The sequence below is a fragment of the Gastrolobium bilobum genome, unplaced genomic scaffold (assembly GCF_033153095.1).
Source record: "Gastrolobium bilobum isolate Gb01-03AN ecotype WA unplaced genomic scaffold, APGP_CSIRO_Gbil_v1 utg41768, whole genome shotgun sequence".
Lineage (NCBI taxonomy): Eukaryota > Viridiplantae > Streptophyta > Magnoliopsida > Fabales > Fabaceae > Gastrolobium > Gastrolobium bilobum.
In genome coordinates, this window is record NW_026896542.1 from 156,630 (window position 1) to 228,718 (window position 72,089).

The following is a 72,089-nucleotide window of genomic DNA, read 5'->3' on the forward strand; positions in this document are numbered from 1 at the left end:
AATCATCAACGTACAAATATAAAAGACAAACAAGATATTGTTTAAGAACTTTACTCATTAGAAATTTTACACATATAAAATCAACAATAATTAAACATATCATACATTTTAGTATTCGTATTTTTATTTAAAAACATAATACTCCTATTAATTTCAAAGGCTTACTACTCTTATTAGTTGATATTTTTCACACGAAGGATGTGATATAAATTAAAATAAAATTTTAATGTTTTACTCAAGAAATTAGAAGTAAGTGAACATATCCATAAGAAATTATAAACTTTCTTTTTAATTATCTTTTCCCTTACTTAGATATAAAAAAATCAAATAAACATTCAATTTTGGAGTTTTCTTTTGACATAGAGATAAAGTATATATTTCAATTTAAAGTTCATTTTCAACATATTTTAATAATATGATTTGATTTGAATTTTCACAGAATATCAATTCATCATTACCGAACACATTATTTTTTACCAAAGAAAAAAAAATAAAGAACAAAACAGCCTTAATTAATTAATGTAAAGCAAAATAAATTGGAAGATTATGAATTAGATAAATTTAATTTCACTCGTATATAATACTCGTTTAGCTGTTCTATTTTTAATAAAAAAAATTAAAACACTTTTTTTTATATTTTAGTATGTAAGAATAAATTTTTAATTAAGGAAAAATACCAAAGTACTAAAATAATATAAATTTTATTTTTCTCAAACTAAAGTTTTTTCTGCCAAATATATAATTTTTTATATAAAATTTATATTGAAACATATAATTATTTTTTCAAGTTTATATCTAAAATAATAATTTATTGAAAGATCATTTAAGAAAATCATATAAAATTATTTTAGAAGCAAAGTCATCCAAACAAGCCTATAAATAATTAAAATGAATTGGATATCTGATTCAAGCTATTATTTATTATTTATATACAAATAGATACTCCTATATAAATAAATAAAATGAAAAATATGTTGAGTAGAGTAAATGTATATAAATAAATTATGGGATTTGCATTTGTCATTTAACATGACACAATAAAATTTTCTACACATACAACATTTTGTGCGGCCCACATTTTTTGAGAAAAAAAAAAATTTTGGCACGCAAAACAAATCTCTATAACATTACACAATCATTTTTTCTACAATATAAATCTTATAAAACCCATAAATTATTGTTTCAAACTTTAATAAAGGATATTCTGAATCTTTATTACTACTTGTGTACTAAAAATCTTTATTTCTGCTGGTTAGTTTGTGGTGGGTTCAATTGTTGGACACTATAAGGAGTTGGCATTTTGAAGAGTGGGACAAAACTTTTTGGTGACTGCGTGAAGTAGGAATTAGAACTAGCACGCGCGGAAAGTTGAGGTTGTGGTTAATGGGGCCCAAGATGTACACGAGGGCATAAAAAGTGACACGTTGAGTACGGAAAAATTTAATATGTTCCAGACTTATTATTTATTCAGTTATAAATAAATTTTTTTTTTTATTTCTACCCCTCTTTTTTTAATTTTTTTCTCCCTTCATCCCTCTTTTTTTTATTTTTGAAAAGGACTACCATGATCCAGACCCATAGAATATCTTCTCGCTGAGTACATTGTTAAAGGTTTATTGGGTCCAAAGAAAATTATGGTTAGGAAATTGATCCATTCATCTTATAGGATATTTTTATTTATTTGTGAGACCTTCCGTTAGCTTGTCTTTTAGTTTTGTAGAGTGTGGTCAATCCAATCTTTGATAATGCCACCCACAATGCATTCCTGTGTCTGCGGGGGTAGTGGGTGTACTATATACCTTAATCTCAATCCCAACCTTCAAATCCCATATAATCCAAAGGAAATTATAACAAAAAAAAAAAAAAAATTGTATAAATATAAGTTGATATATATGTGTCAATATATAGCATTATTCTTATCCAAAAGCAAGCCACTACTAATTCCTACGGAAGTAGGATGAAAAGGGTAATACTTTGTGCTTATTATTAATAATTAAAAAAAGAACACATCACCTCACATATGTATGAGATGACAAAATTAAATTGTGAGTATGCAAAATACGAAATAAAAATGTAAAAATTATGCAAATATTTATAGTTGAACATGAAATGTGTAATGGGTGGGCCCATCCAATTGTTGGTGCAGCAGATTGAGGAGGGCTTTATGGTTGTGAGTTGAGCGTGGGTTAACTCCACTAAGGATGTTGTGGAGAATCCACTCTTTAAATTTGCATGTCCTAGTGAGTACTTACTCACTCGTATAGTGTCCTTATTCTTCATGATGAGCAGCTATTCTTTTTATTTACCTCATTGTGTTTAAAAGGAGATACATGAGAATAAAATGATGATAAGTGACTCACTTCTTTCTCTTAGTGGTTCTGGAAATTTCAATTAATTATCTCAAGACTTCATGCTTGAAGAATCTCTCATTTACACGTTTTAAGAAATAGTGATGGAAATGGTTGTATATATTGTGGAACCCATAGTGAAGATTATAGTAGGGATGACAGCAACAAGATATTAGTTGCGATGGTGCATGTGGTGGTGATTGGTGATGAAGACTTTGTCCAGATAACAACGATAATAGTCATAATAGTGATAATGGTGGTGGAGAGTGGCAATGGTAACAATCAGATTGACAATACTGAGATTTAGTTCTAACATGAAGTAGTTCCTAAAACTTTCTTTAAAGAAAAAATTCATATTATTTTTTTTTTCGATTATCCATTAACCACCTAGTCTCATTAAGAGTAGATACGACAGAAGTCCATTTTTGGTCTGTCTTGTGCTGCATAAGTCTATTTTTTGATCTTTCTTGTGTTTTTCTTAATTTCACTTAAAGTGAGGGCGGTGAGGATCAAACTCGTAACCTTGTGGTCACTGGAGCTCTGATACCATGATAAACGTCACTTCAACCCAAAATCTTAAGACGTGAGGCTAAATTATTTATTTTGTATCTCTCTAACATTCTTTCTATTTAATTTTAACACAATTACGTTTTCAGGTATTCGAACTTGATATTATTATTAAGTTGAAATAATCTTTTATAAATTTATTTACATATTCGATGATAGGTAAGTTTATTTTTAAAATAAATAAATAAGGGTGAATTTATCTTTAAATTATTTAGATAGATATCATCACAATATATTTTATAAAATTAAGGAAAGTACATTCTTACTCACTTAATTTTTTTTCCTGAATTTTGATTAAGAAGTTAATTCTAAGTCAAATTAATATATATGACAGGTGTACTTGATAATAATAATAATAAATCCACAAAATACAAAGGTTCTGTGGTTAATTTGAAGTGTTGAACTTTGTAAGACGGGCCCACGATCATTTTCAAGAACTTTATATGCAAATTTCTATGTAGATGCAACATCCCTTTACAAAATGTCTCCGCAGAGTCAATGTGTTTGATCATAGATTACATATGCGTTCTCTCTGCTCTTTAACTAAGTCAAACCTATTCTGATTTCACTTTCTTTTGAAATATCAACAATAAAGTTTTCTGCTTTAGAGATTAATTAGATTTAGAGGTGCTATTCATATTTTGCGCCGTCCTATATATACGTTTTTGTCGTATTATTTACTCTGCATCTGTAAATTCTCTCGCGATATTACATTCAATTCAAGCACACAAGAACATAAGTACATAAGATTTTTCTTAATTTGTTTTTCAGATATTAGTAATCATGTCTAAATAAGTTACATAGTTAGTTAATTAGTTAATTGTTTACTCTGGAGAGTACGGACTATTAAAAGAATCTTCATTACATATTCGTTACAGTTTTTAATTTTTTTAATTGTGAGAGTTGAACACATAATACAAATTACTCAAACCCTTCATCACTAAACCAATCTTAATGACTTTTCGTTACAATTCGTTTATTCTGTCTTAATTCTTCTTTGTTGTACTTTCAGTATTTGTCTCTCTTTTAAAATTTATATTTAATTATAGATTCGATTTTTCTGGTAAAAATGTATTTGTCTGCCACAAAGGCGGAAATACTTTTGCCTTTAATTATTTTCAAAACTATTGTGTGCCTACTTGTAAAATATAAGAACAATTAGAAAACGATTTATAGGCAACGATTTGTCTGCTTAAAATAAATTCACATGCAACAAATTGGTCTATGCAAAAGACAATTTGTATAAGGATAATACTCAGATGTACCTAACTAATTTAATCATACATATGTTATCATCTTGTAAACAAACTTTTTTTGGTTGCATCATGTTTGTTTTACATGCATTTCGCTATCTTGTCATATTTTTGTTTTTTGTAATGAAGATACTCATGCAGATATAATAGAAAGGGGACATTATAACTTAAAATGTTAATTTAAAACAATAATGTAATTAGCATCAGTAGGACTTCTAGCTTGTAAGATACTTCATTAATGTGACATCTTGCAATCATCCATCTACACGCCTCTAAATCAGTATTAATTTATTTATTTTGTTAACAACGTACGTAAAAAAATTAAATTGTATTTGAACATTTCTACTTACAGAGACCAATTTAATTAGAATATAAACTAGAGAATATGCATCATTATTTGCAAATTGGTTGTTTGATGTCTAACTGCAACAACTTCGGTTGTTTGAGAATATGTGATTTTGATAGTACTTGAAATCTTATCAATGATTTTCATATCTCGGATGATGTCAATAACATTATATACATAATATTGTTGGGGTGGTTTCTTCTTTAATGTTGTTAGTTGAACATGCATCACATTTATTGGTGTAGGGCTCTATGTTTGCCCAATCACTTCAACAAATGCTTACCTACCATCGTTGTGAGAAAATTCTCGAAGAAGGTAGAAAGTTCTCCTCACCTTATATAAACACTTGAAGACATTTGTAATAGGTTAGAGATTTTGATTTTTAGCTTGAGAGTATTTTGAAAGTACCTCTAGAGAGAAGTTTGAAGAGTGACCTTTTTAGAGACGTTTGAGAATACCACCATTGTTGGTGACATTTGATTGTACCTCAACTGCAACTGGGGAAGTCTGACTCTTTTGTAATCCTTCTTTTTCATAGTGAAAGATTTTTTGGACTAGTGTCCCGTGGTATTTACTTCTTCACTCCGAAGAAGGTTTTCCACGTTAAAAATTTGAATGTGTCTCTCTATTTCTCTTCTGTATATTTTTTGTTTGGCTGCATGTTGGACGATCTGGTGTCTACAGGCCGAATTCTGAGTGCCGAGCTCCGAGCTGTGATATCTCTTTTGCACTGATTTCAGGGACTGACGTCCCAACAGTGGTATCAGAGCCCAAGTACGAAGGGTTCTGAGGAGACGAGATGAAGATAAGTGGCATTGCTCATGACGGAGACATGTTTAAGTTGACAATAGACAATCTTACTTACTGGATACCGATGATGGAAGACCATCTATACTGCAAAGACTTATATGAGTCAATCGCCCAAGTTGAGATGCTTGAAGGAAAGAACACGAAGGAATAGGAAATCCTGAATCAAAGGTCGTAGCCATGATTAAGAAGTATATCGACAAAAGCCTCTTTGAGCACGTTTTCAAGTTCACGAATGTATATGAGTTATGGACCAAGCTGGAGTCCATGATACAGAAGAAGACTCCTAGGAACAATGCACTTCTAGTACGCCACTTGTAAAGCTCGAATACAAGGATGACATGAGCATGATTAAACACCTCAACACTTACAAAGAATCATGAATCAACTTTCTAAAGTCAAGATGAATATTGATGACGAGATGCAAGCTCTGTTGCTTTTGAGTTCACTGTCAAAAAGTTGGATACTTTGGTAGTTACCTTAAGTAATTTGGCTCCTGATGAAAACTTGACAATGGACTCTGTGACTGACAGACTCTTGAATAAAGAATCCAGGAGAAGAGAATGAGGTGTAACTAGCACGTCTGAGACAAACATTGCCGATAATAGAGAAAGGTCCGACGCCCGGGGTCGAAGCAAGAGTTAGGGTCGTGACAAGTCTAGATGCTGGTCTAGGTCAAAATATGAATTGAAATGCTTCTATTGTGGGAAGCCTGGTCACAAGAAGCCTAACTGCCAGACTCTGCAAAAAAATCAGAAGAACGACATTGTGAAGCCAGATCAGATAGTAGCAAAGAAGAAATAAGACAAGAGTACCACTACAATGGTTGCCAACTCGAATACAGAGATCTTCCTCTTTTGTAAGGATAACTTTTTGAACATAGCTTATGATAACTGTGCTTGGATTATTGATTATGGTGCCTCCTTCCACATTACTTCATACAAAGTTTTATTCTCTTTTTACATAAGTGGTCATTTCGGAGTCGTGAAAATCAAAAATCAGGTGATAAGTAAGACTGTTGATGTCTGTGACGTAACCCTAACCACAAATGTCGGGTGCCGACTTGTGCTGAAGGAAGTAAGGCATGTTCCAAACATGCATTTGAACTTAATCTCAGTGGAAAAGCTTGATTATGTCGAGTTAGTGAATTCTTTCGGAAGTGGAAGATTGAAACTGGCCATGGGAAACTTGGTGGTTGCTTGAGGCAAGAACGAAGGCTTCTTGTATGTTATGCAAGGAAAAATAAATGGTGGAGAAGCTAACTCTATCTGAGATGGACCTAGCATGGAGTTGTGTCACAAGCGCATCGACCACATGAGCGAGAAAGGGCTCTAAATCCTAAACACGAAATGACTTATGTCCGAGTTGAAAGGCCAAATGTTGAAGAGCTGCACGTACTCCCTAGCTGGAAAACAGCACTGAATTTCTTTCGTGAGACCAAATCATCCCAGAAGACGCATATATATTCTTGACCTCATCCACACTAATATTTACTTTATGTCTAAAAAATCACTTGGCGGAGCTCAATACTTTGTTTCTTTTATCGATGACCATTCACACAAAGTGTGGGTATATTTGTTAAAGTCCAAAGAACAAGTTCTTCAAGCCTTCAAAGAATTCCATTCTATGGTGGAAAGAGAGACTAGTAAGAAACTGAAGGTGGTCCAATCTGATAATGGTGGTCCAATCTAATAATGCTTACTGTAGAACGGCCGAGATAAAGCTTGTTAATGCTCCCAAAGACTCCGCAGTTGAATGGACTTGCTGAAATCATAAACCAGACTATTGAAAAAAAGGTCCAAAGTATGCTACCTCATGTCGGATTGCCGAAGTCATTATGGAGTGAAGCATTATAAACTGCAGTTGGCTTGACTAATCTATCACCATCACGACCACTAGAAGGAGAAATTCCTAAAGAAGTTTGGACAGGTCGAAAAGCGACTATAATCACTTGAAAGTATTTGGATGACGAGCTTTCATACATGATGCATTTACCTCGGATTGTCGAGATGTGAGTTCGAGTTTCAATTTTGGGATCCAATCAACAAGAAAATAGTAAGAAGCAGAGATGTAATCTTCCATGAAGACGAGACAGTCAAAGACATCTCGAAGCCCAAAGTCTGAGTTGTTGATTGACGTGAAGAACTTGTCCCTCCTGTCCAAGCTGAAGCAGGGGGAGAAACAAATCAAGAAAATAAAGTAAATAACCAACAAGAAGAAGAGTCAACTGTTAAAGTTGATTCTGAGATCCGAAATCCTGAGGTCTGAAATGAGAATGATGAGCCGGACTACCAACTTGAAGCACAGACTAGGCACTCTACATGAGTGAGACGACCTTTTACAAGGTATCCACCTGATGAGTATATTGTTGTTACTAAAGATAGAGAACCTCAATGCTATGATAAGGCCATGACGAGCTCAGACAAGAAAGAATGGGAGAAGGCAATGCAAGACGAGATGAAGTCCTTACACGAAAATCAGATGTATGAATTGACCGAGTTTCCTCAGGGGAGACGAGCTTTAAAAAACAAGTGGGTGTATAAAATCAAACATGAGGAGAACATCTAGAAGTCGAGATACAAGGCTAGAATTATTGTTAAAGGTTGTAATTAGAAGAAAGGAGCACACTTAGAAGAAATATCCTCTCTTGTTGTGAAGATGACTTCGGTCCGAACTATATTAGCCATGGCGGACTAAATGGATCTCAAAGTTGAAAAAATGGATATAAAAACGACATTCCTTCACGGCAAACTTGAAGAGGAGATTTATATGGAGTAACTTGAAGCATACCGATCTCCAGGAAAATAAGACTTGGTTTGTCATTTGAAGAAGAGTCTATATGGCTTATAACAAGCGCATCGACAGTGGTATAAGAAATTTGAATCCTTCAAGTCCGAGCATAATTTCATGAAGAAGGAGATCGACTACCGCATGTTTGTGAAATGGTATAAGGCTGAAGATTTCTTAATTTTACTTTTATATATTGACAACATGCTTATTGTGGAGGCAAGGCAAGTCAAGGATAGTCATCCTAAAGAAGGCGTTGAGCCCGTCCTTTGTAATGAAGGACCTCGGCCCTGCAAAGTAAATTCTTAAAATAAAGATTATTAGAGACTGACATAGAAAGCTACTGTGGCTAAATTAAGAAAAATACATTGAGAAAATTTTGAAGAGATTTAGCATGAACAAAGCCAATAAAATGAGTACCCCCTTAGCCTAACACATAAAGCTGAGTCAAAAGCTATATTCAAGATCTGATGAAGAAAAGGACGAGATGTTGAAGATCTTGTACCAGTTCACAGTTAGAAGTTTGAAGTATGTGATGGTTTGTACTTGACCCGACTTGGTGTATGCTGTTGGAATGGTGAGCAGGTATCTATCTAATCTCGACAAAGAGCATTGGGAAGCCGTCAAGTGGATCTTCAAATATTTAAAAGAAATTACAAGTTTATGCCTCCATTTTGGAGAAGGTAAAGCCGAGCTGAAGGGCTTTACAGATGCTGATTTAGGAGGAGATGCCGACTCGAGGAAGTCGACCACAAGATATTTGATGACTTTTGCATGAGAAGTTATCTATTGGCAATCAAAATTGTAAAAATGTGTGGCACTTTCGATGACCGAGGTCGAGTACATAGCCGCTACTAAGGCTTTCAAAGAAATATTGTGGATAAAGAACTTTCTTCATGAACTTGGCCATGAAAAAATAAATACGAGTTGAAGTGTGATAATTAAAGCGCAATTCATCTTGCAAAGAACTCGACATATCACTCTCGCACTAAACATATTGATGTGAGATGTCACTGGATCCAGGATGTAGTGTAGGATGGACAGCTTGAGCTCGTCAAAGTACACACTGACCTGAATTGGTCCAACATGATGACCAAGTCGGTACCAGTAAGAAAATTTGAAAACTATTGCAAGGGTGTTAGTCTGCTGCTGAACCCAACACATTAAAGTTGAAAGGAGGAGATTTGTTGGGGTGGTTCCTTATTTAATGTTGTTAGTTGAGCATGCATCACATTTATGGGTGCATGGCTCTATGTCTACCCAACCACCTCAACCAATGCTTACCTACCTCGTCATTGTGAGAAGATTCTGGAAGAAAGTGGAAGGTTCCCTTCACCTTATATAAACACTTGAAGACATTTGTAATAGTTTAGAGATTTTGGTTTTTAGCTTGAGAGTATTTTAAAAGTACCTCTAGAGAGAAGTTTGAAGAGTAACCTCTTTAGAGACATTTAAGAATACCATCATTGTTGGTGATGTTTGATTGTACCTCTAGTGCAACTAGGAAAGTTTGACTCTTTTGTAATCTTTCTTTTTCACAGTGAAAGATTTTTCGGACTATTGTCCAGTGGATTTTACCTCTTCACACCAAAGAAGGTTTTCCATATTAAAAATTTGACTTTATCTCTCTATCTCTCTTTTGCATATTTTTTATTTCGCTGCGTGTTGACTGACCTGGTGACTACAAGCCCACTTTTGAGAGCCCAGCTTTGAACTCGACGTGCCAACTTGTGATATCGCTTCCACGGAGGGACTAACGTCCCAACAAATACATCACATCCATGTTTATTTTGTGGCCAAAACTGAAATATGTATTTATTATTTTTTCCTTCTTTCGAACTTTCCTCTCCTTTTCAAGGAATATTCATCTTATAACCGTATAATCTCAAATTCTTTGAACCTTTTCAACAGCTATTTGTTTAAGTAAAGACAAATTTAAAATATTTTATTTAAAAGGTGAAGCAAGAAGAGACAAATTCCAATGGGACAAATTTTCAAATTATATATAACATTACACCTTTTATACACAATTAAATAACTTACGTCCACTCTCAAAATTGCATGAAATTCATTCAATAATTGTGTTGAAAAAAGTTTGCTATTAGCATTTGTAGATTTTTTATATTGGTAGAACTTATTCTTATAGAGATCGATCCTCCCATATATAATAAATATATATAAAGGTAAGGATGAATTATATCGATTTAAATTACATTTACAATCTTAATCATTAATTATATATATTTAATGACTTTATTTTTTTTAATTGTATGAATTATTAGACATAAGTATATCAATGATTAAGAATGAATATAAAAATATAGATTCATTGAGCTAAGAGCCATTGAAGGCAATGATAATAAATGGTGCCACTTTTAAGAAAGGTTTATTTAACTACAATCTTATTCTTCACTTTTAGGAAAGGATTCATGTAATGAACATCCTCTAACTTATAATTAAGTGAGCAATTACTTAAGAAAAAAGAAAAGAAAAATTTGAACCATTGGTTCATGTCTAGTTCTCTACATATTCAAAGGAATTAAAAGAATATGCTTCATGATTAATATAATGTAAATAATTTTAAAGAAACAATATGCTTTGAACAATTTGGGACACCATTGATGACTTTGTAGCAAATATGGAGCATTGAGCTATCAGCAGCAAGCGTGCTTGGTGCCTACTGGTTACTGCGTGGTGTGCTGTCTGGCCACTATGAAACTTACCAATCTCCACTCCCCATTACTTCCCTTCTTTCTTTTCTTTATTCTTAAAATAAAAATAAAAATGAAGGACACAAAATGCGCACATCAACATTAATAGACAAACTCATTGTCAAAATTCTCGCTTTGTCTGTGTGCTGGCTGTTGCTCCCTTCCATAGTGCTCTTCGGTGCTCCAAAAGCAATATTACAATTTTACTCAGATAAGTTTGTTGCTTTTGAGTGACACGCCGTCAATTTGTCTTCCACACGTACTGCTATCTTCATCTTGAATACACCCTTATACTTTTGCTATTTGACATTGCATAATAAATCAGCCATTCTAGTTGTACAACTTTTCTCCTCACTAAACACTAGTTACATTAATACTTTCTTTATAAAAATTATTTAATTTTTACACCAAGAGTTTAGAGTTAAAAAGGGGCATTGAGCAAGTGAGACAAAAAGATGTGTTCGATTCTTTCGAGTATTATTTTTTAGAAAAATTTAAAGTCTTAATTCTGGACTCATACTGAACAGGATTATCTCACATTGAGGACACATGTGGTTTATTAAAAAAAAAAAAGGAGGGCATGATCATAGTACACCGACATAAAAATAAAAAGTCTAACATCCAATTTTATATTTTATAACGTATATAGATAGATTGAAAAAATAACTTTTTATTTTTAATCAATGTAACTTTTTATGTGATGTCAAACATGTGCATATTTAAATTTTAATGAATTAAGTATATGATCTTTAGTAAATGTTAAATTGTATATTTGAAATTTTAGTTATATCAATTACCAAGTTTGGCTATAACGCATAGAACTAGATTAATTGAGGTATATATAACCTTATCATGGTATATTTGCAGCTATTATCTTTGTATATTTGTAAAAAAGCAATTTTTCAATATATAAAATTTGTGACTTTTCAGATGCAAATGAGCAGTTTTATCACTGCTCTATATTCGCCTTTTATAAAGTGGGAAAACACTTTCTCATTTAATAGGAGAATTGTTTTCTCATGTTAGTGAGAGATCGTTTTGCGTGCAATATTTTTTTCATTTTTTATTTATGGTGGGACCCATTTGAATTATGTATGTGTAATGAGAAATGCAAAGCCCTTGTAAAATAATAAGGATAATTCCAAAAATAATAATAATAATAAGATTTTGCTATACATGGCTTTCCTGAGACACCAAATGTTTGCAATTTTCCTTAATGCAAGATATATACGCTATGAGTAACATCTCTGTCACCCCTTTTAATTTTATCTTATTTTTCTGTTGTGGAGCATGGGATTTGTATCTAAGAAAAATCAAAATTGGCTTTCCATAAAGACTTGGATCAAGTGCTTGATGCCAACTCGATAAGGTCTATGCATTGCAGAGGTCTCCTAGGACACCAAATAATCACTATGATTGGTCTCCTATTGGTCACTGTTACTAATATATGTATATATAAAGCGACCAAAACCAAAGAATTTGGCCTTCCATGATATTGACCATCACATATTTTCTTTCCATTGGTTTTATAGTGCCGCCCATCAATTAATAAAACTCTCAAAATTAGTTATGATATGATGATCGTTAACGCGTGCTGCTTTCAACAGGAAGAGAAGAATGCTTGGATATACAAAAAGAAATATAAAAAAATGAACAACATTTACAGATGGGAGCAAGAGTGGTAATGAGATTGAAAATGAATAAGGAATGAACCACCTTTCGAATACCGTCCTAACCAACCTTGCATCTTATACAATTAACCACTTTTTTTATTTTTGAGTATAAATGGAGAAATAAAAAAAATGAAAAAACCGAAATTAAACATATGTTGTTTCTTAGTTTGTTTATGCAATTTCGTTTCTTATTACAATTCCCTTGCTATGCCCTCCATACTTAGGGTCCGTTTGGATAAGTTTTTTTTTTCTTCCAAAGTTTGTTTGAATGTCTGCTTTTAAAAAGAGTAGAGGTCACAAAAAAGCCAAAAATTTGCTTTTATAAAAAGCTAAAAACTTTAGCTTATAAAAAAAGCAAAATCAAAAGTCAAATATTGTTTTCAAAAAGTAAATTTTTTTATAAAAATATAAATAACTTTAACTTTGTAAAAAATACTTCTAAAGTAAGAAAGAGATAAAAATTACTTTTTTTATAAGCCCAAACACCCTTTAATTTTAATATCTCAAACATACCATTAATTTGCTTGTTCATATGACGCAAGATAGCAAAATCACACAACAGCGGATATGCAAAATCAACATATTTTGTCTTCTTCTAGACTTCTGGTCAATGGCGTAGCCACATTGAACCAGCAAGTGCCTTGGCACTGACTGATTTCCAAAATCAGAAGTTTTTTTGATCTTCAGTGATTGTAAATAATTTGCTTTCTCTATAGTTGTTAGTTTTGACACTAACTTTCTTCATGATTGACTGATAGCTTTTCAATTTTTCTGGTTCCACCACTGCTTCTTGTGGTAACAAAGAGAGCCTATGCGTGGTTATGTATGAAGTTGTGTTAAAGAACTATATTAGGGCCAACTGTTGAAAATTTCTTCTTAAATATGCTTTTTAGTTAAAATATTTGAAGATTTTATAATAATTGAATAAGTTTTTAAAATCAGAAAAAAATTTAATACTCTTTTTATAAGTTAAAAGGTAACTTTTTGATAATAAAAAAACATAAGTTAAAAAGATATATTGTAAAAGCATTTCTTAAATTTTGTCAAAATGAACCTTTGACCAATAATGTCATTTACACATCATTCTTATATTATTGTATTTTTAATAATAAAATAAAAAATACAAATTTAATTCAGTAAACATTTTCTATTATTTTTTTCAAAAAAATATTTGAATATATGAATACGAAAATAACATTGATCATAATCAATCCAATGCTAAGACTACTTTTCTACACGAGTAATAAATATATAAAATGATGATTTCAATTTGGAAGCAAAAAATCTGAAAGCCATCATTTTTGAAAGGATAAACCGCAATAACAGTAGTTAGGAGCGATGACGCGCATGTCACTTAGAAGGTCGAATTGCCGAATACTAATTAGGTACAAAACTTTTATAGTCTTCTGATATATTTTTTTGGTAACAATAGTCTTCTCATATTTTTATTTGAATATAAATTTACAAATGGAGGGTAAATTTAATTTTTCGGATGGTGAGAGACTTTAGTTTCGCCACCAATTTCTTATTTAAATTTAAGAAACATTTTTTCATAAAATAAATTTATTTCTATTTAAATATCAAAATATTCAAATAAATTTTTTACAAACAATTTAATCAAGTTCAAATTGAGTACGAATTCCTACATATATCATTTTAAAAAGAGTTTGAATGTAATTACAAGTAGTAATTATCTTGCTTATTGTATCAGTATTTATAAATACAGTTAAAATCTAAAAAATATATATTAAAAAGTATTTGACATTATAAAAAAATGAGAGATTCCAAACGTGAGAGATAATGATCTTGATCTTGAAAACCTGAGATATGGTGATCATGGAGAGCAGCTTGAAAATCCGAGGCGCTGCGATTAATTTTATTTTATATTTTTCTAGTAGTTTTCTGATGAGGGGCGGGTGGTAACCGGTGGTAACCAGCACTTGATAGAGTGACAATAGCGATATTTTTGTCTTAAAATATTTAAATATGTTTAATTATTCTAATTTTATAATATAAGGAGTGATAAATCCATGAAATGTGACTTAAAACATATGATTTCTAATATGAAAATGTAAAAAAAAAATACTTTTTGTGTTAATATATACCCCAATTACATTGAGCTGAAATATTGTTGATTTAATTGCTAATGGGCTTCATTTTGAATTTCAGGCCCACATATTAATACTTCCCAAAGCAAAGAAGAAAGAAAAGAAAAGAAAGTGGACTGAATTTTACAATGCAAGTCAGAAAGGCCCAAATAAATAACAAGAAAAGGAAAAGAGTGTAAGAAAAAAAAGCCAAGACAATGTTGCATATTTGGGAAAACCAACTTCCAAGCAGTAGAACCCTAGCCCCTCAGCATTCAAACCTTCCATCACAAATCAGACCACTTACCCATCTTGATTTCAATCAGTCCACCAAACCCACAAATCAAACCAGCCACACATAAAGAAGAATCTCTTTTTTATTTTGCGAATCTGAGGTAGTTACGGGTCTATGGTGCGAAGCGAGCATAGAGTGGAAAGGTGCACATGCGTTGATTGATCTCATTGTGTGAGAGGAGACACGTGGATTCTAATCAGAAGGCTCACGTTGTTGCTGCTTGCAAGGAGTAGAAGATATAAAGAAGCTATGGGTAAAGACTTTGGGGGAGACTTCTTCCGTAATCTTCTTCTCCATTTCTCTTTTTTTTTCTGGTACTGTAAATAGATGCTACCTTGTTTGGATTAGAGCATGTCAGTACAGTACTGAGGTTATTCTGGTGAATAGGACTCGTATTGTATTTTACGGTTTCTGCACTTTATTTTTCATGTAATTTTTCGTTTCATTTGTTGTTTTTGTAGCTTGGCCCTTATGGGTATGAGCTAAACCTTTTAAGGTTGGGTCTAGGTTACCCGAACCTCAGTAATGGATGATTGTTAATTACTTTTGTGAAACTTTGATTCTCAGTTGTTTAATACCATGCTTTGTATTTAAATATTTTGTCATTGAGGTCTGATGGTAGATGTTATGTTAGGAAGTAGTCATCGAGAGGTAACTAGTTCTGGAAATGTATTAAGCACATGGACTTGATTGTGAGAGCATTCAAGGGCTGTCACTTAGATATGAGGGCAGCCACCATGTAATTTTGGACTTGAAATGCATGAATCCTTACTTCATTTAACACAGAGATGTGTAAATGATTGTTTGGGATAAAATGATTTTAAGAGATTAAAATTATCAAGAAGTGTTCCGTTAACTGAGAATTAAATTTTAGTAATCTGTAATTGGCATTCAAACCATTGCTGTGGAAAAGGTAAACCGAAGCCCAACCTATTTTTCCAACCATTTTCACAAACTCATTTTTCTGTTCCTCTGATTTTTAATTTTTCAATCATCATTCTGTTTTTAGAAGTTGTTTTTGTTATCTAAAAATTCTTTTTACATCAGATACTTAAATTGTTTTTCCCACTATTTTATTTTATCACTTAGTCCAAGAAATCAATTCTGAAAATTCTAAAAAATAGAGTCACTAGTCAGTAATATTTTAACTTAGTTTTGTGATTACTTTGTTTTTATTTTTACTCTCTTTTTAGATTAGATTTAGTTTTAGCAATTCCAAATTTTAGTCAAGTTGAAAACGCCTAAGATCCTTGTGGGAACGATATTAGGGTCTCAAATACGCCCTATATTACTTGTTGTCGCGTATACTTGCACGCTTACTTGCATAACTGTTAGCAAGGCAAAAAGTTTTTGGCGCTGTTGCCCTAGATTTAATTATTCTAATTTTATAATATGAGGAGCTTTTTTTGTTTCAATTGAAAGTAAAAGGTGGTTATTTGTAAAATCACTAAAGTAGAGGCTGGTGTTATGTAATTTAGCCAAACACTTAAGGAAAGACCATAAACAAAAATACTTTAAAAGTATAATTACATCAAATTGGACAATAGTTTCATTGAACTTCTCTAGAATCAAGGGGTTAATGCAAAGGAAGATTAAGTAAATAATAATAATAATAATAAATTTATAAATAAAAAGGATACAAACCACTTAGCAAAATTCAAGTTTAACAATATTAAGTTGAAAACTGATTTAGATCATAAGGCATCGTTAGTCATGTATGATTTAGACTACCAAACTTCATGGAGACCATGTTGGAGGTAATGAGTTTGAGAGAGAAGGGTTTGGGGGCAGTGTTGGTACTTGAAGTATTACACCAAGAGACATCAAATTTGGAATGCTCAACAGTGTTGCCTCCAGCTTAGGAAACCCTAGAGATAATGCAAGCTATTGGACTCCAGCAAATATGGACCCAAATAACCATGTTTTCACTTATTGGGCTTATATGTGAACATACTATTGGATTATATTATTAATAGAGTAAACACCCTTTTTAGTCCCTGGCAATATCTACGAAGTCCTTTTCAGTCCCTAGCAATAAAAAAGGACCAAATTGGTCCCTGAAAGTACAAGAAAAGGGCCACTCTACATATTTGGGAGTTGACATAAGGACTAACATGGCCCTTTTTTTGTAATTTCAGGGACCAATTTGGTCCTTTTTTATTGCCAGGGACTAAAAAGGACTTCGTGGATATTGACAGGGACTAAAAAGGGTGTTTACTCTTATTAATATATCCAACAATCTCCTCAAATGTTCACCATATAACACAATCCAATAAAGTGATCAATGTAATGTTCAAACAAATATGAATCATTCATATCCAGTCCACGACAATTAACTCGGATCAATCAAAGAGTTTTAACAGTAAAATATTAAACTCAATCGTCTTTTTCAATCTAAATAAATAAATCATCATTATAATGAATCTGTTCTAAGACCAACATACTAAATAAATATTTAGAGTTTTAGATTCAATCTAAACTCATCCAAATCCCAACATCCAAAATAAGTCTCAAAATCAATTCACTATCAACAATGTTCATAAAATAAAGATAGCAAAATGTAAGTCTCAAATAAATGGACTCCATCAAAATGGGCAATAGCGGGTGAACTGTCAACTCCCCACATACTCTAAATGATATATTCATTCATCAAGGAGGTGATCTTAGTCAAGATCCCTCTCCTTAAGCTCTCCTCCATCTTTGCCATCCTCTAGAGAATATCAAATATGAATTTCATATTATTATAAATTCAATCGGTTGAATAATCTACCAAAGATGTCTAGTTCTACTAAAAGAACTTAGCATCATATCATCAGGCAAAGAAGAACATATATTAATGTCATGTTCATAAGCATCAAGCCAGTTTCATAAATTATGAACAAGGCCTAAACAGTTTGTTTTGCAAAGAGCCATCAACTTAAGTTTATTTGTAAGAGAATAACCATTGTCTAGTTTCAATGAACAAGACCAATAGTCAAGTCACTTACAATAAGCTGGTCATGTGATGTCAAGTTTCAATTAAGAACAAGACCCACTGACTTCTTATGCAAACTACTATGTCAATGTTTCAATTTGGAATGTCACAATTATTGATTCCTCAAAATCAAATAATCTAGCATCAAGTTTGGAATGAGATCATTTAACTAAAAGGATGGTCCAACCTAGTTGGATTGTGATACACATCAGGAAACCAGAAGCAACGAACCAAGGAGAATAAATAGAGAAAGGAAACTTTCATCAAGGCTTAGGGATTTTTTGTGTTAAAGACACGTATCAACACGTGTTAGTTCTTTGAGGAATTAGAGACAGGTGTAGGAATAAAGGGAAGGGAACTGGAGTATTCACACGTGTAAGGGTGTGGAAAGAGAGAATTGTATAAAAGGGAAAACAAGGGGACATTAGTGGGTTATCAATTCATTGTTGTAAAAACACTTGGCTACCATTGAATAAAATTCTTCTCTCTCTGTTGCTCAGAGGAATTACCCATTTTTTGCATCTCTTGATTCGTTTGGTTCTCTATTCCCTGTTGCTCAGGTAGAGTCCAACATTGGTGCTTTCATTCTTGTTCTCTCCTCACGATGCGGGTTCAGGAACTAGCGGAGGTCGTTGCATCTTTGCAGAATCGTTTCGACGACTCCCAAAACCAGATCTCACTACTGGTTGCTCAAATGCAACAATTGAATGATTCCATGGGGGTTCTTCATTCGCAGGCAGGCAAATCACCGGGGAATCAGCACGATTCAAGCACAGGCTCATCTTCGGCTGGTTCCACAGATTTTCCGAACGAGATGGGGAAAAAGGATACCACAGACCCACGATCGTTGCTGAAATTTGTGAAAATGGAGATTCCGCTATTTGATGGCACAAATCCAGATAATTGGATTTTCAAAACAGAACTCTTCTTCGAATTACAGAAGGTTCCACCGGCGTTAAAAGTCCAATTAGCAGGTCTGAGGATGGAAGGTCCTGCTTCATCATGGTTCCAGTGGACTTACAAAGGAGGAACAATTCGTCTATGGCCAGATTTCACAAAGGCATTACGGCAGCGTTTTGGTGTGAAGCCACATCAAAACATTACGGGCATGCTTTCTAAGGTAACGCAAACAGGAACACTCAAAGATTATTTGTTTGAATTTGAAAAGTTGATGAATCAGACTACCAATGTTGATGATGATTTGTTATTGAGTTTTTTTGTTTCGGGGTTATCTCCTGATTTACGAAGAGCAATTGAAATTCATGAGCCAAAAACTCTTCAACGAGCAATGCATTTTGCATTTGTTTGTGACGCTCATTACACAGACCTACGTGTATCTATGAATAATGGGGCATCAAACAACCCGAGGAGAACACAATTTCGCAGCTACCAGTCCAGTGAAGGGGTGACCAATCAAATTGCGAACATAACGCCTTCGGTGGGCACCACAATACCCAACAAAACTGTAGCAGTCCACTCTTCAACAACTCAGAATCCATCATCTCAGACATCAACATCCCAGGTACCGGTTAAGAGAATGTCTTAAGAAGAGTGGAATAAAAGACGTGAATTAGGCCTATGTTTCAGTTGTGATGAAAAATGGAATAAACAGCATAGATGTAAAGGGAAATTCTTACTTCTGGTGGGTGAGGAGCAGGGCGAGGAGGAAGATGGTGAGGAAATTGTTTGGAATTTTAATGAGACTGCTGCGGTCAATGAGGATGCAGCACTGTATTCCTTGTCTGAAATACACAATTCCAAAGCCTTGAATTTTGTTACCACCATTCAAGGACAAACAGTAACAATACTAGTAGATACTGGTAGCACGCACAGCTTTATACAGCGACATTTAGTTTCAGCTTTGCAGATCCCAGTGATACACATAAGGAAAATGAGAGTTTTCCTAGGAAATGGTGAGTTCTTGGTATGTGACAGTAAATGCCCGAAGGTGAAGTTGATGGTGCAAGGCCAGACATTTGAGATGGATTTATGGGTACTTGATCTTGATACACTGGGAATCATCTTGGGAATGACATGGTTGGAATCATTGGGCAAAGTAACACATGATTACAACCAACTAACAATGGAGTTTGATTGGCAAGGGAAGTTGGTTCAGTTGAAGGGGGAATCTCATGAAGGCATCCAAAAGAAGTCTGTAGTAGGGAGTTGTCTATCTTTAGCCTGTGAAACGCAACATCAGTCTGAGACTACATTGGATAGTGAATTAGTGAAACTGCAACCATCTGTTCATCTTGAATTGTGGCAACTTTTGGTGGAATATCAAGCTTTTTTTTCCATTCCAAAGTCCCTGCCACCATTTCGCTTTATGGATCATGCAATTCATTTGGAAATAGGGTCCAAACCTGTCAATGTAAAGCCATATCGGTATGGCTATCATCAAAAAGAGGAGATAGAGAAGCAAGTGACCGAATTGCTGGCTTCAGGCTTCATCCAATACAGCACAAGCCCTTATTCTTCTCCAGTTTTATTGGTTAAGAAACAGGACAGCACTTGGCGGATGTGTATAGATTATAGGGCTCTTAATGCCCTTACTGTTCGGGATCGGTTTCCTATGCCTACTATTGATGAACTAATTGATGAATTGGGAGGATCCACTATTTTTTCCAAACTTGATTTGAGAGCGGGGTATCATCAGATCAGAATGCTACCTCAAGACATACCAAAGACAGCTTTTCGAACCCATGAAGGACACTATGAGTATTTGGTCATGCCTTTTGGGTTGACAAATGCTCCAAGCACATTTCAGGCAGTGATGAATAATCTCTTTCGTCCCTTCTTACGTAGATTCATTATTGTTTTTTTTAATGACATCCTTGTATATAGCTCTTCATTACAGGATCATATACAGCACATGCAGATTACATTGCACACTCTTAGCCAGAATCAATTTTTTGTTAAAATGAGTAAGTGTGCCTTTGGAGTGGAGGAGATTGACTACCTTGGCCATAAGGTGTCTCACAAAGGGGTTCATGCTGATACTAAGAAGATAGAAGCCATGCTATCTTGGCCACCACCTAAGTCAATCAAGCAACTAAGGGGATTTCTTGGTCTTACCGGATACTATAGACGTTTTGTCCAGAATTATGCAACCATAGCTTCCCCACTCACTGATTTGTTGAAGCAAGGAGCTTTTAATTGGGGCGAGGAAGCACAGAAAGCTTTTGAATTCTTAAAGATGGCAATGGCAAGCACACCTGTTTTGGTGCTGCCTAATTTCAGCCTTCCATTTGTCCTAGAAACTGATGCTTCCAATTCAGGAATTGGAGCAGTCTTATTACAACAGGATAGACCAGTATCATTCTTCAGCAAACGCTTGGGACCAAGATTAGCTACAGCCTCTACATATGTGCGAGAATTATATGCCATCTGTGAAGCGGTGAAGAGGTGGCGACAATACTTACTTGGAGCTCATTTTACTATCCGGACAGACCATAGAACTATTGGGGCAGACCATTCAAACCACGGAGCAACAGAAATACTTGTGCAAATTACTGGGTTATTCATTTAATATTGAATAAAAACCTGGTCCTTTGAATGTGGTTGCAGACGGATTGTCTCGTTGTTTTGAAGAAGACAACCTTGCTGCAGTTCATGCTTTACTTGGTGAACCAACCTTTGATCTACTGGCTCGAATTAAAGAGGAGAATGGCAGTGATATATATTTGAGCTCTTTGCACCAGCAAGTAGCAACTGATCCTGGATCATTCCCTCAACTTTCAGTGAAAGAAGGGATGTTGTTTCATAAGCAACGGTTTCTGTTGAGTCCTACATCCAAGATCATACCAGAAATTTTACAAGAGGCTCATGATTCCACATTTGGAGGTCATGCTGGAGTCCTTCGTTCTTTACTTCGAGTTTCCTCCTCTTTTTACTGGGACTCAATGCGCAAGGATATTAAGGCCTATGTCCGCAATTGCCAAGTTTGTCAACAATTCAAATCACCAACTTCAGCTCCACACGGCTTGCTTCAGCCACTGCCAACACCTGAGGGTGTATTTGAAGATCTCACCTTAGACTTTATTGTTGGATTGCCTTTATCTCACGGGTTTACTACAATCTTGGTTACTGTTGATAGATTGAGTAAATTTGCCTACTTTGGAGCTCTTCCTACGTCATTCACAGCTGCTAAGGTGGCACATATTTTTTGTGACATGATTGTTAGGAACCATGGTTTCCCTCGATCCTTGATATCTGACAGAGACAAAAAAAAATTTGAGCCAATTCTGGACCAGCCTCTTCAAGCAGAGTGGCACTACTTTGAAGGCCAGTACAGCTTACCACCCCCAAACGGATGGCCAAACCGAGGTCACTAATAGGTATGTTGAACAGTATCTTCGAATTTTCTGTCATGAGAAACCACATACTTGGTCCCAATTCCTCTGTTGGGCACAATTCCACTATAATATCGCTGTCCATTCGGCCATTGGTATGTCCCCATTTGAGGCGTTGTATGGCAAGCAACCTGTGATGTTGCCTTATTATCCACGAGGGCTGGTGAAAGTGGAAGCAGTAGACTCCTTACTGCAAGAGCGAAATGACTTGCTCAAAGGATTGAAGACTTCTTTGGCTCGAGCTCGCAACCAGATGAAAAGCCAAGCAGACAAACATAGACAAGACAAGGTATTTGTAGTTGGTGATTTTGTGTGGGTGAAGCTTCAACCGTACCGACAGGTTTCTGTAGAAAAGAGGTGTAATCACAAACTCGGGAAACGTTTCTTTGGTCCTTTTAGAGTCACCAAAGTCGTCAGTCCTGTGGCATACCAATTAGATCTCCCTGAAGGATGTAAGATCCACTCCACATTCCATATCTCGTTGCTTAAACCATGGTTTGGTACTAGTTCTCCACAACCAGTTTACATTCCCCAGTTGTCAATTGATAACAGACCGATTCAGGTCCCGATAGCAATTCTGTCTTCACGCACAATAGCAGCTCATGGTTCCCATCAGAAGGAATTTCTAATACAATGGTCTGCCTCACCACCGGAGGATGCATCATGGGAGCAGGAACAGTACTTGCGATTGGCATATCCACATATCAACCTTGAGGACAAGGTTGTTGTTGAAGAGGGGGCATATGATACACATCAGGAAACTAGAAGCAACGAACCAAGGAGAATAAATAGAGAAAAGAAACCTTCATCAAGGCTTAGGGATTTTTTGTGTTAAAGACACGTATCAACACGTGTTAGTTCTTTGAGGAATTAGAGACAGGTGTAGGAATAAAGGGAAGGGAACTGGAGTATTCACACGTGTAAGGGTGCGGAAAGAGAGAATTGTATAAAAGGGAAAACAAGGGGACATTAGTGGGTTATCAATTCATTGTTGTAAAAACACTTGGCTACCATTGAATAAAATTCTTCTCTCTCTGTTGCTCAGAGGAATTACCCATTTTTTGCATCTCTTGATTCGTTTGGTTCTCTATTCCCTGTTGCTCAGGTAGAGTCCAACAGATTGTATCATCAAGTTTGGAATAACACATGTTTCCCAGGTAGAACCTTTGAATCAGGTCCAAGTTATCTTCGTTAAGTTTGGAATGAGACAACTTACCCTTTTCAAATTAATCAATAACCATGATCATTGATGAAACATATAAATAATGCTTATCATTTTGGCTAACAAAAAGAAGATATGATAATTCAAAACACACAATTAAAAGGTAAGTAAATGGTAATTAAGACTTGTCTATGTAGTCTTTAATCCCATTTCCCCCATTGTTTTGAATAATCGATCTTTAGGCATACCTTTTGTGAGAGAATCGGCCAAGTTATCCTTCGATCTCACATCAATCAAGGTGATAACTCCTTGTTCTCTCAGATAATTCAACAAAGCATGTCTCAGTCTCATATGTCTTCTCTTTCAATCAAAGAGAGCATTTTTTTTAACAACTTGGACAACTGCTTGATTATCACAAAATAGGCTTAAAGAATTAATCTTTAGCCAAGTCAAAGGAATATCCATAACCAGATTCTTTATCCACTTTTCCTCTTTGCCGGCTAAGGCTAAAGCAAAAAGTTCTGATTCCATAGATGACAATGCAATACAAGTCTATCTTTTGGATTTCCAAGTAATAGCAACTCCACCCAAAGTGAATACATATCCATTAATGGACTTACTATTTCCTATTTATGAGCCACATGACGCATCAGAATATCCATCCATGATTGAAGGATAACCAGAGTAGTATAGAGCATAATTTTTCGTACCTTTGAGGTATCTCATCAGCTTATCGAGGGTATCCTAATGCTCTTTACTAGGATTACTAGTGAAACGACTCAGCATGCAACTGTAAAAGGCTATGTCAGATCTAGTGCAGCTTGCAGCATACATGATACTACCAATCAGTTTTTGATATTTTAATTGATCCACGCTGGTCCCTTCACGAGGACTCAGTCTTTTATCATAATCACATGGTATCTCATTCAGTTTGCACTCACTGTATCCCCAGGCAGAAAGTGGCTGCTCAATATAATGAGTCTGGCTAAGGGAGATAACTTGTCTATCAAAGCTTACTTTCGTACCAAGAATGGTATTAGCAATACCAGGATCTTTCATGTCAAACTCTTTAGCTAAATTAGCTTTCATGTCACTCAATGTAGAATAATCAGAGCCAAGAATTAACATTTCATCAACTAGTTGTCTTTACATCCATTTGAAGAACTACATAGTGTTCAATAGATGTCAAAGCAAGAAAAATTCTTATAGTTAATAGATAACACATAGGTGAGTCGACACCAAAATAGTCTACTTCACTTTGTTGTCTATAGTCTTTAGCTATTAAATGTGTTTTGTAACTGGCTATCAATCCATCCCTATTCAGTTTCTTCTTCACTACCAACTTACAACCTATAGCTTTAGCCTCTTTCGGCAAATTGGCTAGCTGTCAAGTATGATTATACAGCAGAGAGCTCATTTCATCATCTTCGGCTTCTACCAACAGTAGAGATTCCCTAGATCTCATTGCTTTCTCATAGTCATAGGAGAACGAATCATCCTCTAGATAGTAAATGACAAAGTCCTCACCAAAGTCTTTGGAAACTCTTTCTCTCTCTCTCTCTCTCTCTCTCTCTCTCGTAGATAATCTAACTGGAACTGATTCAATAGCTAGTTATATGGGGTAAGTGTCAGAAGGGCTTGCTTCAGATTCTATAGTAGATTCTAAAATCATATCTGTAGATCCAGAAACACTCAAGCCATGATCGTTGATAAACTTATTCTCAAATAATTCTGCATCTCTGGATTCTATCACCGCATTTGTAGATAGATCTAAAAACCTATTTGTAGCATTATCTTCTGCACTTCCCAGATATACACAAGGAATGGTTCTAGGTCCTACCTTAGGTCTCTTAAGATCTTGTATTCTTACATAAGCAATACATCTCCAAGTCTTAAGAGTATCATATCTACAAGAACGCTTATGCCATATCTCATAAGGAGTCATAGACAACTTAGAGTGCGGCAACCTATTCAAGATGTGATTAGCAATTAGAATCGTTTCTCCCCAATAGGAGAAATGCATGCCATCTCTAAGTAACATAGAGTTTAAAATTTCAATTAATGTCATATTCTTGCGCTCAGCAACACCATTTGATTGGGGTGAGTAAGGAGCAGTGGTTTCAAGTATTATGCCCTCCGAAGCACAAAATTTCTTGAACCTTGTCATTGTGTATTCTCCTCCTCTATCACTCCTAAACCTCTTAATTTTCAAGTTGAGTTAATTTTTTACTCTTGACTTTCAAAAGCTTCATTCTTTGATTTCAACAAATAGACATGACAATATCTAGAAAAATCATCTATGAATGTTATCAAGTACTTCTGACCACCTCTAGTAACATAATTTCTAAAGTCACAAAGGTCATAATGTATTAGGTCATAATTTCTAGTGATCTTAGTTTGTGCGCATATTTCACATTTGTCAAATCGAATAGATGCATCTAATGAAATATCATGAGTTTTAGCTAGATGTTGCATTTTTCTGTAGTTCACATTTCCAAGTCTATTATGTAACAACTTTGAATCAATCAAAGTTGAGCGCACATGGTTTATGCTCTTAGTATCTAAACTCAACCTATACATACCATTAACCATGAATGCACAGCCAAAATAACAAGACTTAACAACTAAAGTTACTTCAGCATTCATAGTTGAGAAAGGCATACAAGTTTTATCAAGGAAAGATACCAATTTCCTTTTAAGTAAAAGTATTACTCTAACTTGTTTTAGAGTTAGTAGTTTACTTGAAGAAAGAATCAAATTTATAGTTGAGAAATATATATCATCTTTATCAAGCAAAGATATCAATTTCCTTTAAGTAAAGGTACTACTCTAACTTGTTTTAGAGTTAGTAATTTACTTGAAGAAAGCACCAAATTTGCAGTTCCAACAAGAGTCATATTTGTCTCATCACCACTGCAATTTTCCACGGTGTCTTTCACTTCTATGACCTCAGTGAGTAAATTCCTATCATTTGTAGCAAGACAGGTAGCACCGCTCTCCAACTACTTCTCATAAGAGACACTGGTCTTTCCATTCTTCATCATCCCAATGAAAGTTTGAGGCTTAGGTTCATTAGTTAACATATTAGCCTCATTTTGTGGTGTGTTAATCTTTAACTTATTTGGTAGCTTACACTCTGCTGCCCAGTGATCCTACTTTCCACAGTTATGGCACTTGTCCTTCTTCTTTTGAAGATAGTCTCTCTCTTTTTTGGACTCTAACTATGAAGAAGATTTACCTTTTGGTGACTTAGACTTCTTATGAGGTTTGTTGGAAAGTGAAACTAAGTAGGAAACTAACTTTTGTTGTCCTATTTGTTCCAAACTCTTCCTAGAAAAGTTTTGATCCTAAATATAAATAAACTTCTTAACTTATCCAATTCACTCTGTTCTTTCAGTCTTGAAAGAACTCCATTCAGCAGGTAGTTTACTCAATGCAATATCGACAAAAAAATTATCAGGCATATTAGATTTATCATCTTTTAGCTTGTTCCTTATGTTCTCAATTTAATTAACTGAGTTCGTATTAAATTTGAATTCAAAGAACTTATATGCTATGAGAGTTTTGGAGAGCCCCTCTTGTTTTAGAACTACGCATTCAAGTGATTTCATATCTTTTTCATCGTCTTATGTTCACTATAAGTCATAGCTAGATGAATATTTAGAAAATTTAGTAAGTAATTCCTACAAAAATCTTCATTTTTGTCCGTTGATATTCATCCACAATTTTCAATGGTAGATGCAAAATCATTTAATACATTATGAAATATTTCATGTTCTTCCATGTCAAATTGAACATGTAATTTCCAACCAGAAAATTCAATAACATCAAATGATTACATTTCATAATATCATAGGAACTACATTTAGGCATTTTAATTAGAGCTAAAAGTTAGAAAGAGTGCACCTTTTAGTTCATAGACTTCACAAATTAAAGCAAAGGCTCTAACTTTCATCAAATTGCTCTGTAGATTTGGAACTTGCCAAAACAGACCCCAAAAGTAGATCCGAAGCGTCCAAAAACCTTAAGATGGACTACCCTTGTTGCCAGAAACTCACCAGAACATTTCCTTATTATTGAAATGTTCAATAACAGAATATTCCCCAACTAATAGAATATTCCCTCGAAATATTTCTTTTCACGGGAATATTTTTTTCGCATAAAAGTGTACCTAAAACTTCAAATGGCCATATCTCCTTCGTCCGATCTCCGTTTAAGGTGAGTGACCACTCAAAACGATCGTCTCGACGAGTAGAACAAAGCCCATTAGGTTTAATTTTCTGAAAATGGCCGAATTTTCTGAGATCTGGACTGAAAATTTACGGCTCCAGTTTCTTCAAACTCATATCCCGGTAAATCCTTTAGTCGAATCGCGAAAGTGATTTAGAATATGAGTTCCATTTGATGAGATCTTCGAATAGACACCTTACTCGCTCAAATCCGACACACGAAGCTAATACTTCAAGATTGTTGGAGGTAATGAGTTTGAGAGAAAAAGGTTTGGTGGCAGTGTTGGTGCTTGAAGTATTACACCAAGAGATATCGAATTTGGAATGTTCAACAGTGTTACCTCTAGCTTAGGAAACCCTAGAGATAACGCAAGCTATTGGGCTCCAGCCCATATGAACCCAAAAAACCATGCTTTCACCTATTGGGCTTATATATAAATATACTATTGGATTATTTTATTAATATATCCAACAGATCACACATATGCATAATATAGTATTTAGATGTATTCATAGCATATATGCCTTTTTGACCATTCAAAGGTGAAACCTATAAAGAAATGCTTTATTAATGTGTATTTTCTAAATTATACCGGACTAATGCAGTTAAAGTCATACACTGATCATTCTCGCATGCACAACCTATGGGATAATTCTGCCACGCTAGAAGTCCCACATTGGAACATTGTGAGACACATGGTAGTCCCACACTAACACCTAGTTACGCTTAAATTGGGTGGGACTTGCAAGATAAATTATCCTTTTGTTTCTTCTTTATTCATGAGCAAAAAATCTTATTACTAACTAAAGGGGTTGCTTTAATTATTTATTTACTCTATGTACCGCTTGACAGATGGCAGATAGCCAATTTGCTTGTATTTTGGTGAGTCTTTTCCATAACTCAATATGCAAACAGATTATTGTAAGAATATTTGAGAATATAATAATCCAATGTTAAAGAAAAACATTTGCTTTCGAAATTCAAACAATCAAACAAAAATTAGGTAAAAGCAAAGTTCTGCAACGGGGTAAGAATAAGATTAGAAAGTAAAAAGCAAAATACTATTCTAAGATTTCGCACTTTAGCCCACTAGGTATCTCACCACTTTCATTAGCTTTACTCTCTCTTCTTCTTTTTTATAAACGACAAGTATTATCCACATGAGACAATTGTATTCGGAGCAGATTTAGGATTGAAATTTCAAATCCCTTCCAAAAATAATAGTGGAGAGAATCGAACACATACTCTTCCCATATCTGCTCTGCTCCCATGTTCTAACTTAACTACTATCATTGTTCATTAGCTTTACTTTAAACTAGGGGGAAGGCAATGAATTGCCCAAGTGTCCTTACTTTTGTAATAGTTTATGAGGGCAAGGCAGAATTACAAAATGGCATCTATATTTGACTGCCAGACTTTCCATTATTTTAAATTCTCACGAAGCATTAGGACCAAAGGAAGCCATGATTTGATATGTGAAATAAGCAAAATATTATTAGAAAGAAGTCTTGATCCATCAAAATATTAAACACATGTTTTGTTGGACGAGACAAGTTTAGAACCAAAGGCTGCCACAACTATGTTCTGCTGAAAATTCCACGAGAACAAAGTATAACAGGATCCATATGGCAAAAAGACCATACCTAAGCAATTCATTTAAAGAATTGCCCAATTAATGCATATTGAAAAAGATTTTCCAATGTAATGCAATAAAATAATTAATCAAATCATACGAGACCAGTCTCGCTTCTGACTAATATGATACTCACTGCCATGTCACAAGTTCCGTACTTGATTTGTGCATCACTTCTGGCCATGTCATCAGTCCTGCAGCTGACTGATACGAGCTTGTCCTGCATATAATTAATGTGGTTTTGCCCCACTAAAACCAGACGAAGTCCCCCCTCCTCATCTTATTTTCTCTTCCATTTTATCTCTCTTCAACTTCTCTCCAAACCCTTCACTCTGTAGAATTTTGCCAAATCTCTATCTACTTAATCTGGAATTCACCAATACATATAAGTATCCAATTTTTTATTATTTTATAAATAATTTATATATGTCAGGTATGAAACATTAGGATAGAAGCCTATTTTATATTATAGTTTGTAACATTGTCATTTAGTTAATTATTTTAATATTTTTAATATGTTATTTGGCCATTATTTAGGTTTATATATAATACATTTAGGTATTGTATGTATGTTTTAAACATTTAGGTATTGTATGTATGTTTTAAACATTAGGATAACAACCATTTTAATGTTTTTAAGAAACGATTATATTTATTTACTGTAAAATTTTGGATATGTTATTTTAAAATTTCTAAGATTATCGGCTATTATAGCTAATTTTTAAATATAATTATTTGACATTAAAATTTGGCAATTAAGTAACGAATGTTGCAATTTAAAAATAGTAATTATGATTTTTCGTAAATTTTTATTAGTTAAATGGCTTGTGAGCTCCATTGCATTGAGCCTGATCCCAAAAAGTGGGACATACTTGATTCTAATGTGTAGCAAATGCATATCTCCCAGCCTGTTTGGAATGATGGACGTTCCAATATTTTGAAGGTGAGACGAGCCTCAAAGGGATCTTTGGGGGATGTGTATGACCCATACAATATCTCCGCACCTGATTCATGCAGGGTTTTAGCCTGCTGCCTGCATGAGACAACTACCAATATGTTTTAATTTTGCTATAATTCTAGTCCTTTATTTTCACATGTTACGGATAACATGGGTATCTTATTTTTTTTATTTTTATTTTTGTAAATGAGTATCTTATTTTTCGGATTGACCATACACTTATTAAAGCATTGGTAGAGAGGTGGAGGCCGAAGACTCATACCTTCCACATGCCTATAGGAAAAGTCCACCATCACACTACAAGAATAGCGACCACAATGGAATCACAAGCTATCACAGCCGGATCACAATGTGACGGTGATGAATTTGAAAATTAAAGGTTAAAAACAATTGAGTTGCCACTAAAGTTTATTTGGAAAAACATTGAAAAAGATCCTTTTGTTTAGGAAAATTGGTCTTTAAAAACATAAATTAATCTGGGAGTCAATTATGAGTAGTAAATGTATTAGTACCTTACACCATCCAATTTAAAAACAGTTACCTAAAATTAATTGTGCTAATTATTGATAAAATTTTAAATATTTCTTTTACCCTAAAGAAAACTAATTTTTTGAAAATTTATTTTTTGGCTTAACAGGAAGGGTCCCGCTCTGACATATCCCTTTGTACAATAAGGAACTCAAAGCAATGTTGTTTTAGGCTTTGTTTGGGAGTTTGGAGGGAGGGGAAGGAAGGGAATCCAAGCGGGAGGGAGAAGAAAGAAGGTAACGAAATTGGAGGGTATTAACTTCCCTTGTTTGGGAGTTAAAAAAATGGTAAGAGAGAAAAATTGAGGGTTAATAAGATTTTTTTACCATGTTAACCTTTTTTAAAAATTAATATAATTATTATATTTTACAAATAAAATTAATTTAAAATTTCTAACAAAACTATTTATGTACTTTTCATATTACTAAAAAAGATCATATTTTCGACGAAATTTCTACGTTTCAAATGACGAAAATTCCCTCGAAAAAGTATTTTTCCCTCGGAATACTTTTCATAGAAAAGCGACAAAAATTTTTACCTGTTGAATTTTTTGACAGAAATAAATTTCTGTCGAAATTTTCAACAGAGTTTAGTTTCCATCAAAAAATTTGATGAAAATAATTTCTTAAATATTTTCGACGAAAAAAGAATTCTGTCAAAAATTTTGACAAAATATTTTCTGTCCAAAATTTTCAATAGAAATGTGTTCTGCCGAAAAATATTTTCTCAATGTGTTTCGTTGAAAATTTCGACGGAATTTAGATTCTGTGAAAAATTTTGACGAAACTTTTTTTCCATCAACATTTTTTACCGAAACATTTTTCTTCAAAAAAATTTACAAAAATATTTTTCTCCAAAAAATTTCGTTTCAAATGTGTTCTTTTGAAAAGGTTTTGAATAAGATAAATTAATATTCTCTCAACTTTATTTATTTTAATACTATTATATATATATATATATAGAGAGAGAGAGAGAGAGAGAGAAATTCTTGCAAAATTCATTGTCTAAGTTGTCAATACGAGATTTTTACAATACTAATGAATAATGCTGTTAATCATTTTTTAAACAAAAATTAGTGTAAATTCGAAACATTTTTTATTGGAGTGAAGGGCCTAAGCCCAAAATCAAATAAACTCGAGCAACATCGCAAACTTAGAAAGCATTCATGGTATTGCAACCTAAGAAAGAATACCTAAAACAGAAGAAGCTAAGCAGCCAGTTCCTGCAGAGGCAAGGCAATTTTCTGGAAGCCATGGTCTTCTGAAATGATCCAATTAGCTAGCTAGTTGGAGCAAGAATTTTCTTCACAAAAGGTATGCCTCATGCCAATATTGATGTTTCCAAAACAGAATAGGATCAAAAGGTTTGTGCGTTTAGAGTTTACGATTTAACCTTGTGGGCCAGAATGCCGATACGAAACACAGATATATTACGATACAAATACATTTATAATATAACATATAAATTAACATAAAAACGCAAATCTTAAATAAAGAAATTATAAACATTTTAAAAGTTAATGAGACATTATAAACATGATACAATATTATTATTTGTCTAACTATTTTAATATTCTCATCTGTATTGGCATAAATATTTAAAAGAATAAAAGTAAAAAAAAAAAATACAAAATACAGTTAAAAGTATTCAAAGTCCATGAAATAAACATCCAACATGGGTATATTTTCAACATGATTACGACTATTATTTTGAAGTGTGAGAACTTCCTTGATAGTTGGCATAAATCTTACTAGCACAACCCGTTTAGGAGTGAAATAACTAAACTAACGCAGAATCACCCTCCAGTGATAGTAGTCTTTCATGCTACCTTCTTTCTATGTCCAAAAGATTTTGCAGCTGACAGATTCTAGAAGTCCGAATGATAAACACAAACTAGACTTGAGTGTGTTATGGGGGTGCGGCAAAGAGGGCATTCTGGCTTTTCGTTGCACCATTCTGTGATACAGTTCCTACATGGATCACATCATACAGAAGATGAGAGACAGAGTAAGGAGCGGGGCACGTGAAACGCAGTAAGAATGCAGGAAGACAATACCAGCAGAATACATGGCCACAGGAAGTAGCTGTTGGATGTTGACGATTACTCAGGCAAAGTGTGCATTTGCTAACTCCACTAGTTGCACGATACTGCAAAATGAAAGGATTCATTTGCTGAGACACTAGATGTTTTTAAGATGACATGATCGAGCTATCAAATCCTCTTAAGGCTTTATATTTAATTCTGCTATGGTAACTCCACTATTTCTCAATAGACAATAGGCTTCCTGTGAAGCTCTTTAGATCTTGGCAATGCACATTATCAAGCATGTTCTTTATCAGCAGCATTTAACCAATAATCGCCCAAAGTGGGGAAAATTTGGAACTTAGCCAAAGCACTAATACATTCTTATACAGGACCCATAAAAATTACAAACCAAACCACTCTCCATTAAACCCCAACTCGTGAGGATAGGGGTGAGGACAATCCTTGTACGCTCCTTTACCCTTACATATTTGCAAAGAGACTATTTTCTATATTTGAACTTGTGACCTTTCAGTCACAAAGGAGAAACTTTACCACTGTTCCAGGCTCGCCCTCTTCCAAACAAGTTACAAACATGAAAGGGAAATTAACCAGCACTCTGTTAGGGACCCATTTGCAAGGTATGGGACTTGGAGTCCTACATTGGTTGTATGAGAAACTAATATGGGGTTTATAAGGCCTTGGGCACTCCCACCCTTTGAGCTAGCTTTTGGGGTGGTGCATCCCAAAGTTCTTATCAAATGGTATCAGAGCCTTCCACTATATCTCCCGGTTGCAATCGAGAGGCGCGGGTGGTGACGCCGACATTGCAGTGTTCGCCCGGGGCTAGTAAAAGACTAGCGCAAAGCCAGCCTGCGTGGGCGCCGGGACTGCGGAGCATGGTGGAATGTTAGGGACCCATTTGCAAGGTATGGGACTTGGAGTCCCACATTGGTTGTATGGGAACCTAATGTGGGGTTTATAAGGCCTTGGGCACTCCCACCCTTTGAGCTAGCTTTTGGGGTGGTGCATCCCAAGGTTCTTATCACACTCCAATCACACAAAGCAGATTATACAAATTCTAATTCATTATGGAACAAAATCGGTAGAAGCATATCTATGTAATCAATGTATATACTTTATATTGTTAATTAGGAATGCCCTGGTTAAGAAGCATTTATTTCTAATTACTAAAAAAAGCAAGTATTAAATGATTTTTGTGTTCCCAGTATAATATATGTTTTATTTTTTATAAAATACTTTCCACTTTTGTTCCCAGTGCCCTATGGGAACAAAACTCCTCACATTTCAAAACTTCTCTCTGTGGTCCTAGGCCCGCCTAAACATTGTCATTCAAATCAGAACAGATCAACACAACTGTATAAGTCAAAAGCAATATGTTTATCCCACTGCATATCCTATATTTTCCTAGTTAAATAACATATATATGACAACTTGTCACCTTCAACCTCACTCAAAGCAACAACCATGCACTGAAATATCATCATCAAAAGGAGAAAAGGATGATTTGATGAGAGTACTAAACCTCGGAAGATGAAGAATCAGAGACCCAACTTCCTTTGTCGGTATCTGGAGCTGCCAGAGTGCCTTCTTCATTTAAAACAGGCAAACCATGTCCTATAATACATGTTAATGGAGTCAGGTTATGATAAAAACTAATGGAAAAAGCAGAGAAATGTCCAAAGCACATTATTAGACTATATATAAAAATTAAGAACAAGGAAAATAAGAAAAATAACTGATAAATAATCAGTTGAAATAATAAATTGAAAAAAAATAAATCTATAACCTGCAGATCTATGGTGGGTTACAAAGGACGCCTGATGAACTGAACCAGCAATTGAAGTTAAATTTCTTCGACGCAGCCCTTCAGCAGCTATTACACAAAGTTGAATCAGCAGAAATACTCCAAGTATTTGGTATCTGCGCATAAGCCAAATTATATATAGAGGACAGGTGCTCTAAATCTAAAACCTCAAGAGAAGAAACATGGTTATTACAATGATTGATAACAAATGATAGAGAAACTTAGGTTCGTGGAATAAACAAAGGCAATCTCCGATTATAAAAGGTCACGTTTATGTTTCATAAGAAAGGAAATCAGACTTAGTGAATAAGAATACAAACTGTCATTTGCATGAAGACCTTTTACAATGCAATTTCAAGGGGTCATCTATCCCAAGGTTTAGTACATGAAAACAAGAACAAAATAGAAGTTGATACTACATAAAATGAAAACAGAACCGTAGGGATGGATAACACTGATCATACTATGTAATATCTAGTTAAAATGAGAGGAAAATTTCCCCAATGGACCATATATTTTTCAAACCATAAAATTTCAAAAGACATTACCTGGGTCTTTGATTAGATGCTTTTCCAATAAACACATAACGAATGCCTGCAGCACGTTTGGATATATGATAATAGAGGCCTGCAAAAAGAAATAATACCAAGATTTAGAAAACTTGCTTTTATACATAATGACTGTCATGAGCCTGTCAAAGCAAAGGATCACCTTCGAAGTAGAACAACATGAGGTTAGCACGAAGAACCAACTGCAACAATTCGCGAACAAAAGGGAGCATCTAATGGCAGGACATAAAAACTAGAAATTATGCTTTTAACTAAGCCAATTAAATGTAATCAGACTATGTTTAAGAAAAACAGCTCCAAAGGGGCTGAGACAATAGCTGTTCCATAGAAGGAGTGGCCCATTAAAATCGAACTCGTAACTTCCCTAATAATTAAAAGAACAGATAACAATATATGGTTGTAATAGTTTTGTATCCAAAAGGACAATATACTGACTTCATGATAAGTGTTGAATGAGCAACATATCAACAGGATTAACATACCGTAGGCCATCTCTGAACCAAATGCAACCAAAATCTACTCAGTTTCTCCTTCAACCTTGTCAGAGTTGTAAAAGATCGTCCTGATGAGGACGAAGGAGGGAGTTCACCCGCGGCAGAAACGCGAGAACTACTGCTCTCGTGGGCAGTTTCACCATAACTCTCAGCAGACTCCGAGTCAGCTAGGGAAATGCCTCGGGAAGCAATTCTAGAACTGTGAAATTAAATAATCAAGTCATCAATAAAATTTGACAGACATACAACACTAACTCTTTCACAGTGATGATTCAAAGAACAATGAAAAAAGTGTGATAATCAACCTAATCCTTTCTGCAATATAAGGAATAGCTGTCTGGTAAACAATGAAAAGAGTGCGCCTTGCAGGGGTAGGAGGAAGTCCATAAGGTCCTGCAACCTAATAAACCAAATCACCAACTATCAGATGCCAGAACAATTAAGGAATATATCAAAATCAGGTACAAAAAAAAAATGCCAATTCGAAAGACATCATTTCCAATTCTCAACCTGAGTGATGTCACAGTATTCCTCTCCAAGGGTTTGTTGTCCAGAGCCTGTTGTGAGAACATAGTAAAGCATTTGCCCTAAAAGTTTTGTCTACAGAGAAATTAACACTAAAGCACAGTTACTTTATGTTAAAAGTTGAAACAAAACATCATCGGATTGAAACATATAAACAAGAGAGTGGTTAGTGGTTACCTCGTTTTGGTAAGCAACCGCAACTCTCGTACCTGTGTACCGAGAGTTAAGACAATTAACAAATAATAATTATTATTATTATAAGAGAGAGAGAGAGAGAGAGAGAGAGAGAGAGAGAGGAACCAAAGAGGTGGCGGAAGGCGTCGCGACAAGCATCATAAACGAAAGAGGCATATTGATCATCCTTCTCAGCAGCTCGCATCATCTCCGGCTGAGCCGCCAGAGGGAACCGCCGTGGTGCGGTGGTGGTGCTAGGACCTGCCTCCGCAACGTTACCGGAATCTGAGGTGGAGTAGCCATGACTTCCAATGTGACCCCACCCCATGGCCCTTCCAACTGCGTTTATCTACCACCTCTTAGCTTTGTAATGTTTTCCTAATCCCAAAACAAAACGGAGCTAAGAAAAAAAAATAAAAACGCCGTTGCCGGGGATCGAACCCGGGTCACCCGCGTGACAGGCGGGAATACTTACCACTATACTACAACGACTTGATGGAAGATGAGCTAAGAAATTAAATAAGACTAATACATTGAAACGACTTGTTGATTTACATTTCAAATCATTCAGTATTAAAAAATATTATTTAACGACTTCAAAATAATATTAGGATTATTTTTATATTTTTATTATTAACATGATTTTCTCTTTTAGGTTTTATGTTTTTAATATATCATTATTATTATTTTATTAGACAAAAATAAAAATGTAAATATATCAAATCCTCTCTTTTTATTTTTTCCTCTGTCACACACACTTGAATAACAAATAATAACATTTCTCATGTTATGCATCATAATAATAATAATAATAATAATAGGTTTTAGTCAACTAATTGTTATTACCCAAAAAAGAAATAGAACAGCTTATAATAAAGACCTGAATTTTAGCCTGAGTCAATAATAATAATAATATGAAGGAGAATGCTATCCATATCTTGCACCTTTTGTGGTTTCAAATATTTTTTACATAATTTAAAGGAGGATCTGGTTGGGGAATTAGGGGGATTTTGAACAACTTTATCTTTTATTAATTAGGGAGTAATAATAATATGAAAAAAAGGATCAATAATTAATGAAACTAAATTTGTAGTATGATAGGCATCGTTTAGCTGGGAAGCTTGTCCAACTCTTTGTCATGTATTTGCTCTTATCATCTATGTATCATTATGGTGAAGAGAAAATTAAAAATGATTAACTCTACTCATTTTTAAAAGTTGTAGGTAACAGTACAATTTTAGAAAAATAATGTATTTAAGTTTAATACAATAAAATTAAACCCAAAAATATATATTAGAATGAAATGGACAATCTAATCTCATATTTAATTTGTGTCCTCATAACATCAGTATGATTTATTTATTTTTTAACAACATAACATCAGCATTTCTAATTTAGGTTTTGACTTCATCAAGTGATTTTGAGGTCTTGGATCCATTGAATTTGTAGAATCTGTCGTGTCAGGCCTTTCTTGGGTATTATCTGGGCCTCAACCTTGTGGGCTTTCGTCGCTTCAGAAGACGCCTAAACAAGTTCCTGTACCAAAAAAAAAAATAAGACGCCTAAACAAGTTGAGCTTATGAACCAAAGGAAAAAAAGTACTCTACTTAACACCCCCACCCCAAAAAAATAAAAAATAAAAATAGTACTCATGAGATAATAAAAATGTATGCAGTGTATCGTAAAATTTTTAAATCTTGATTATCAGTTAATGATTTATATAATTGTATTTTCCTCTTCAACTTATAGTCATTTTGATTAAAAGTTGTATAGTTAAATTGCAACGTACACCTTTCAACTATGCGATATATATGTGCATATTTGATTTGATTTTAAGATTTGAAACTGCAAAAATAATTTCTCAAGCTTTATATACTTTGAACGCAAAACTCCCTCGCATCAAGCAAATCGTCAAAAGGTTACCAGAAATATCCTGTTACTTGCTTGTGAATCTGTGATGCCATCATTAGTCATTTTAACCTCAAAAAATGTCATGTAATAAAGTTGAAAAAAATCAAATTCAAGTGAAATAAATAAATAATTAAAATATAAGACTTGATTGAGGGTATTTGTGTACAAAATGCTAAATTCAAGGGGCCATTCATCCTAAAATTTAATCTAACACACGATCCAACGTAACCTGTAATTTAAGCAAATTCATATTAGGCACATGTTACAGTTATATTACTTTTTTTCCTTCATAATAGAGTTATATTCGATTTGGACCTAATAAACTTTCGTAGTTAATTAGCCTTAGCCACTTTTAGAACTTAGTAGTAGTGATTTTGGCACTTGAGACGGTCACTTAATTTTAAAATATGTTATATAACAAAATCTTTTTTTTAAAAAAATGTTGAAACAAATTAACACATTCTAATACTTTCAAAAACAAAGATATATTTTTTTTTTAGAAATATTATCATCGGTTCATCGCTTCGCGACTAATCCGATTCGAGGCGGTTTCAGAATTAAGACTTTAAACCCTTCCTAATATGATTACACCATCCGCACACTAATTAAGCATGAGAGAGAGAGAACCAACGACAATAATACACTTGTACATAATGTTAAAAAACACACAATTAAGTTAGGTGACGAAACAAACAAAATATGCCATGGTTGCAATTTCATTGCCTGGCAAGGCAAACTCAAAGCGACATACATCGCATGGCGAACCCAGAAATGAACCAATAAGAAGCGCACAACAGATAACGCTGTACTTGAAAAAGCAGTGCAATATGACAACAGAAGAAACGATAAATGTACTACTTATCTTTTCTTTTCTTTTTTGAACACTTATGTACTACTTATCTAATTACTGACAAAAGTGGCAATCACTCAAAACTCCCTATAATCATTGAACTCGGAGAAACAACACACACACATTGGAATTGTTACATGAACGAAAGATTGCCATCATATGAATTCTATTTTGACTACTTATAAGTGCGATTATTGTACGAAACTCAATAATTCATAACCCAACATTCAAAAAGAAAAAAAAAAAAAAAACACCACGATCGAAGCGAACCACAGGTCCACATGCATGTCACCTCCACTTTTATAATTTGACACCAATAATATCTTGGACGATGAGTGGGGGAAAAAAATGAAGTGATCCAATTAAGATTGAATCTGTCTTTCATACATTTGACAAGCTTCTAAATGGATTGAATTCATCCATTGCATTGAATGAATGATAACCAGATAAGAATATGAGAAAAGGTCATATCGATCATATGCTCTCATTCTCATGCAGTGAATGATTTTATTTTCATTTAGCTGGTTCATGTCTCTCATTTTCGATAAATTAAAATCGTTAGATACAAATAAAATTAACACTTAATAATGTATATACGAATCCCTCCCTATATTAATTGATGACTAGTTATTTTTCTCCTACCAATGAAGAGACTTATATAATTCGAGATGAGACAAGTTTGAGTTCATTTGAGCATATGGTAACGTGTCAAAACTGGAAGAATCAGAATGAGTAGCCACTACCATTATCTTCTGGCACTATCTTTGATTGAGCCAAAGACTTGTAAGAATGAATGATCACGCATTTGAAAATAAGGAAACCCGCATTACCAACACAAAACCCCACACACACACAAAAAGGTGGTTGGTCAGCACAGTCTCTCAGTCCATAAACAAAAAAGATGGCATTTTAAACTTCTATATAGTCATTAATTCACATTTGTTTAGGAAGTGTAATGTGTCATCTATCGAACTCCTGTTTAATCTTCGTTGCAATCAACTATTAATTTGTCTCAAACATCAGCACAATTAAGATACTCCTAGCTAGCTAGGTGCAAAATTCAACTGCAAGATATTCTACACCTGTTTCAACCGCAGTCACATCAAATATTTTAATTTATGTGTGCATATCTTAACAAACCTTAATGATATCTTATAAGATCTATAATAATGATCGCAATTAACAAATTTTGTTCAAAATTATAAAGTCACCAAATGCGACACAAAACTCTCATATGGACTCCAGGAAGATTTCTGCTAGTGAAAACAAAAATGTTATTTTTATCATGCCGTCACCACGTTTTCAAAATAATCTTTTTGGCATCATGGCCAATCTTTGAATTATGTCACATGAATCTGAAATTATTCATGTATTCTTTTTTTAATAAAGTATCGAATATTCCAATTATTTTCAAAATGAAAGAAAAGTGAACTGGTGGGGCGTAGGGAATACGAACTGAACCTCCAGCTAGGAAATGAGAAGTACAAGATTGTGGAGATTATTGTATTAGTTAATTCACCACCCTCCACTTTGTATCTCAAAATCTTAGCAAAATTAGTAGCACCGTAAATGAGGAAAATGGTTATGTTGCGTTGACAACTGTATGTAACTCAATCAGCAACATAGGCTGAGGAGGTAGCGAGAGAACTGAGATTCGATTTCCATCAAATACATCTTTAGAGAGTAACGAATAGTTTTAACTATGACTAAATCTCGACTAAGAATCAATTTCATCATAGTTGTCTCAAAATGTTGAAGCTTCTGGAAATATTTAGGAGTTGTCCTATAATTGCCTCAAAAAATTGAAGTTTATGAGAATCAGCAAAGCACGGACACGCTACTTGCAAAAAAAATTGCGTGTCGGACACGTGTCCAACACGGACACGCTCCGACATGCTCGGACACGCGTCCGACACACAGTCAACATTTGGGAAAACGCGGTTAACTCTCCGACACGTTCCGACACGTTTTTCCGATATGCAGTCAACTTTTTCGGACACGCGGTCAACGCTAGGACATGCTCGGACACTTTTTTTTTTAATCTTAATTTTATTTTGTTAACTAAATATAAAAGAAATAATTTATAAATTAATTTCTTTCTGTTATGAAATTTGACATGAAAAATTAACAAAGTACGAAAAATTATTTATATTTATATTTATGTTATGAAATTTAAATATTTGATTAGTTATATGACTTATTATGGACTCTTATGTGTATTAAATATAAATTATATTATATATATTAAAAAATTTATTTAATATCAAAACGTGTCTTAACGTGTCGAAATATGACATTTTTTAGAATTAACGTGTCGGCGTGTCATGTCGTGTCGTATCCCGTGTCCCATGTCCGTATCCGTGCATCATAAACGAGAATACTTAGGGTTGACTCGGCTTAAAGAAATAAATATGGTTGATATGAAAAAATAAAAACTTCGACTGTCTTGCTGACCCGATTTATGTCTTTAAAAAGAATTGATAAAACTTGTTGTACATGTCAATAATTTCTATTTGAAATGTCCCCATAGTCTGATATGGCTAAAGCTAATGCAGAAATAAGGAAGGAAGAAAGGGAAAATAAAGCAAAGTGGGGAATACTAAAAGTACTGCCTATGATTCTATAAAGATAAAACAATCATAGCATGAAGTAATAGGTAAGGTGCAAATCCAGCTGCTCATGTTATTCTGAATATGACAATTGACAAGTTGGAAAACAAAACCCACTTTAAACACGAACCAAACTATATAAAGGTTGAGTTTTCAATAGAAAAACATTCAATAAATCGTAGCTGATGTGATCGAGATCTTTTATGAATCTGAAACATGCCTCAAGATAACATCACAAGTCAATAATTAATCTGAACGCATGAAATGAGAAAAGTGGTCCAGCAATGCCGAACTATCGTAATTCAGAGTGACTAACGACAAAAATACTGATGAAATTTTTTAATTATGCATCCAATCACACAGAGATTAAACGTCAGTGTTATACATTAATAACCTATAAATGCCTCACATTGTTGTTTTCTCAATGCATAAATATTGTCTAAGATTTCATTAAAATTATAAGTCCGTGGGTGTTGTGGAATTAGACTTTAGATAAATTTCACTTGTTAATAGAATAGGTTTGATTTTATTAATAGACATTGGACAAAGCTTTGATATTTCTTTAAGAATAATATCTATTGTAACCTAGTGTGTCCTTTTGCATAAAGTTTAGATCTTAATTAATTAACACCACAAACCACTTATAAGGACTCGTTTTGGTGGAGCTAAGTTGGGTTTGGATAAGACATGTTAATATAAAAAAAAAAAAAAAAAAATTAAAATGCATGCAAGGGAATTCACTTCAGGCAATTGAAATCTCTTCATTTATAAAATTCTTGTATGGGTTATTAAATATGGCAAAACTATTTGCATTGTAAAACAATGGGACGCTGTTTGAAGTTAACGGGATTTTATCTAGGGAGATCCTGGACTAAAAGTGTAACATCCCTTGCGTCAAACAATTATAAAGAATATTACATGATTTTTTTATTTACATTTATATTTACGTTTTCGCATAATCAATAAGAAATAAGATGGAAAGAAATTAATGTTATTTAATTAATACATATTGATGAAAATAACAGTAAAAAAAAATTTATAAACATCTACCAACATTATTTTATAGGCAAAGTTAAGTCAGATAGTTACATACAGAAACTATTTTACATAGGTCCTATAGTCTACTAAATATTACATCACTTCAGTTTATATTTTACATCACATAATTATACAATACCAAAGTCTTATCCTAATCTAGCCTATAGGTGTAGGTCTCCACGCTATCAGCATAGAATAGGGGTGGTAAACGAGCCAGGGGCCTTTCAGAGGCTTTTGGCTCGGCTCGTAAATGTCTGAGCTCGTTTAATAAAAGTTCGTGTTGGAATCAGACTTGAACTTGTATAAAAGCTCGTTTAATAAAAAGGCCTCAGGCTCTAATTCAGAAGTTCGGCCTTAGAGCCTCTCAGGCTAGCCTAGTATATAAATATTTATTTATACTTTCTATACTACTTGTAATAACTCTCTCTCATCAATTTATTTCACCCCATTTTATTGGTTTAACAGACTTTTTGAATGATTTTGTTCTATATTATGTTATTCGGATATATATTGAATTTATGTATATTTATGGAATTACTAGTGCTGTTCTATATTATCCTTCTTCCTCCTTCACACAAACAAACCCACAAAAACTCGTTCGTTCCACTGTGCACTGCTCGTTTGTGTCAATTTATTTTTTATTTTATTTTTATTTTTGTTGGCACTTTTTTTATAATGGGCTAAGATAATATAACATGTTATCTACCTTCTCTCATTTTAATTTTTTTTAATTTATTGTAGACTTTGTAAATTATTGCTGCAAATTGGAAGCTAAGGTTTCTATCTGGAAATTGATTTTTTGTGGAATTCTGTTCTCTTATTTTTATTCTTTAACATGCTAACAGGCTAAGACAGGCTTCACACAGGCTTTTATTTTTTGTAAATAAATCAGGCCACAGGCCAATACTATATTCGTAACAGGTAACAGGCTAAGGCTAGTCGGACACGTTTAAATACAGGTTTGGCCCGTTAAGATCAAAGCTCGGCTCGGCTCGGCTCAGCCCGTTAACACCCCTAGCATAGAATATGGAAGCAGCTCCTTGATTTCCTACTACGATATAAAACTCCATACGGTTCTCATAAGAGTCAATATTGATACTCCATCCTTCACCTGATAAGCTTAGACTAGGCATTATGATTTTCTGGAAAGGTTAGCATAAAAACAAACACACGTGAGAAAATTCTCAGTAATATTGAGGTTTTCTAACTATAACCATTTACAGCCGTAATAACGGAAAATACCATTCTCTCAGATAATTTAATAGAATGAAATAATATAATAAATAATACATTGTGTAATATTTAACTGAAGCTAAATAATTTTTCAACTTTGTGGGCTTCTGCATTTGAAAGATTTATTGTGGAGGAGCTCAAACCACGATAAGGCGTCCCTTACCCTCAAATCGTCTGAACCCAAACTCTGTGGTTCAGTTTATAGCAGTCTTCATCAGTTAAATTTACACATTATCTTTGCAATTATTTGGTACCAAACAATTCGTCAACATGATAATTGAAAAGAAATAAAATTTAAAAGGAAACCAATATACTGCAAAAGAATAAAATCAAAGAATAACTTAAACAGAAAAATATATAAAGAAAAGAGTTCGGTAAGAAATAGAAGAATATATAAAGAAAAGAGTTTGGTAAGATGACAGAGGTATTAAAATTAAACATCGTTTTCCCAAAATGATTGAAAAAATACGAGAGAATGTTTTTAAACCTCTTAATATTACCTTTTGTCTTGTCGCTTCCTTCTTTTCTATTTCTGCTTATCTCTCTTTCTCTCTCTCTCTCTCTTTCACTTCTCACTGATCTCTCTCTTTTTTTCTTTATTCTCGTTGTTCTCTCTTTCTTCTTATGCACAGCGATGTGTGTATATATATATATATATATATATATGTATATATATATATAAAGAAACTTGCTTACGATTACATTTCGTTAGATTCTAACGTAACTAGTAACTAGGTAATCACTACTATTTAGATAATAACTAACCACGTAATATGTTTCTAGAATAATATTTGTAAGTCGTCCTAAGGTGCTTCCACGTTACCTGTTTACGTTTTATTTACTTTCTGTAATATATTTATACATATTTTTATTTTTTATCAATTATTATATTATTATTAGTATTATTTATTTTATTATTATATATTATATACATTTATCTTAATATTTAATCACTTATTTCTTTTAATTATTATTATTATTATCATCATTATTATTATTATTATACGTAAACATATATATATTCGTTCACGCTCTTCGCGTAAAAATTGACGCAAACGGCGTCTGATACATATCCTCGTCTGATACCTATCGACGCCCTTCGCGTAAGAATTGACGCGACTGGCGCCAATTTTGGCACTCTTCGACGCTAAAGGCGCCATTTTGACGCTACTGGCATCGCTCTTTTTTTTTTTTTTATTCTTGGTTTCTTGACGCCAATTTTGGCGCTGATGGCATCAAACTTTTTTTTTAAAATATTACAAAAAGAGAATTATATATATATATATATATATATATATATATATATGAAGAACCCATTTTATTTGTTTGCTTATTTTATAATTCTATGTTATCTAATATTTCTGAAAAGGATATATTTTTTGAGATATTATCTAGAAATAAGGATTGAAATGGCCAATGGCTTGTGTTAGGGGTTTGTTTACTTAGTTAGTTATGGATTGGATGCATCACATATAGTCCTATGTCCTTTTGTGTAACTAGTACATGTCATTTTCAAAATAATCTTCTTTCAATGATTACATAAATAGGCAGAGACTAAAGGTATAAGACTGAAGTGTTGTAATGATGAAAATATAATGTTAAAACAAAGTCCAATTGTTGTTCTCTTCGTTTAATAGAGATGTTCGGTCACGATTGGTGAGCAGATCTTTGAACTAAGGTTCTCACAGGTATCTATGATTAAATATTTTTAAAAATAGCAGATCAATATGCACTAAGAGTAATGACTTTTGCCAAAGGAGTGGTGTATGTGCATAATGACAACATAACAATATTAGAGAGAGTCCACGTACCTGTAGGCTTTATCCCTTATTTACAGGGTTTACTTGTGGATAGTGGATTTCTGGACCTTTGCATACTCTTCTGAGGGCTCATGTCTAGATTCGTAGCTGTCCCACTAGATTCAGCATCCTCAACTCAAGTTTTCCTTTATTTGCCTCATTTTCCTCTTTCAGTTGCCCTTCCTTGGGCCTTCTAGAATATAGGTCTCTCGTATATGTCTGTACCAGTTGCCCCCTCAACCCAATAGTCTCGTTGTCCGGGCTACCGGGGTGCAAATTATGTCCTAGCAACATATATCGAGTTACAATTTTGACTGATCGGGTTAACCAGGTCATCGTTGGCCGCCTCTAGTCGCGTTGTGAGATCATCTCTATTATTTGATGTTGCGGAGCTCAATTATATTTCTTCAATGTCTGTGGTGTGAGTTTCTGAATTTTTCGCCTTAGGTACCCTTTCCCAAAACACATTGAACGAGGCTCATGACAAATGCGGTGTGTTCCATGGCTAATGTGGTGCCAGTTTCAATGGCTTCGGTCAGCTTTCCTTTTTCTATCTCGCCTACATTCATGATCCGGGATCATATTTTGGTGTTTGTTTCTGGAATCAACCTTTGTTCCGAGGCTGCTAGTCCGGGGTCAAAGCGTTGTGTCTATGTATCTTCTCATGCCAGTAATGATTATGATTTTACAAGTGGTGTTTTTTGACTAGTAGGACGTGCATCAAGGCCTACCTTTCGTCCTCAAGCGTGGTACGCATTTAATGCGCCTGACGCATGTCCATCGTAATCCGTCTTGTCCTCCCATGAAAGGATGATTTTGCCCCTACTTTTTTCTCTTTGCACCCTCTAACTGTTTCGTTTCATCCCTTATTATTCCTTGCCACTTCACTTTCTTACTTCATTGTTTTCTTCTATATTTATGTCCGAGTTTTCTCTCCCGAGTGGGTTTCTAGGACTTTTTGAAGATGCGTTGTTCCATCTTTATTTGCTCAGACTACTTTTTAGTTCTCCATCCTCTCTACACAGGTACTATTTCAGACATTTTACTCTCTACTTAAGTTCTTCCATTCTTGCCTTCTCTATAGTTGAGTGGGTTTCAATTTTTGCTTGCATTTCTTCGTGTGAGGGGAGCGTTATCCTAGTGTTTTGAACTTAGTAGTCTAGGTTCTATTTAATGTTTTATCTTCTTATGGTCATAACTTTGTTAGCCTCAGGGTACATGCTTCTGGGTATTCGCACCATGGTATTCTTATTTCTGTTGGGTGTGTGATTTATATCTATATAAATCTTATTTTCTGGGTAAATACTTTGTGTCCCCCTTTCCTTGAAAATTTTCAAATGCGAGAGAGTTGGAGAGGATGAGTGAAAGAAGTGTGGGTTGACGAAACGGTTCGCGATATCCAAGGATTTTTGCCAAGGTGATGAAGTCAGGTCCTCGGTTCTGGCTCTGGGCCGTATATCGGACTGAGGAGGAAAAATGGACAACGCTACTTTGTGGTTATCGCAACGGAGACGGCGAGGAAGTCCGGATCGCACCCTTCCTTTGGCCGAGGTTGTGCTCCTCTATTAGCAAGCAGGGATACTAGATACGTGTCTTTGTGTGTTCCGTCCGTGACTTCTTCCACACATGTTTCTTCTTCACCGAAGGTCTTGGAGTCTATAGTTCGTACGAGCCGTGTCTCCCATGTTGCTACAGTGAAACCCCTTGCTATCCATTTTGGGCGAGTTTTACAGTTAGGTAGCTTCAATCACAAGTTATTCCAAGCTTCAACTTGTACAAGAAATGCCTACAACACAAGGTCATTTCCACCATCATTATGTGCCACAATGACAACATATTTGGTTATCCAAACAATCATGCATACAAGTGATTCAACACTTACCAATATCCTTTTGGTCAAGGACCAAAGGCAATCCATAAGCTCCAAGCTTTAATCTTCTATGATTTCGTCCGAGGGAGGCAACCTACAATGATCACACACATGATTATTAATCAACTTGTTAAACAAGTCATAATTCAAAGCAATACATTGTCCCCTCATATAGTTCACAATTCGGCCATTAAGGACATATTACACAATTCATGTTGTTAATTTTATTCCATCACTCCAATGGTTTCCTTAACCTTACATAATACCATATCAATCCTACAACTTCAACAATTCATAACTTAGCACAATTTTCCTCCAATTTTCCTTCTAAGGCCGTATATGTATTATCAATGAGGCTAGGGATTTTTCTTGCAATTTCAAGGTTCATGGAACTCATTTAGGTCTACATTAATTGATTCAAGCACCTACTAACTCAATTCATTAAGTCAAACATCCAATTGCACAATTTCCCCTAATTCCCTCTAAATGGCTGAATTCTTGCTCTAGGGAAACCAAGTAGTCTTTCTCTCTGTAACACCTCGTGTATACCCAGAATATTAACATTACATCGTATTAAGCGGTGCTTAATTAAAAATGCGGAATATTCTTTTTCTTTTCAATTATGACGTCATTATCAATTACCAACTTGATTACTTAATCAATTTCATAAAACAACGCATGTATGTAAATTGCACTAAGACATCTACTGAAATACCTCAATATATAGATAAAGTGTGTATCTAAATCACAGCATTACATCAAGTAATCCGGACAATATCCTGGTACATTATTACAACTCCAAAAGACTCAAGACATAACCAAGACATAATAACACTGTGTCATGGACAATCCCCATGCTCACCAAATAACACAGTAAACAACAAGTCTCAACATAAAACTCCATAATCATAAACTGAAGCTATAAGGATAAGCAGCATGCAAATCCAGCATCCAATCATGGCAGCATAATATAACAGCAATCTAACTCAGCTCCGGCCTCCTGCCGCCTGAGGTCTCAACATTACCTGACCCTGAAATAAGCATTCCCCAAACGTGGGGTGAGATCTCTAAACTAGAAATCTCAGTAAGACAAGGGGTCCTCAAGGATCTTCCACCCCAAGCTCACTTACATGTGCAATATAAGTTCAAAAAGCATTTATATCATTATCAGTTCCAAAACTATGTAGCGCAATAGATATCTATGGCATGTGTGTAATCACTATCTACTGGCCAGAGAAATGTAGGAATACGTCTATTCCCTACATGTAGTACAAGGAACACCGCTTGCACCTCACCCACAACCTCACCCTCTTGTATGTTCTACATACTCAGGCTTACCGTATAAGTGGAACACCTCCGTGCATATCAACAAGGCACTAACATATAATAGCTCAACAGCATTTCCAAAACATCAAAAGCATGTAACACAGCATGCATATACCATATCCCCATGGGACATGGTGGAACCACAACATGGCTAAACCGAGGACACGAAAGCTTACCTCTAAGCTAGATATCCAATGCCACAAGCTCAAAGTCCAATCACAGCATATCACAATCTGATATGGACCAAATATAAATCAATAAACATGTACTACATGCATACAAATTAAAGACAACGTCTTTTCATTACGTTTTCAAATCTTAAAGCTTCTAACAAAGCCACAAGCCCTTAATCCCATGATTCTGGCTTAATCCATTAAATACAGAAGTTCAACTTCATCAATCTAGGGTCTACAAACCCCCAATAGCCTACTGTAAGCACAGCACAGCTACTGTTCTGCGAAATCCCATAATATCCGGATACTCCTCGGGACCATATCCGTATATGCAATATCCGGATATCTCACTGTACATATCCGGATATGCAATATCCGGATATCCAGAATCCCATATCTGAATATACAATATCCAGATATCCCAAAACCCCATATCCGAATACACATATCCGGATATCATATCCGGATATCCCATATCCGGATATTCCACGGGCAGATATCCGGATATTTCACGACAGAATGCAGTTTCTGCATTTTCGTGAAGATATCCCTTAAAGGTTCCCTTTTACCGATTTTAAACACCTAATCATGCATTTCTAGGTGTGTTCAACATTACCCAACAACAAGTTATCATCTTTTAACCTTAACATGCATCAAGCTACCATTTTTAAGCCTTAATACTCAAGTTAAAGGTTGGTACAACATACCAAAGGCCAAAACAGAGGTTCAACTGCTCAAGAAGCTCCCAAAACAGCTTCAACAGCTACTGAAATATGGTGTACGAAAATGCTACACCAAGACTTGACCTTTCTACCCAAAGGTTGCTTCTTTAAGCAACAAAATGCCCAACTCAAGCTTCCACCAACAAGCCAACCAAATCAGCCCCAAAACTCTCTCCAACAGCAGCTGGAGTACCACTGAAGAACACCCTCACCAACCCACAATGATGTCTCTCACTCACACCAAGTGTTTAGGATGATGAAACAACCAAGAAAATGGGTTCAAGGTTGAGTTTTGGTCAAGAACAAGAGAAGAAAGCAATGGAACAGTTCTCCCTCCCAAGCTGATCAGCTCACTCACGCAGGAATGAAAGAGTCTAGGGTTTTGTGCCCATAATGGGAGTATTTATAGCTCAAACACACTTAAACACACAGTATAAACTTTAATTTCTACGCTTAGCATTTTAATCCCAAACTTAGGATTCTGAAACTACAAAATTTTCTAATAATTATCATATTTTTCTTATAATTTTCTGAGCAACTTTCTGGTACGCGCTTTTCCAAGTCAGTACCGGTTTCTAGCACCAGTTCTCATTATTTGGACTTGAAACTCGTTTTGCAAGTCCTACATATTATCCTAGTAATTATCATGCACTTACATTAATTTTTCGGGATACTTTTTCAGTACACAGTTATACCGACTAGCCGAACCGGTATCTGCACTTTTCTTCCCAAAAGCGACTTTCAGCATTCTTAATCACTTATTATGATTATTAAGCCTCATAAATAATTATTAAGTTCAATTATGGAATCATTTCTTATTTTTGCATAATTAATTAATTAAATACCTTAATTAACGGTGTGGGTTCTTACACTCTCAATACACATGCATTACACATTCACACAATCCATTTATCCTTGATTCAAATCATCAACAAACTCAATTACACAACTTTGCACCATCTTTCTCATTTTTCCCCTAAGTGGCCAAAATTACATAACCATGGGCAAGGAATTTTCAATTGATTTTTCAATCATCCAATGCACCATACATCATGTAATTAACTATTCTAACTAATCCACAACTCAATTTTACAATTTTACAACAACTTATCATCTCCAAAATTCAAGCTCATCCATAAAATTTCCACTAAGTTACAAATTTTTCCACAATAAATTTTATGAGTTTACACACTATAATTCATTATTCTAAGCAACATTTATCTAATACACAATATCATTTTGAGGTCTCCAACTACCCAAACTCACCACACATAGGCTTAGGTTTTCAATTTTATGATCTCAAAGAAAATGCAACAATATGTATGGAAGCTTACCACAAATCAATGTCCAAGACTCCTATGAATGTTTCTCAAACCACAACTCAAGCAACAAGCCCCATAGACACTAATCTCTTCAAAATTTCGCAAGCTTTAGGGAGGAATATCTCAAAATCTAGGGACTTTCGAGAGGAGGAGATGTGGGTTGGACTCACTAGGTGTTTTACTTGAATTTTCATGTAGGATGTGAGTGGTTTTGATGGAGGAATTGAAGAGCACAAGTTTACCCTTTTCCAAGGTGAGAGCTCAGGTTTGAGCAAGTAGGAAGAGAGAGGAAGATGATGAATAGTGACTATCACATGTGTTCTTATGTTGTTTAAGTGGGTGGGTCTCACATGCCACCTCACACAATTCAAATTATTTCAAATCATCCACTTAATCATCTAATTTCCAATTAATTCATAAATTATCCATTAAATTCAAAATTTAACATTCACCAAAGTCCTTTAATTATCCTTGAACAGATGAATTCAGAGTTTTCTGATAATTCGATGAAATTACTATTTTAGCTTTATTTGTGCACCTTTGGAACGTTTCCCGAAAAACTCTAAAATCCATCAAATTTAACCAATAATCATAATTCTTGGTTCTAAGTACCTTTTCCAACATATATTCAATCCTAGAGCACTAATATCACCTGGCACATTTATACATAATAGCACCTAAAATTACAGAAACACCCTTCATTAATCAAAACGACTTAATTTTTGGGTAGCTGTAGTGAACCTTATTTAAAGTGGCTGTAAAAATATTTTTTTCATATATATATGAGGCAGGATCCTTTGACACCAGTGTCAAATTTCAAATTTGACACCTCACCTGAGAGCCATTAGATAAAAAAAGATCAACGGTGTCACATACTTGCAAATCATAGTCGTTGATCTTTTTTGATCTAACAGCTCTCAGATGAGGTGTCAAATTTGAAATTTGACACTGGTGTCAAAGGATCCTACCTCTATATATATATATATATATATATATATATATATATATATATATATATATATATTAAAGTTTCTTCTGCCACAGGAGATAATTTTATCTCTTATAATACTAAAATGACGTCGTTCTGGGGTTTAATATTAAAAATAAAGGATATTTTAATAAAATTCATAATACAAGAGATAAAATAAAATTTCTAAAAGTAAAGGGTATTTTAGCAAAGTGCATATATATATGAGCTTATAGTTTCTCAAGTTGTTTGAGATAACTTTATCTCCGACTATTAAATCATAATCGTACAAAGATGGATCAATGGTGATAAAGGAAGAGAGAGAAAAAGGGAATCATAACCATTCAAATGTGAATCAATTAATATAAAGGAAAAAATAACTAAAATGATGTAGTTTTAGGGTGGCCGGAGATAAACTTATCTTAAATTGCCGGATAAATATTTTTCCCTATATATATATATATATATATATAGGGAAATTATTGTCTCATTTTACATGAGATAACTATCTTATGCTACTCTCATATAAAAAGTTGTGTCGCCAATTTTTTCTTTTCTTTTTTTAATAGGTGGTGGGTCCCACCACATCATGTGTCTATGGTAGGAGATACTTATCTCCAATAACATGACAAAAATAAAACCCATATATACGCATAAGTTATTTACATTCACTCCCAAAACGACATCATTTTAGGTTGAAAGTTTAAAAAATTATAATGCGAAAGACTATTATAACCCTGAAAAGAATTATAATTTCAAAAAAGTATTGATTTCTGTCTCAAAATAACATCATTTTGGGATCAATATAGATAACTTATCTACATTGATTATAGAAAAAGCGAACTATATATATACATATGGAAAATATGTTTCTCATATTACGAAAGGAAATATTTCTCATGCAACACTTAAAAAAGTGGGTGAAACTCATTTAGGAGAAGAGAAAAAAAAGGGTCTTACCCACTTTTTTGTGCATTGTATGAGACAAATTATCTCATATAACTTGAGAAATATATTTTTGTATATATATATATATATATATATATATATATATATATATATATGATATTCTTACACTAGTATAAGAATAAAAAATCTTACATCAAATCTTGAATATTAATTTGCTTGCATTTAACAACTCAAATATTAGATAAATTAGAATCGTTAGATATATATAAGATCAACGATTAAGATTGACAGTGTAAAATGATTATATATATATATATATATATATATATATATAGGGGTAGGATATTCTTACACTGGTGTAAGAGTTAGAAGTCTTACACTCAATCTTAACCATTGATCCACTTGTATCCAATGGCTCACATTACTAAAAGATTTGAACCCTTAGATATAAATGAGATCAATGGACAAGATTGAGAGTGTAACTTACACTGGTGTAAAATGATCCTGACCCATATATATATATATATATATATATATATATATATATATATATATATATATATGGGAAATATTACTCTCCTTTCACATAAGGTAACTTATCTCATTTTCTCTTATTTCGATTTTCGCACCCTACTTTTTTTTTCTTTTTCTTTTTTCTTACAATGGTGGGACCCACTCATTTTCTCTCTACCACATAAGATAACTATCTTATGTGGAAGGAAATTAATAAAATCCTATATATATATATATATATTCAAAATTGACAGCAATGGTCTGACAACACTACCTTATTGAATACTAGTGGAGCCAAGAATCTAATAACGTTACCGGATTTGAAAAATTATGAGTGACTAGGCTTAAAATAAATAAGAAAGAAATAAACACACACACACATAGAAAAGATCTACACCCACGTACACAATCATTTTAAAAATTCTTTTAAATGTCATACAAATGTAAAACTCTGACTCTCAGCTACAATATCCTAATTTCATGTCGAAGGTAAAAAAAATTATCCAAATAGGTTTCATCCACTTTTTTATATTATATGAGATAAATTATCACATATAACTTGAAAAATATATTTGCGTATATATCTATATATATAGGGGCATAATATTATTACATTGGTGTAAAAGTAAAAGTCTTAAATCAAATTTTGATTATTGATTTACTTGTATTTAACAATTCAAATATTTGATAAATTAGTTAAATATAAATAGGATTAAAGATTAAGATTGAGAATGTAATTTACATCAGTATGAAATGATATATATATATATATATATATATATATATATAGGTTATATTTACAAACTTTTTTGTTTACAAACTACACTATCTTCTCCCGAAAGAAACTAGTTACAATATCTTTTTCGAGAGAAGATACTGTAATTTGTAAAATTATATATAAAAAATTTATAAACGGATCATTCCTTTTATATATATATATTGAAAATTGAATATTGGCAACAAAGGGCTGACAACACTACCTTATACTAGTGGAGCCAAGAATCTGATAACGTTACCCGATTTGAAAAATCATGAGTGACTAGGCTTAAAATAAACAAGAAAGAAATAAACATACACACACATAGAAAAGATCTACACCCACGTACACAATCATTTTAAAAATTCTTTTAAATGTCATACAATTGTAAGACTCTGACTCTCTGCTACAATATCCTAATTTTATGTCAAAGGTAATGGCCGTTAAAAGTCCTTATCCAAATTCCAACACAAACTGACCAGTGGCAGAATCTAAAATAAAAAAATATGGAGACTGATCGTGAGTAAACCAATTAATAAATATGTCAATATTTCATTTTCTGACTTTTTTGTTTTTTATTTTTTTCTTAAGTGGGGATTGGGGTTGAGTTTTTGCTAAATACATAGCAATTTATATCGAAAGCTGTGGACCTACAAATACTTAATTGAGTGCTACGGACCTACGAATATTTTCTGACTTTTATTTATTCTGTTTTTTCAATGTCGACTGCATTTTTTCCCGAGAAAATTAAGTCAAATGCTCAACTTCCAATCTAATTGCACGCCCACTAAAATGTATGTTAATCTCCTACCCAAAAAATATATGTTAATCTTATATAACTCAAGTCTATCACAGCGCTCACGATTTGCATCATCTTATTATAATTGTTGAATTAATGCAATTTCAACTTAAGTGTTGTATATGGTTCTTTCTTTTTGACTTGTTATATTATAAGTTGTGTATAATAATAATAATAATAATAATAATAATAATAATAATAATAATAATAATAATAATAGTTCGAACGTTTACACAAGTCATAAAAATATATTAATAATTAATAATTAAGAATAATAAAATGTGATAAGAACAATATTTCACCAACTTTGGTTATTATTACCAACAACCCATATTTATTTATTACCGCCTCTTTTGAACAAATAAGACACCGTAATTATGTTTTCAAATTACGAGAATTTAATTTCAAACATAAGCTGCTAAATTCGTTCATTTGGTTAAACGAATATTTTGTTTTTAGAAGTGTGTTATTGAATATAATTTATCTTTTAACTTTTTTTGTAAAATTTAATTTCAATATTTTGTATCCGTTACAAAAGAAAAACTTCTTCAATTGAATGAAATAATAGCTTCAAATAATTGCTCTATTAATTTAATTTATTCTCCACTTAAAACGCGGTCCACGAGAGAATGCTTTTTGAAGTTTTTTTTTTTTTAGTTTTGAAGGAACATCGATGAGGTAAGTTAATTAGTCAAAAATAAGGATACCAAAAAAAAAAAAAAGTTTATTAGTCAATTCCGTATGTCAAGGGTGAATCAAACTCGTTGGTTTATAAAGCAAAAATAATTAGTGATAGTTTGTCTCCTTTTGCAGGCATATCAATGAATTAAACGCGATCGTGGTGTTGACATTTATAAAACAAACAATTTATTCATTAAAATTTTAAAGAGTTACCATTATGTGTGGTTTTCATTCTCTAGTACACAATCTTAGTTTTTTGCGTGCGACAAGCCATTTCAACTAACTATAGAAAAATCAATTGTATAATCGACATTAACAATTAATGTTTCTCTTATGTAAGATTAGAATGTCAAATAGTTTCATGTCTTATTAATTGATTCAATCTAATTACATGTCGTCCAATCACTTTCCCTAGCTTAATAAAACATCATAATTAAAAACCAATTAGAAGATCAATGCCTTCTTGTCAACGTTTGGAAATAAAAAAGATACTTCGTCAGCGGATAATGAAGTCTCAACAAGGTTTTATGCATTAATTTAAGGGATATTGACGAATCTACGCTTGCGCGACTAACGGCATGATTTTCAAGCTTTTTCATAACCATTGCAAAAATAAACGGTAAGTCCACCGGCGCCTTTCATATCAATTTAAGATTATAATAATTGCAACCAATTGTAATTGTCATTAGTTAAGAGTGCTTTAATTTTTTTTCATTAAAATGATTTCCACTATCAATTATATTCTCATTTTCTTTAAATTAAGTGTGATTAAAAAAAAAGCGTCTTTAATTTATGCAAGTAAATATATGAAATTTATTATCGGAATTGGTTCAGTTCATAATTATGTCTGAGTACTAATTCATAAAATTAGGTTTATTTGGATAAACTGAATTATCCGAGAGATATAATCAATTTTAGTACAAATTAAAAAAAGTAATTAAAAAAACAGTTAAAAATTATTCTAATAAATAACAAAATGGCAAGTAAGATTCGATGTAATTAATATATTATTAAAAGGTTAGAGTTTCGATTTCTTCATTATATTTTAGTTTATTTTTCTTAATTTTATTATTAGTCGAATTTAATTAAATTAATAAAAGCTCAATCCCAATCAAAAATCGGATTCAACCGGCGTTAAATCGATACCGATTTTCTGGTTGAACCGATTTTTAAGAATTGTGTCAAAATATTCTATCAAAATTGCACTTCTAGTATTCAAACTTGGTACCTAAGAGAAGAGGAGTGAAATACTAACCATTAAAGCAAATCACTTTGGCTATTATATTACTTCTATTTATATATTTATTATATATCTTTATATAAATTCAGTTTAAGTGGATCAACTAATGACCCACTGGGTGAATCATTGGCGGACCTGTCTGGTTGCCAATGTGTGCAAATGCACACATAAATTTGATCATACATTTTTTTTTTGTAAAAAAAGATATATTTTTTAATTAATTAGGAATGTCAGTCAGGGATCAATTTTAGTGGCTGCATTGCCAGGAATATAAGCACAAGTACTAAGAAAGAAACACATCTTATTCACTGCTTATGTTTTAGTGATTTTATATCATTAATTTGATTACTATTTTTTTATTTAAGTCGAAGTTTTTTTTTCTTTTGTTGTTTGAGGATTATAACCCTCATATTCTGAACGAAATTAATTTTTGGTCAAGTTAAGAATAAGACAAGTTATATAATACTAAAGAAAGTAAGATGACACATTATTCAATGAATTGATCTTGTCTTTTTCTTAACATGACAAAAAATTTGGTTCATGTAACATAAGGGATATAACCCCATTTTTGTTTATATTCTTTTATTTTTTAATACATTTAAAACTTTGTTTAATTTTTTTTTAGGGGCAGTACCCCCTTCACTAAATATTCGGACTAAATATGCACACATAAATAAAATTTAAGGGATATTGACGAATCTACGCTTGCGCGACTAACGGCATGATTTTCAAGCTTTTTCATAACCATTGCAAAAATAAACGGTAAGTCCACCGGCGCCTTTCATATAAATTTAAGATTATAATAATTGCAACCAATTGTAATTGTCATTAGTTAAGAGTGCTTTAATTTTTTTTCATTAAAATGATTTCAACTATCAATTATATTCTCATTTTCTTTAAATTAAGTGTGATTAAAAAAAAGCGTCTTTAATTTATGCAAGTAAATATATGAAATTTATTATCGGAATTGGTTCAGTTCATAATTATGTCTGAGTACTAATTCATAAAATTAGGTTTATTTGGATAAACTGAATTATCCGAGAGATATAATCAATTTTAGTACAAATTAAAAAAAGTAATTAAAAAAAACAGTTAAAATTATTCTAATAAATAACAAAATGGCAAGTAAGATTCGATGTAATTAATATAGAATTAAAAGGTTAGAGTTTCGATTTCTTCATTATATTTTAGTTTATTTTTCTTAATTTTATTATTAGTCGAATTTAATTAAATTAATAAAAGCTCAATCCCAATCAAAAATCGGATTCGACCGGCGTTAAATCGATACCGATTTTCTGGTTGAACCGATTTTTAAGAATTGTGTCAAAATATTCTATCAAAATTGCACTTCTAGTATTCAAACTTGGTACCTAAGAGAAGAGGAGTGAAATACTAACCATTAAAGCAAATCACTTTGGTTATCATATTTCTTCTATTTATATATTTATTATATATCTTTATATAAATTCAATTTAAGTGGATCAACTAGTGACCCACTGGGTGAATCATTGGCGGACCTGTCTGGTTGCCAATGTGTGCAAATGCACACATAAATTTGATCATACATTTTTTTTTTGTAAAAAAAGATATATTTTTTAATTAATTAGGAATGTTAGTCAGGGATCAATTTTAGTGGCTGCATTGCCAGGAATATAAGCACAAGTACTAAGAAAGAAACACATCTTATTCACTGCTTATGTTTTAGTGGTTTTATATCATTAAGTTGATTACTATTTTTTTATTTAAGTCGAAGTTTTCTTTTCTTTTGTTGTTTGAGGATTATACCCCTCATATTATCTGAACGAAATTAATTTTTGGTCATGTTAAGAGTAAGACAAGTTATACAATACTAAAGAAAGTAAGATGACACCTTATTCAATGAATTGATCTTGTCTTTTTCTTAACATGACAAAAATTTTGGTTCATGTAACATGAGGGATATAACCCCCTTTTTGTTTAAATTTTTTTATTTTTTAATACATTTAAAACTTTGTTTAATTTTTTTTAGGGGCAGTACCCCCTTCACTAAATATTCGGACTAAATATGCACACATAAATAAAATTTCTTGGGTCCGCCACTGGGTTGAACCAATGACTCATTGACCCAGTACTCCTACCGAGTCAATGACCAACCCAAATTTAATAACTGGTTCATATCACTCTACCATATATAACAACAACAATAATTCAACCCTCATCTTTTTATAAATATAAAACTCCTGCTTCATATACACATCTTTGGAACCGTAACTGCTCTTCCACTATGGCCACACACCTCACATTGACACTAAGGGCTCGTTCGGTGGACAGGATATGATAAGGGGCTGATAAGCCGATATCATGTCCTGTGTTTGATGAGCACCTGATTAGCAATCTGATAAGATTATGTAGAAGGAGAGAAAAAAACAAAATATAATACAATAAATACAAATATATTGGGTAGCGTGGGGATATATCGGGTATCCAATATTGATATCCTATCATGTTGATTCTTAACCCAGATCCCCTTATAGGATAAGAAATCATGTATTGGATAGGATAAAATGAGACAATAGGATAAACTAATCATATCCTATTGACCTACCAAGCAAGGGATAAAAGTAGGATATGATAAGTTATCATATCCTATCTTCTTTATCAAGTGCTCCAAACAGGCCCTAAGTCTTTGCATTGCATACCTTGGACCGTGCCTCAAGTGATCAAAACAAATACTGATATTTCTATTATGCACATAACTTTTAGGTCAATCTATGGACGATCAAATAATAGATGTATTAAGTAAAGTATAAATAATTAATTAGAAAGAAAAATAACTTGAATTGAAAATCAAATTAATTTTTAAGGAACTCACCCCTAGCTCAAAGAAATTAGAAAGAGATAGTAGAGGAAGAATTAAAAGATGAAATAGAAAATAGCTTAACAAATAAAGAATAAGAAAAGTGATTATAATTTCTTATTTATAGAGTTTACTCGTGATTAGTAGAATTCCGATCCTTTAATAATCTATGGCCAATAGACCATTGTATTGCTGTCATGATAGAATTATCATTAATAAGAGGATTCTTTCCTGATTTGTATGATTTTCCTATTGCATTGCCCTTTATTGGGCCTTCAAATATATGGACTTTCGATAAGGCCATAATACTAAGAAAAGAAAAAATTAACTCGCATTTCCTCAAGGAGAATAATATAATGAGATTCAAGTATAGGTATCGAAGTAAGGTAATTTTATTACTTTATTCTTAATTATTCTTGCTACGCTTAGGGTGTGCATGACAACTTTCCCAGAATCGTTTTTTTTTTAATTTTTGTTTCCGGGAACAGAAATGCATAGAAAACCCATTTGGTAAAATCGATTTATTTTTTGTTCCCGGGATGAACCGGTTTAATTTTTGTGCTGGGGAGCAGAAAAAAGAATAAAAATTTCTACTTTTTTGTTCTAGGGCACAAAATGAGAAACACTTATCTCTCTCAATCACTCTCCACTTTTACCATCATGCCGACACGCTGCCGCCGCCATCGTCACAGCCGTCGTCATACCACTAGTGTCGTCGTCACCACCCCCCGCCACCATGATGCCACCGCCACCATCACCACCACTTCCACCCCATCACTACCATCATGCCACCGTCACCACCACCACAACTACTATCGTCGTCACCACCACCACCACCACTATCACTGTCACCGTCACCACCACTATCGTCATCAACCACCACCACCATCATCGCAACCACTGCCGTCACTGCTACCATCGCCATCACCATGTCTCTGCAACTGCCACCATCATCGCCACCACTACCATCACCACCACTGTCACCAACCACCACTACCATTATCGCAGCCACGATCGTCACCACCACATCTACCGCCACAACCACTACCACCATTGTCACAGCCACTATTGTCACCATTACCACCATCGCCACCATTACACCACCATCGCCACTGCCATCACCACGTCATCGCCACCACCACCACTGTCACCTATCGCCACCGCTGCAGTCACTGCCATCACCACCATAATGCCACCACAACACTATTATCATCACCACACCACCATTATTCTGACACAATCACCGCTACCATCGTCGTCGTCGTCGTTGGACCACCAATATCATCATCATCACCACCACCACCATCACTACCATCATTGTCAACAACCACCACCACCATCATCGCATCCATTACTGTCATCGCAAATCCGCAATCGCTACCATTACCACCACCACATTACAACCACTACCACCACCGTTAGTGACCACCACTACCATTGCTGCAGCCATTGCCTTCACCACCATCATCGTTAGTGATCATCACCATCATCAACGCAATCACTGCTGTCATCATCACCACCACATGCTTCCACCACTACTACCATACCACCATCACCGCCACCAACCACCACCACTACCATACCACCATCACCGCAACCAACCACCATCACCATCGTCGCATCCACTGTCATCACCACCACCACCACTATGCCACCACCATCACCACCACTATAGTAGTCACTACCACCACCACTACCATCATCACGCCGCCACCACTATCACTACCATGCCGCCACCACTACCACCAATGCCGCCACCCCCACCATCGCCACCATTATCACCACCACGTCGCCACCATCGCCTCAGCCGCCATCACCACACCATATGGAAAGGAAAGTGATGATCCAAAAAAAATTTATGCTTAATATGAATTATTTTTTATTATATTATTTGTTATGTTATCAAATACAATTCTCATTCTCATAATAAAAATTGAACATGTTATCAAATATATATTTTTTCTTAAAAATTGTTCCAAGGTATAGAAATAGAAAAGAATTGTTTCTTTTCATAAACAATGACAAGGAATATAACAGTTATCATGCACACCTTTAATACATAATAATTAATACATCGAGTATACACTGGGGGTGTTATAATTTGGAACATAAGATGCAAATAAATTTGTATGCATTTATCGTGGGTAGTTTGATGTATGCTCACTCTTATGCCTAATCATGTATACAATGGCGGACCTATATGGATGCAAATGTGTGCAAGTGCACACACAAATATTTTGGAAATAAAATAAAATAAAATATATTTTGGGTCATCAACAAAAATGGGAGGACCCAATTTAATCCCTTAAATAAAAGTCATCTCGTGATCCCTCTAAATTTCAAAATAGACCCATGTTAGTCCTTTTGAGGAACTAATGTGGGTCTTTTTGAATTTCAAAGGGACCACGTACGATTTTGATTATCTGGGTCTATTTTTAAATTCTGTTGTACCACGAGTCGACTTTTTTTTTCCTGAGGGATTAAATTGAGGCTCATAATTTTTTTTAGGACCCAAAATGTTCTATTGTAAGAGTTTAGTTGACTCTTGATTACTTTTTTTATGTTAAGTTAAAGATTTCTTTTCTTTTTCTGTTTATATTCTTTTGTATTTTAATATATTTAAAATTTCTTTCATTTATTCTTTTATTCTAAGTGTGCGGACATACGTAAAATTTTCTAGGTCCGTCATTGCATGTATATTAACTTTGTAATTAGACATTTTGGAAAGATACCAAAGTAATCTTGCTCTGACCATTGAAAAGTTATAAAGAAAGTTATGAGATATTTGAAAAGAACTAAAAATTACATTTATATTTATAAGAGGTTCAAACATTTGGAAGTGGTTGAATATTCATTATTTAGATTTTGCTGGTTCTTAGTCGTGTTGGGTGTGTTTAGGGAGTGTTAGGTTTGCTGTTCGATTCCATGTAATATCCAAAAAAAAAAAAAAGATTTTGCTGGTTCTGTATATTAAAAAAAATTATTTATGACTATTTGTATCTTTTAACCAGAGGAGCCGTTTTATGGAAATGTGTAAAGCAATCGGTTGTTACTACAACTATCATAGAAGTTAAATTTCGGCATGCTTTGACACCATGATCCAAGCCAAGTAACTGCAATTTTATTTTAAAAGTTCAAAAATTTGAAAATATTATTAGGCAAATTAGATATTTTTTGTGATAATTATAAAGCTGTCTTTAAAAAAAAAAAAAATTAGAGGTGCAAAACATATAAAATGAAGATATTTTTTCATATAATAATCTTTTGTCTATGGGGTTTTTTACGACAATAATCATCAATAAAGAATTTGTTAATGAAAGGAATTAAAATGCAAAAGATGAGTTACAGAATTAGATGTTTGTAGATCATTGCTTTGCAATCATAGTTCAATGTTAATATTTAGAATTTGTTTTACATATGATGACAGAAAATTCTAAAGTCATGAATCATCAAGGTAAATGTTGGTATTCTTAAACGACTATCGTATTCGCTTATATAATATCCTAGAAGTGAGAGTTACAATTTTTCCTCCATCAAAATTTGCTCTTCAAGAAATTCACATACCTATTTTTTTTTCCTACAGCAAAAGTTGATAAACCTAGGTATTTTGAATGGTTCTCTATTACCTTCACATCCATTCAACCTTGGATTTCCAATCTTTCGTCCGTTGGCACATTTTGGTTATAGGGTTTAGTTTCTATCATGTTATAAGAGATAATTTTATCTCTTACATAAATATAAAAGTTTATGAGACTTATATTTTTTTATCTCTTCTCTTTACATGACCCCACATGGATCTCACATGGATCCCACACATTTTTATATAAATATAAGAGATAATTTTATCTCCTACAGTATAAAAAAACATCAAACACTTGGTTTTATATATGAGAGCTCATGCTTGTCCAAGTTGAGAATGTGGCACTGCTAGCTCCCTTTCACTCAAACCCTAGCTAATATTTGAAGGAAACCATTATTTTTTTTATTTTTTTTAATGGTTGAAGAAAACCAATACTTAATTGATATGGCGATTATCACCAAGAAAAATGAAAGGGCGATTATCACCAAGAAAGAAAATACTAGGGTAATTGATCACATCATAATGAGGGTGTGACATGACTTCTTACCATGGTGTGTAAAAAACTTATTTCTTTTTTATTAAATGCTTTTAATTGATTTTAATAAGAAAAAATATATTTGCATAGTATTTTTATTTCACTATTCTTATACTTTTTTTTAATAAAACAAAAGAAACGCACATTTTCCCCCTAAACAAAGTAGTGCAAAAAAGAAATGGAAAAAAAAGAAGAAGAAGATTTTCCTAAAAAATATCCTCAAGGCACTAGTTATGAAACCAAAAATAAAAATTATCAAATAAAAATGATAGCAATTAATAGACTTTTGAATTTTTAATGCATTAATATTTATAAAAAAACTGTTAAATAAAAAATACAATATTTAATAAAAAAAATTCAATTTTAAATTCATTAATTAGTATACTTTATATTTAATTTTTAGTTTAAATCCTTAACAGTAAACTTAAAGAATTTTACTTGTAAAAGTCATAAAAAATTAATATGTAAATATGATTTCTCTTCTCTTCCCACGTCACTTTAAACTGTATAAAAGAATAAATTAATGTTTAAATATCACCACGTCACCATCGCTTTGAATGCTTATAGTTCCACTTGGTATCGGATCAAGATTGTTGAATTATAGTGCATTGATTAATTGAGATGTCCATCATTACATCTCGTAACAAAAGTTAAAAATTTAAAAAAAGTTCACATATCGTCTTCTTTTTTATTAATTATTTTTGTTTTATTAGGTTACAATTCCTTTAACACTAAACGTTGGATCAATATAAATTAATGGAGGCTATACCGTAGAGATCATTTAGGAATAAATTTAGTTTCGAGTAATCAATATCAAAATAATGTATAAAACGATGATTGAATATCTGAAATTCTGCTAATTAATTATGTGAATGTTAATCAAGTAATATAAGCCAGCTAAATGACCCCTTCCCTGACTCCCTGTACAATTAAAATTGAAATCATATAAAAGAATCCATTTCGATTACATGACTTGCGTTTGGTTCTTGCTTCAAAAAATATATAATGTTTTATTCTTTAAGTAGATATATAGTTGGCTTAATTAAAATTATTAAATGTTTCTGACACAATACATTAATTAGAAAAACCTTTTTTCCTAATAAAGAAAGATAGGAATACAATTAGATGGAATATAAGCGGCCAAAAATAAAATATAAAGAATTTTTGTTTAAAAACTATATAGCTTAATTAAGCAATGTATAAAAGGAAATATATATTTTAATTTTATCAATCATCTATTATTTTTACATGTATTGGTCAATCTACAATACACCAGTGATTATCAATTTATTGCAAGAATTTTGAAAATTCATAGAGAAAATTAAAAAGTATAATTTTAAAGGAAATTATGCTTAATACCCAAATATATATGGTAAAAAAATATCTAATGTTACTTTAGACAACTTTGTCTGATGTTCATCGAAACGACGTCGTTTTGGAGTTGAAAAATTAAAAAATTAGAATGATAAAGACTATTATAACCCTGAAATAAATTAAAATTATAAAAACACTATGATTTTCGCCCCAAAACGACGTCGTTTCGATGAACATTAGATAAAGTTATCTAAAGTAACTTTAGAAAAAACAAACCCATTACAGAAAAATATTTCTGCAGTTACTGCAGATAAGTTATCTGCATTTACTTCCAAAACGACGTCGTTCTGGTATTGAAATATTAAAAAATTATAATTATAAAGACTATAATAACCCTGAAATAAATTAAAATTACAAAAATACTATGATTCTGCCTCAAAACAACGTCGTATTAGACTTAAGTTATCTGTATTACTGTCAAAAAAAAGCAAATCCTTATTATTATAATATTTTATGAAAATAAAAGTGTAAGTGGCAGACAATTGATGTCGAAATAATCATAGCGTTAACAGAACATGTAAGGGAGTGATGATCTCATAATTTAGGAGAGGGAAATTAATACTTCGATATATTTAATTTATTCACTTTTTTAATTTTTTATTTTATTCAATTTTTTTATTTTATACAATTTTTTTATTTTTTAAATATAAATATTTTTTTATTTTTTATTTTCATCCTTCAAATATTTATTTTTTAAAATTTTTATCACACGTCAAAATGTTCTTTCAATTACTTTCGTCTCAAAAATGTTATTTTTGGTTTACTTATATAATAGTTTATTTTTTTGAAAAATATTTATTGAACAAATTGTAGAGTCACAACTTTTTTTTTGATACATGTAGAAACACAACCTACTTTATCATAAATTAAAAAGCACGTAAATGCATTTAAATTTAATCTTTTTAGAATAGTGTGCATATAAATCAATAAAGTTATAAGTTTGTTTTAATTTTTTTTAAATTAAGTAATTCTTAAAAATTTACGTGGATATAGTTTATAAATTCGAAATAATCTGATCATATAAAGATACCAATGATTTGAAAAGAAATATAACACATAAAATATAAATTTTGTGTTAAAGCTCTTTCATTCTAGAATTCACTTCTTTCAATACCTAAACCTAGAAAAAAATACATTTAGTTTTTATTAGCATAAAAATATCCTTAATTATGTACCCAAAAAAATCCTTAATTGTAGTAGTATAATATTTTTAAACCATTATCATGTATTTTATTTGAAAAAAATAACTTCAACTCAAATGAGTTTTGACAAATAATTTATGTGGTGCGTTATTCTCCTCTTTTAACATCTTCCATACATATGTTATCATTTATTTTTCGTAAAGTTATAAATTTTGTAAGTTTTTATAGGCGCGCGATGTATATATTCTATCAATTATTTAATTAGGTTTATACGTTAATTTTTTATTGATTTTTCTTGATCATACTTGTTGAAATGCGATAATATTTGTTGAGCTGTATAATTGTTGGAATTTTTATCATTGATTATACAGTTACATAATCATAGGAGATTTGTATTAAATAGAAATATTAACAGATTATTTTCCTTATTTGCAGTTGATTGGCATAATCATAGAAGATTTGTATTAAATAGAAATAGTAACAGGTTATTTCATTTTCTTATTTGTAGCTGATTGACAACTAATTTGTAATGGACCTAGAGTCTCCATTTATGTATATAATTACCCCTGTAGAGGAGGAATAAAAATGTAGAAATATTCATGAGATGGCACCATTGTTTTGACATGGTATCAATTGTGTTCTGATCCAGGAACCTATTTTCATTAAAACTCCCACATCGTATTCTTCTTCTTTTACCCGATATCAATTTGCCTGACCAGAATTTTTTTTCCTGTTACCCATTTCGAATTTTCCTTTTCCCATAAATAGTCCCAAAACCTCCCCTGAATCTTCAGCCCTTCTGGCCCATAATTCTCGCACTGGACAACTTCCTCAGTCCGAAAAATCTCGTGTGGAACATCTATCTAGTTGTAGTTTATACCTGGTTTGCTCTTATTATCGTGATTCTGGACATTCTAAACAGATGTGCTATGAGCCGATTGGGTATCCTGAATGGTAAGATTTCAATAAACGCTCCCGAAAGAAAATACCTACCAAAGCCATGACCATTGTCTCCGCTAGCGATGCTCTTGTCCCTGCTGCCAATTTTACTCAATCCAGTATTTTGGGTAAGTCTCTTGCTTTCTATACATTGTTTAGGAATAATATTTGGATAATTGACACAGGTGCTTCTGATCATATAATTTAAGATTCTTTCTAGTTGTTTAATCTCTGTAATTCTTCCCAATCTGTTATTTCCACTGCCAATAGGGGTACCTCAAAAACTACTTGTCAAGGATCCTTAACCATTTCTGATAGCTTATTTCTAGACTCTGTATTGGTTGTACCCTCTCTTGAATATAACGTACTCTCGCTAGCCAATTAACTTCAAAGCTTAACTATTCAGTAACCATTCTTCCTTTTCACTGTGTTTTCCAGGACATCCCCACTCGGACAATTCTTAGTTATGGTGTTAAACGCGGCCAACTTTACTTCTTGGAGGTCCCTGTTCCTAGCCATCCTTCTTTGGCTACTACATGTGCAACAACCGGTCCAGAACAGTCCCGTGCTACCATTTGGCTTTGGCATCGAAGACTTGGTCACCTTTCCTTTACTTATCTTAAAAAGTTATTTCCTTGGTTGTTTTTCCATTTTAATAATACTGATTTGAAATGCAGCACTCAGAGTTCTTTATTTTCCTAGTATTGATAAAAGTTCTATTCAATTTTAAGTTGTTCATTCCGATGTTTGGGGCCCTGCAAAGGTACCTTTTTCTCAAAAACTTACTATTATGTGACTTTTATTGATGACTGTATTCGGATGACTTAGTTATCACTGTTAAGACACAAAAGTGATGTCTTTGTTGCCTTCAAAAAATTTTACAGCATGGTCCAAACCCAATATCAGTCTAAGGTTCAAATTCTACAATCTGATAACGGCATGGAATATTTAGATGGCCGCTTTATTGATTTCTTGAGCACATAGGGGATTCGACACCAAACCTCTTCCCCTTATACACACCAACAAAATGGCCTCGCTGAATAAAAAATATACAACTACTAGAAGTTTGTGCCTCCCTTTTTGGTATGAATTTGCCTAAAACCTATTGGGGTGAAGCTACTGTTTATGCTGCCTACCTCATCAATCGTACTTCATCTAGCGCCCTTTACTTTAAAACTCCACAATAGACACTGGAATCTTATTTCTCCAGTCTTTATATTCCCAACCTTGAGCCTTGTGTTTTTAGGTGCATTGTGTATATCCATATCCCCAAGGTATTACGAAACAAATTGGATCCTTGTGCTAAAAATGTGTATTTGTGGGTTACTCTAATGTACAAAAAGGTTACAAGTGATATCATCCCATTCTCCACAAAATGCATGTCACTATGGATGTGTCTTTTCGAGAATTGGAACCATATTACTCAGGGGGAGATTCTGTTACTTCTTCTCAGGGGGAGATCCCTACTATTGGAGAAGAAATGTCCACCTCTTTTTTGCTTAATAATCAAACTCAAATTGCTTCTCCTCTTCTTCGCTGCCCTACATCTCTTCAACACACTCTTGACCCAGATGATACCCTTCCCACGAATGATTTTGCTATACGTCTAACACCTATAACTGACGCATCTTCCCTAGATGTTTCAAAATCCATACATGAGGTAAACACTAATCCTACTCCTATTTCTTCAAATAGACCTTCTATTATTATCATAGATAGTCTCATCTTACCTGTTAGAGTGTCGCAAAGACCAAATAAAGGTGTACCAAAACAACTATATGAATCGGATCCAAACGCTAATGTCAAATACCTTATAGGTAACTACATGTCCAATCATAGGTTGTTAGAATCATATATTGCACCTGTTAATCAATTGTGTAGTATATTTGTTCCTAACAATGTGCAGGATGCTTTGGATGATCCAAATTGGAAGGAAGCCATGAATGTAGACATGAAGGCCTTACCAAAAAACTCAACGTGGGACCTGATTCCTTTACCAACTGGGAAGAAATCAATTGGATGCAAATGAGTGTTTACTGTAAAGCTAAAAGCATATGACAGCCTTGACAGATATAAAGCCAGATTAGTTGCTATGGGATACACACAAAAATACGGGTTGATTACCAAGATACATTTGCATCAGTAGCAAAACTAAACACAATTCGTATTTTGATTCCTATAGCAGCTAACATGGACTGGCCACTCAAGCAATTTGATGTAAAGAATGCATTTTTAAATGGAGACTTAGAAGAAGAAGTATATATAGAAATTCCACCATGCGTCAAGAAATAAAGTGTGTAGATTAAAAAAAAGCACTAAACGGCCTCAAGCAATCACATAGCTTGGTTTGGCAGGTTCTCTCTAGCTATGAAGAAGTTTGGATACAAACAAAGTAATGCAGACCACACCCTATTCATAAAACACAATGGAGAAAAGGTAACAGTGTTAATAGTGGATGTTGATGATATGGTTTTGACTGGTGATGATTTATTTGAAATGAAGTTATTGGAAAAACATTTAGCAAATGAGTTTGAAATGAAAGACCTGGGATCAGTAAAGTACTTTCTTGGAATTGAAATTGCTAGATCAAATCAATGGATTTATTCATCATAAAAAAGTACATCTTAGATCTACTTGCAGAAACAAGAATGACAACATGTAAACCAGTAGAAACACAATCGAAATCAATCATGTGTTGGGCTTATATCTTGATCAAGTACAAACTGATGTTGGCAGATATCAAAGGCTAGTAGGGAGGCTAATTTATTTATCACATACTAGGCCAGACATTGCTTATGCGGTTAGTGTTGTGAGCAAATTTATGCACGACCTAAGTGAGGATCACTTGGCTGCTGTGAATCAAATCTTGAGGTATTTAAAAGGGTGTCCAGGGAAAGGTCTTCTTTTCTCAAGAAACAATAGTCCTAGAATTAAAGGCTACACTCATTCAGATTAGGCTGGAGATAAAACTACCAGACAGTCAACTTCGGGATATTTTACTTTTGTTGAAGGCAATCTAGTTACTGGAAAAAGTAAGAAGCAGAAAGTTGTGGCTAGATCGAGTGCAGAAGTAGAGTTTAGAGGAATAGCACATGGAGTGTGTGAATTGTTGTGGATTAACAGCATCCTACAAGACTTTGGAATTTGCTACAATCAGCCTATGGAGTTACATTGTGATGATAAAGCTGCTATTGAAATTACCTATAATCCAGTTCGACATGATAGAACTAAGCATGTAGAAGTGGATAGACACTTTATCAAGGAAAAGCTAGATCAAAAAATTATTCAATTTCCCTACATCAAATCTGAAGATCAGTTAGCTGACATCTTGAAAAAAATTGTATCAGGAAAAGTGTTTGAAGAAGCAATTAGCAAGTTGGGCATGATTGATATCTATGCACCAACTTGAGGAGGAGTGTTGAAATGAGATAATATTTGTTGAGCTGTACAATTGGTCGAATTTTTATCATTGATTATACAATTATAGAATAATAAGAGATTTGTATTAAATTGAAATATTAATAGATTATTTTCCTTATTTGCAGTTGATTGACATAATCATAAGAGATTGTAATAAATACAAATAGTAACAGATTATTTCATTTATTTATTTATAGCTGATTGATAGTTAATTTGTAATGGAACTATAGTCCCCATTTATATATATAATTACAAATGTAGAGGTAGAATAAAAATGTAGAAATATTCATGAGATGGTACTATTGTTTTCACTCTACTCAGTTACTCATTATGCGGAATTAAGTTTTGTTTATCTTCAACTTTAATTTCGTTTTTTATTGTTTATGTTAAGCCATATTCTTTGTTTGTAATTCCTCTCATTATAATGCACACTTGGCAGCTTTTGGAACTCGCTAGTACATTGAAGGTGAAACAATTTGATGAAAGGAGTTATGCAACTTGATAAAAGAATAAGTTTTATGTTTCTCGTATTGTAGGAGATAATTTTATTTCCTATATATATAGATATATATAAAAGTGTATAGAGCCATGTAAAGAAAAAAAAATGAGTCCCACATATACTTTAATGCGTGTGTAGAAAATAATTTTATCTCTTATAATTCTATAACATTAGAGATATTAAAACTCATTCAGTTTTAAAAACACAGTTGCTCGAAGAATGAAAATAAATAGTAAAATAATAAATAGATAGTTTTTTTATGATTTTAAATAATGATAAATTAAAAAATATAAAAACTAAATACGAAAAATGTAAATAGGCATTTGGAGTTGAAATAGTCGGCTTTTTGACCCTTTTGCCCCTAATTAAATAATTAATAACCAATTTTCCCCTCCTCCAGAACTATCCACCATCCTGCCCCCATTTAGTCGATTAAGTTGCACTTTTAATCGACTAAATGGGCTAAACTCAGAAATCATGAAACGCGAATTTTAGTCGACTAAAAACTCACCTTAATCGACTACATTGTTTGCACTTTTAGTCGACTAAGCACATTATTTAGTCGACTAAAGATCGCGGAAAACCCTATATCCAGACCTCTCTTGGTCTCATTTTCATTATATTCGAATGTAAAACTCCTCCCTTGGTCTCTTTCTCTTGTTTGTCAGCTGTGAACCTTCCAATCACCCTTCTATTTCATCACACCACCTCTAAGGCATAG

At 33.3% G+C, this 72,089-nt stretch overlaps 2 protein-coding genes and 1 non-coding gene across 3 annotated transcripts; 1 reads left to right on the plus strand and 2 right to left on the minus strand.

Annotated features, from left to right (window-relative positions):
• The first annotated feature begins 18,452 nt into the window (after window positions 1-18,452).
• Window positions 18,453-22,182, plus strand: LOC133300369 (uncharacterized). The gene is made up of 3 exons (XM_061499895.1): window positions 18,453-19,370; window positions 19,461-21,237; window positions 21,416-22,182. The coding sequence occupies exons 1-3, from the start codon at window positions 18,453-18,455 to the stop codon at window positions 22,180-22,182; spliced, it is 3,462 nt and encodes a 1,153-aa protein (XP_061355879.1).
• A 10,070-nt stretch (window positions 22,183-32,252) lies between these two features.
• On the minus strand, window positions 32,253-36,653 carry LOC133300372 (peroxisome biogenesis factor 10). Its single transcript, XM_061499900.1, has 11 exons — window positions 36,451-36,653; window positions 36,328-36,359; window positions 36,136-36,225; window positions 35,931-36,025; window positions 35,614-35,824; window positions 35,274-35,343; window positions 35,111-35,189; window positions 34,545-34,678; window positions 34,281-34,372; window positions 32,768-32,859; window positions 32,253-32,681 (listed from the first exon to the last, which is right to left on the minus strand). Exons 1-11 carry the CDS (start codon window positions 36,650-36,652, stop codon window positions 32,579-32,581), a joined length of 1,200 nt encoding a protein of 399 aa, XP_061355884.1. The 5' UTR covers window position 36,653; the 3' UTR covers window positions 32,253-32,578.
• Window positions 36,654-36,744: 91 nt separating this feature from the next.
• On the minus strand, window positions 36,745-36,816 carry TRNAD-GUC (transfer RNA aspartic acid (anticodon GUC)). The gene has a single exon. It is a non-coding gene; the product is annotated as a tRNA-Asp (tRNA).
• Window positions 36,817-72,089: the final 35,273 nt, after the last annotated feature.

Excerpts from the sequence above, each read along its gene's own strand:
- LOC133300369 (XM_061499895.1), top strand. The coding sequence starts at position 18,453 with ATGCGGGTTCAGGAACTAGCGGAGGTCGTTGCATCTTTGCAGAATCGT. Across the intron at positions 19,371-19,460 it reads CTCAGACATCAACATCCCAG|CATAGATGTAAAGGGAAATT; the intron begins GTACCGGTTAAG and ends TGGAATAAACAG. Across the intron at positions 21,238-21,415 it reads GCGAGAATTATATGCCATCT|ACGGATTGTCTCGTTGTTTT; the intron begins GTGAAGCGGTGA and ends ATGTGGTTGCAG.
- LOC133300372 (XM_061499900.1), bottom strand. The coding sequence starts at position 36,652 with ATGGGGTGGGGTCACATTGGAAGTCATGGCTACTCCACCTCAGATTCC. Across the intron at positions 36,226-36,327 it reads CGGTTGCTTACCAAAACGAG|ACAAAACTTTTAGGGCAAAT; the intron begins GTAACCACTAAC and ends ATTTCTCTGTAG. Across the intron at positions 35,344-35,613 it reads TGGTTCAGAGATGGCCTACG|ATGCTCCCTTTTGTTCGCGA; the intron begins GTATGTTAATCC and ends TCCTGCCATTAG.